General features: G+C 60.1%; 2 protein-coding genes and 1 non-coding gene across 4 annotated transcripts; all 3 read left to right on the forward strand.

Annotated features, from left to right (window-relative positions):
* The first annotated feature begins 23,091 nt into the window (after nt 1–23,091).
* Nucleotides 23,092–26,577, forward strand: RPL38 (ribosomal protein L38). Of its 2 annotated transcripts, none has more exons than XM_037492076.2 (5): nt 23,092–23,146; nt 23,349–23,384; nt 23,521–23,581; nt 26,067–26,189; nt 26,490–26,577. In XM_037492076.2, exons 2-5 carry the CDS (start codon nt 23,382–23,384, stop codon nt 26,513–26,515), a joined length of 213 nt encoding a protein of 70 aa, XP_037347973.1. In that variant the 5' UTR covers nt 23,092–23,146; nt 23,349–23,381; the 3' UTR covers nt 26,516–26,577. The 2 variants fall into 2 exon arrangements, with proteins under 2 accessions (XP_037347973.1, XP_054545309.1); XM_054689334.1 differs by lacking the exon at nt 23,092–23,146 and adding an exon at nt 23,171–23,189.
* Nucleotides 24,931–25,133, forward strand: LOC119233125 (small nucleolar RNA SNORA73 family). The gene has a single exon (XR_005122277.1). It is a non-coding gene; the product is annotated as a small nucleolar RNA SNORA73 family (small nucleolar RNA).
* A 4,493-nt stretch (nt 26,578–31,070) lies between the features above and the next one.
* On the forward strand, nt 31,071–60,717 carry TTYH2 (tweety family member 2). Its single transcript, XM_037491783.2, has 14 exons — nt 31,071–31,199; nt 37,950–38,113; nt 42,311–42,422; nt 46,420–46,640; nt 49,744–49,839; nt 50,201–50,273; nt 52,793–52,862; nt 53,092–53,147; nt 53,535–53,627; nt 53,872–53,964; nt 55,227–55,369; nt 55,932–56,117; nt 56,482–56,560; nt 58,475–60,717. The coding sequence occupies exons 1-14, from the start codon at nt 31,071–31,073 to the stop codon at nt 58,553–58,555; spliced, it is 1,596 nt and encodes a 531-aa protein (XP_037347680.1). The 3' UTR covers nt 58,556–60,717.
* The last annotated feature ends 2,271 nt before the right edge of the window (nt 60,718–62,988 follow it).

Below are 62,988 nucleotides of genomic sequence, written 5' to 3' on the forward strand. Positions count from 1 at the left end.
AAGGAAGAAATGTTCCATCAGAGACTCAATAATGGCTTCACCGACATGGGAGTTGATTCTGAACATGGACATTTTAGGCTCTTTGTGCCATTAAATAAACAGGCAAAGAGACCCTCCCAATTACCACAGAGAAGTGCTCCACTAAGTGCTCCACTTAGAGCTTTCATGTCCAAGAGAAGTACTATGGATATGAAGTTGGCAGTGGGAAAAGAAATCTAAAATTGTCAACTGTGGCCTCACGAAATACAATAACCGCAGAAACCATGAGTATTTTCTTCCTTGCTTGTTATGTCTGTGTGTGTGCATGTGTGCATGTGTGTGTGAACTAGCTTCTTCTCTCCTTCCTCCCTGTTACTTTCTATAAAGAAGGCAACTTTATTATTTGGTTTTTAAGTTACAGACTATTCAGATGGGACCAGGACCCATTTGAGGAGTAACCAACATCATCAGACATGAATAACATGACTGTCACCCAAAGATGAATGTCATAGCTGTTGGGATTTTGCATCCGTGCAAAGACAGCTTCACCTTGTTGGTCGAAACCTCAATCTGTTGATATCGTCATTAGAAGAAAGTCACATGTGGCTAGAAGGATGCATTTGGAGGCTGCGCGGTTGAAGGGGTGGACTGTACTGGTCATTAAGCGTTTGTCTCCCAACTCCAAGTCCATCCCTCTAGGCTCTGTGTTGTGAGGTTGGGGCTGTGCCTCTGCAAATATCATTGCTCCTTTGCCAGGCCAGGTTGAATCCCTGTTAGGTTTTACCAAGGAGCACTAGAGAGAAACTAGGAGGTTGGAAGCCAGAGAAGGGACACGCTCTTGCTGAGTGCTTGCTCTTCTTGGTCATGTCACTCCAGCAACTATAACTTTTATTGCAAGCGTCTATATGATTCGCTATCATTCTAAACATGCACTGCTTCTGTTTAATCTTTTATAACTCTGTGATGGAACTGTTACCAGAGCACAGCTACAGAGTGCTAGAGAATCATCTAGAAAGAGAATATCATCTGCCTTAAGTGGGTCATGGAACTTCCCAGAGGAAGTGACATCAAAGATCAATTTGACTAATTAATTGTAATGAACCAGGCAGCGGGATAGGGAGCAGGCGCAGAGAATGAACAGGAAGTACAAAGAGGAAGAGGCGATCAGGCCTCATTGTCCGCTCCAGGCAGAGTTTGGTGGCAGCACTGAAGGTGTCCAGACCTGAGGTTAGAGGGGCCAAATCAGGAAGGACTTCTGGCCCTTGGTGAGGAGCTAGGACATGTCCCTGGGACTACCCAGATGGCTTACAGAGTTTGCAGCGGAAGAGGGGCAGGTGCTGACAGAGCATACCGAGCCTAGGCGCATCTCCCCCCAGCACTTGCCCAAATTCTAACCCTCCCTGCCTCCCCAATCCCACCTCAAAACATTTCCCAATACGTCTCTGCTGCTGAAATCTCGTTAGGGCACTAGTTCGTGTGCTAAACTAATTCACAGTGAAGTGCTAGCAAACAAAAGTGGGTTAGCCCTCCTCGGGGCATATCCCTTTTAATGGAGACTCAGTTGACAAATATTTACTGAATGGTCTATTACATGCAAGAAACTATGTAAAACTCCTAGAGGAGGCTTGGCTTGACCTAAATAAATCAGTCTCTAATGGGAGAACTTTAGCACAGGAACGTATGGCAGCCAGCAGAGACCCCTTCCTATCCCTGTTGATAAACCACACAGGACCCATCATCCCACCATCCCCCGCCATGGAGCGGACAGAGGCTCTTGAACTATTGCCACCTCCATGGTGCTGAGCGAGCTGTGTGTGGAGGCGCTCTGGGGCCAATCCCTGCCTGGTGTGCTGGATCCCAGGTCTGCGCCAGGTGCCAGGAGCTCTGCCTCCCATTCCTGGCCAGGCTCTGGCCCTCCCCTCTTGCACACTTCATCAAGGCCTCCTGGGACCTGGCACTGGGGGCACAAGGCCCAAAGGAGGATGCGCTTCAAAGAGGAATGAGATGCAGGCTGCCTGTCAATTCTCCTTTGAAAGATGGCGCCTCCTCACCAAGATGGGGCCCCTCCCTTCCCTGCACACCCCTCCCCTCTTCCCGCCTCCCTCCTTCTATATCCGGTTCTCTCTCTCCCTTTCCCGCCGCTTCTCAGGCCCCATGTAACGAGGAGGAAAGGAAACAGGGCCTCCAGGAAGGCTGGCTGGGGCTCTTCAGTCACAGCCCTGCCACGTCTGGCCTCTCTCCCCTCTCTCATGCTCGGGTCCTCCCTAACCTCTCCTGCGTGCGACTCACCAGCACATCACCACTCCCCTTCCTGGCACCTTCCTGCTCACCTGTGCGCCGCTTCCTGCCTGCATGCCCAGGAAAGCAAGCCCTGGAGGCAGAGGCCGAACAAGGGAATGGGGAGCAGGAGCCGAGGTCCTTCCAGGAGGCTCCACCTAAGCCTCACTGCGCCCTGAGCTTGCAGTTCCCACCTCTAAAATGGGCCTGGGGCGCACCTTCATGCCCCAGGGGTTGGACGGTCCATGTCCTTCACCCCGCTCCTGGCTCCCGCTTCCATCCGTTAAGAAACACCGACATCTAGTGGCTCCAGGAGGGACCTGCCGTGTAGACTCGCCCTCCCGGGAGAGGGACTAGAGAAGTCTCTAGAAACAGAGCCCATCCCATCACTCGCTGCCAGCCCCTCCATCCTATGGCCCACAGATGCTTACTCAGCACTCCCAGGTGCCGAGGTCATGCCAGGCAGCTGACTGCATGCTCGAGCCGATGTGTGCACGCGTGTGTACTGGGGGGCAGGTGTGCAAAGGAAGGATTAAGCAGCATGAATCGCTGGCAGACATAAGCAGGTGAAACCATAAAACAATCTAAATTCATTTATTTAACAAATACTCCCCAAGCACCTGCTGTGCACCCGGCACAGGGAGCTGCCTCCTCAGCTGCAGGGGGCTCCCCCAACCACCTGACAGCTAGCTGAGCCGCCTCCCCGGTCTCCTATCCCCTAATTGACCTACTTTACATAGATGCAAGATAACCTCACCGTTGCCTCCCATTTCAGCACCCCCTGGACCAGGCGACAGGAGGTGCCTAATAGCTACTTCTGAAGCCCTTATGCAGTCCAGCCCCCCTCCCACAGCAAAGCGGGGCTCCCTTCTAATAGCACCCCTGATGGCTGTTCATTATTTCCTCCCGCTGTTCATGGGCCAGGACTCTGTGACAAGGGACAGAAGGCACTGCAAACTCACTGCTGCAGAAAGGGGCGTGGTGACCCCATAACTGTGGAGGGGAAGCAAAGGTGGGTTGGGTGTAGGCAGGCCTGGACTCCAGGATGAGGGATCTGGATTTTCCCACTTTGTTCTCTCTGCCTGTCTTAACGCCACACACACCCGCCGCCTCCCTGTTGCCAGTTTCTGCGTCTCTTGGTCTCCGGCTCACCCCGTCCTGCCTGCTGGCTTTGCCCACGCAACATGTGGGAGGCCCGGGGAGGCCACAGCCCCCGCGCTGGTGCCCAGGACCTAGTTCAGGCTCCTAGAGGGCTCACTGTCCCTCCCCACTGAAGACACCTGGACAGTACCTGGATCTCAGGGCTGACTGACGTGATTGGGCGCTCAGATCCCCGCCTCCCCCTCTTTCCCAGGACCGGGGACAGGACAGCTTCTGCGGGTCACTCATGACCCTGCAGCCAGGCAGATGGGGAAGGACGCTGTCACTGTCTGCGAGGCAGTCACATGCCATGGGGGGTGGGAGGCTCCCAACCAAGTAGGGCATGTTACCAGGAAGAGGGGGGAGGCAGGCTGGGGAGTTTGAGGGGAGTGGCCCCCAAAACTATGTTTACTCAGAACCTTAAAATATGAACTTATTTGGACACAAGGTCTGTGCAGTTCCGTGGAGCTGAGGATGGAGATGAGGTCACACTGGATTAGGCCGGGCCCTGAACGCAAGGAGAGAGAGAGGCCCCATGCTGGGAAGTGGGGGTCATGTGAAATGGGGGCAGAGATGGGGTGCCCCCAAGGGATGCCAGCAACTTGGGACGCTGGAAGAGGCGGGAAGGATCCTCCCCTCGTCTGTCACAGGGAACAAGGCCTACTCACACCCCGCTTCACGCTCACCCCCAGAACCGTGACAGAAACCATTTCCCTGGTTTTAAACCACCAGGAGCGTGGTCACTGGCCGGGGCAGCCCTGGGAACTGGTCCTGGGAGGCCACGGCGCTGGGGTGCGGGACGGAGCCTCCCCCTCCTGACTGCGTGTCCAGGACATTCCTGCATCTGTAGCATAGTCAGAGACTCCAGGGTCCTAGAATTCCCCTAGTTAATTCTCCGTCCCCGCCCCCAGGAAGGAGTAAACTGAGGCCCAGGGAAGCCATGCGGCCGCCACCTGCAGGTGGCTTGAGGACTACGGAACAAGGGAAGGATCCTTCAGTAAAACTGATAAATGATCTATTTCCCTTCTGTTAATCTAATTAGTCAGGGAAAGCTGGAGTGCGTGGCAGTCACGGCTGAGAACCCAAGAACTGTCCGGAAGTGACATGTCTCTGGGTACCGGTGACACCCTGGGGCAGGCTGCCTGGCTGTTTTGGGCCAAGATGATGACAGGGTCAGGGGGCACAGCCGCTGGGTCTGCTGCTCCCCTTTAATGTGATGGTTACAAGTTAGAAAGTGCGCTGGCGGGGGTGTTTCTGCTCCAGCTTGATATCTCCATTCCTGGGAAGGAGACCTGCACCCCAAGGCATGGGGGCTGCTGAGGTCAGACCCCTCCCGCATCTCCTCCTTGCCCCAGTTCACCGCAGCCCTGGCCCCTGCCCCAGCAGCGCAGCCGGCCCCCTGGGCAGAAATTCTGAGCTGCAGGCCAGAGGCCGCTTCTGCAGGGGGTTCCACCCCAGTCCACCTGGCTCTGACCTCTGATCCCGGGCTGGAGCAGGAGACGCCCCGTGGTGCTGTCCTCTGTCCTTGCTCATGCTGGCAGAGTCCAGGCTGCTTTTCAGGCATGTTGGGGGCCTTTCTGGAAAACACTTTGAAGACCCTTCAACGCCAGCCACACAAGGCACTGCACCCCTGCGCCCCTTAATGACAACCACAAAGTGGGGCTGAAGTCCTGGTGGGGTCCTTTCTTTGGGGATGAAGTGTGTGCCTGGTCCAGGGTTTCGGAACCCCTGGACCCCTCCTGCAGGGCACCCCATCAAGCCCACCAAGTCCCTCTCCCGGCTTCGCCACAGCACAGCGGGAGAAAGAAGGGGTTCCGGAGCCAGGAGCTCCTCCCAGTGACCCGAGCTTCAAAAAGAACTGCCCCCACCTGGGAAAGCCGCCCTGGAGCTGAGGGTCAGAAGCGCCCTGCCGACCAGCTGATGTTTATTCATCAAGGGGCGTGGGGGTGGGGGGTGGCAGGGTGAACTCTCCCTGCCCGAACCGGACATGCAAGGAAAACAAACATACAGGCTGGCGTCTCTCCACAGCAGAGCTTCAGGCCTGGCGCTGAGCCCCCCACCCCGTTCAGGGGGCGCTGGCTCGGGTAGCCTGCGGGGGCGAGGGGAGGGCTTCAGTCCAGCGATCCCACCCCAGCCTGGCTTTCCCTTCACAGGCTTTGCACCAGCCCCCTCTCCTCTGCGCCTCATTCCCCCAGAACCTTAGTTAAGAAGATGCAAATGCTCCTCCATTAGCAGGATAATTTCAACAGAAGCCCGCAGGGCGAGGGCCCCAACCCGTTCGGGCCCTCCACTCCTGAGTGTTTACTTCACCCACACGCCACTCCCCACTCAGCGGAGGGACTGATGCGAGGCCAGTGGGTCAGCCTGGAGAGACCCCACCTCCAGGGCCTGGAACCATTGCAAGCCCACCTGCCCCCATAAAAACCAAGCCCCCTCCCCACCCTGAGGCCCCAGCTTCAGTGCATGGGGCTGAATCTCATCAACAAGAAATTTGAAGCCATTAAAATACAATAAAAGAGAAATTAAATGTAATCGCTCTGTAAATTATAACTAATTGAAACATCAATTGTAATTTTTATGATCTGCATTTGGAGTGAGTGATGCCATGGAGTCACGAAATGAAAGTTAAATGGTGGTGGAATGTCCTGGAATACCCTCCATCGCCAGCCTCCACCACTCCACTCTGCTGTTTCCCCAAGTATTCTCTCCCAGAAGCTTCTCCCAAGGAGCTGCTCTGCATGCTTGAGGGTCTCAGCCTCTCTTTTTAGGGAGGCATGCCCTCATGTAACCCCAGGAAGGGCTGGGTCTCTTATGTCTCTCCTGGTTGCCCACATCTGCATCTCAGGATCCCAGGTCCCACCCAGCACTCGCCCTGCAGCTGAAGTTTGGGGACTCCCCCAGAACTTCCCTGATGTCAGCCACACCTCAGAAGACTCAAAGGTCTGGAAGGACTGTGAGAGGTAGAATGTGGGTGACCCTCCACCAGCGTGGGAGCCCCATCACCTCCAAATAGCTCTTGCTTCCTCCCTGTTTGCTTGTGCGGGCTTGGTTCTCCTCCCTTGGCTGCCAGCTGTCCGCTCTGTGTGGGGGCAGCAGGGAGGATTCAATGTGTGCAGGATTCAGGCAAGGACCCTTGCACACAAGGCCCCACCCCAGGTAGCCCTGGGACCCAGCTGGCCACACAGCTTCTCAGGCACCAAATCCTCAGCAGTGATTTAGAGACAACTGTAACACCCACCTCCAACGTTGAGGATATTTGATGACAGCATTTGATAAAGCAGGCTCAGAGTGGGCACCATTAAACTCTAGCAATTTCCGTGGTTACGGTTGTCATCATTTGCCCTGATTCCACATTGCTTCTCTTTGTCTCACAGACCAGCACACCTGGGGGTCATCAGGCAGATATCCCTGGGTATTGATGCTGAACACAGCTGTGTGGCTGAAGCCCCCTCTTGACTTTTTGGGGGCCCCTCAGTACAGGGAAATGAGCCCCTGGTTTTGGGCAGAGGCCGGCTGTTCGGGTTCTAAATCCTCACAGACCAGCTTGCCTTTTGCCTCACAGAGGGGACCCGGTCTCTGGGTGGCCACCTCCCAGCTGACATAGAAGGAAGAACAAGATCAGGAAGGACAGTCCAGAACCATCCTCACTCTCTCAGACAGTCTTTCCTTGCAGATATTTTATTTTCAGGTGTTGGGGGAGTGGTCGTGTCACCCCCAGTGTCCAGTTTCATGAACTGACTGATGTCCAGAGCAGCCTCTCACAGACCATTGCAGGTGTGTGACTGGTGACCCCAATGCTGCCCTCCAGGTGGGGCTTGGGTTCATCACCCCAACTGGAATGGACCTGGGCCCCACCTCCTGTTGGCTGGAATGCAGGGTCCTTCTCTGAAGGCGAAACAGGTTTGTGTTTCTCAGTTCTCTGCAGTGCAGGACCAGTGTGTTTTATCAGTTTCCAATGAGTGGTAGAGCAATATTTTTTTTAAAAAATTAAGATACTTTGCACACCGCGAGTGCACAACTCAGTGGTTTTTAGCACATTCACAAGGTTGAGTGCCCATCACCACTATGAATTCCAAAACATTTCCATTACCCTCAAAAGAAACCTTGTGCCCATTAGCAGTCAGCCCCATTCCCTCCTCCTCCTCACCCCTGGTAACCTCTAATCTACGCTGCCTGTCCCGACCCGCGGGATTCGGAGGCACGGAAAGAGAAGGGCTGAGGATTGAAATGAGGGGCTTGACAACTTGACGCTAGCGTGTGCTTCTTTATTTTTCCTTTTCCTTCTCTTTTCCTTTTCCCTGTCTTTCTACCTTCCCTGGCCTTCTCTCTGCTCCTCTCGCAGCGCTCTCCTCTCTCGTGGTTCTCCTCTTAAATCTCTTTTCTTCTTCTCCTCTCTCTCCCCCGCGTTCTCCTCTTATACCCTCGTAGCTCCTCCCCCCGGACCTCCCAGTCTCATGTGCTTTACAGGAAAAACCTGTGGTTCTCCGAAGGCGAAACGGTAAAGCGAGCTCATGGCACGCATATGCACCACGGCACATACTCCGGACCGCTCCGGACAGCTGCCTGTTCTGGAGATGTCATCAAATTAAATCATAACCCCTTGGAGTCTGATATCTTTCACTTAATAGTGTTTTCAAGCTTCACCCATGTAAAGTCTGCATCTGCACTGCATTCTTTTTCATGACTGAAGAGTATTCCACAGTGTGGCCCGTCATTCATTGCTTGATGGACATTTGGGTTGTCGTCAGTAATGATGCAATCAACCGTCGTGTTCCATGTAAATTTCCCATTTTCTTGGGCAAATGTAGACCTAGAATTGCTGAATCATGTGGTAACTCAATGTTTAACTCTTTTAGGAACTGCTGAACTCTTTCCTAAAGTGGCTATACCAGTAAATTCTGTAGAAAGAATATTTAAAAGGAATTATTAGGAAAACAAAATTAAAATAACTCAGAAAGAGAAGCCTGATTTGTTTTACTATTAAATCAACAGATATAAAATTCATTTGTCAATTGCTATGAAACTTTCTAAAAGATTCTTCTCAATTTCTGCACTTACCTGGTTGAGGACAGGTAAAGAAGTTCTCAGACTGGCAGGGTATCACAGACCACACCCCCTCATGGCTTCTCCAGCCTCACCTCCTGTCATACTGTCCCCAGGGGTCCTCACGTTCCCCTCCTGTCCCCTTGACTGATTAAACCCCCTCACCTCAAGTCTATGTCAGAATCACCTGCTCCAGAAAGCTCTCCTGCGCCCTCCATCTGGGTTAGCCGCCCTCTCTCAGCCCCCCACTTACAGAACTCCCCTGGTGGCTTTGTAATGATCTGAGGGCACAGCTCCTCCATGGGGGGAGTCCTTAGGCATGTGTGCTCCCAGGCAGAAGATTGCCCAAGGCACAGGTGACCTGTAGTTTAAGGCCGAAGCAGATGTTTCAGAGCGAAAAGGACGTGCACTAACTATGATGCCGGCACACTAGACATAGTCAGAACAGTCCTGGGCAAACGAGGCTGCGTGGGCACTCTACCAGGGAGTCGCACAGAGGGTCTCGGGAAAGGACATGGACAAGGGAAGAGACCAGAAAACTGTGGGTGCACAGGAGGACTGGAGCAACATTCCCCTTACTCGGACCCCACCCCCTCCCTCCGGGCTCTTTGTCTGGCCAACCTCAGGGAAGCTGGGCTGCGGCCACTTTCTCCGTCCCCCTGTGGAGCAGTGTCCCTCCTGGTGAGCAGTGCCCATGCCCTGTCTCCAGTGACCTTCCTCGAGTCCCCCCACACCATTGCTTCTGGATTGGATGCAGACCCCACATTCCAAATCATGGCCAAGTCTGCAGGGTCGTGGAGATCCCACAAGAAGTGGGGACCCCACCAAGCCCCTCACTTCAGGGTGGGGGGATATGTGGATTGGGGACTATAAGCTCATAGGCAGTCTGCTAGATCTGGGGTTTTCATCTTTGTACCCCCAGCACCCGGGCCAGTAAGTCCTCCAAGGTGTTGGTCAACAAACGAGGACCTCCAGCCTTGAGGCGCCTACTGCAGCAATTGGATCTTCTGGAAGCCCAGGACTCTCAGGCATCTCAGCAGCTGGAGGCCATTGCTGCAGAAGTCCTGCTTCCCTGCTAAGAACTGGAGAGAAGAGCTATGAGAAGCAAGAGCAGCACAGCCCCTGGTTCCAGACCTGAGTGGCAGTTTCTCCCCGAAGCAGAGCTACGTGGCTCCCGGTTAAATGCAGGCTTAATGGGCTTGCCAGGGAGAGATGCCTCTCAGTAAATGGTAAATGTCTCCCTGGTGCTTCAGAGGGACAATTCTCCTTAATGTGCTCCTGCCCAGCAGGTGGGGAGAAGCTCTGGACAGAGGCCCCAGGTCAGGAGTTGTGGCTGACGGCATCTCTTCGAGGAGGGAGAGACTCAGGCCACCTGGGAACGCAGCTAGGATGATAGTGGTCTGGGGGGCACTTAGGTGTGTAAACGCTTCAGGTTAGATTTTTTAGTCATTTGACAAATGGTCACTGAGCAGCTGATAATACAGGCCCAGCCCTGTATGCCAGACACTGTGTTCAGTAGACATTTTATTAATACAAACATATTTTAAACCTAGTGCAGCAGAGATCAGTGTGATCAGCCCCTCAGAAACAAAGAAGCATGGATCAGAGGGTCCCAGAACTGCAGATGAAAGACGCAGAGCAGAGCACAGCAAGAGAAGCAACACCCACCTCTACCTGAGTGAGGTCACAGTCAAGGGCAAGGTGAGCCAGTGCACACAGAACCCAGATTGTTTCTAAGTTTATTTCATTGAATTATAAAATACACACATAAAATGCACAGCTGGTGAGTGTGGACACGCAGCGTGTTTACACAAACAACGTGCTGTGAATAACGCCAAGGTGAAGAACTAGAGCAGCCCCCTCCTGCCTCTCCCCACGCCCCCCCTTCCCCTCCTCCAAGGCAGCATGACCTTATCATCATGTCCTGGTGTGGCCTGAACAACTGGATTGCATCAGGGGAGGAAAAATGCTAAAGGAGTCCTAGACATGTAGGTGTCAGGAGGGATGCATCACATATGGTATGGAGAAGCACCCGGAGGAGGTGATGTCTGAGTTTTGAAGGATGAGCAGGAGTGAAGGCAAAGTTGGAGCAAGGGGTGTGTGTGTGTGTGTGTGTGTGTGTGTGTGTGTGTGTGTGTGTGTGTGCACATCCAAGTTCACCCCTGACTTCTGTTCTGTTCTACAAAAAGAAATGGGTTCAAGGACTTAGATCAACTCAGGGGTTCTCAGCCTCCTCATTGAGTCAGGCTGCTAGTTCTGTGTGGTGCTGTGCTGTAGGCTGCTTAGCAGCAACGCTGACCTTCACACCAGACACCAGCAGAAACCTTGCCCCCAGTTTGTACACCCCAAAATGTCTCCAGTCATCACCCAGTGCTCCTGAGAGTGGGGGACAGATGCTCTCCTGCCCCTCCCACTGCCTCACCCCCTGTTGAGAAGTAATGGTTCACTGCTAAGGAGAACTGCCCAGGGGCCAATAAGGGCATGCAGTGCACTCTCAGGGTGGGGCCTGGCAGCCCCCCTGAATTTCAAGCGATAAAGAGGTTTCACTAAAGAGGTCATGACGCTGGTCAGCATCTCCCAGCAACCAAGACAACCTGGGAACCTGCAGAGGGGTAGCCCCAGGACATGCCTGTCCCCAAGGGTAGGATTTGCTCCCTGCTCGGAGGAGATAAGAGGAGGACGCACTCAGAGGAGCCTTCCTGCTGCTGGAATCGGATTTCAATTAAAATGATTAGCACCGTTTATTTAGATTCCACAGCTGCATACAATCTACCCTGCTTTGCCGTGAGTTTAAGGAAATGAAGGCGGGGCTGGGGAGAGGGGTGGCAATTCAGTCCAAATTGAAAAAGTCCTGCTGTAATTACGAGTTTGGAGAATATCCACTGAGGAATCAATAATGGGAAATCCAAGTGCCACGGTTTGCCGAGATTACAGCTTTCAAATCGCTCCATCTTGGATTTTAATTTTCTCTCGTGGTCACCTGACCGCGAGCAGCGATGCAGCTCTGTCTGCCAACCGGGAGAGGCAGGCCGTGGGGCCGCAGCAAAGCAGGGTCGGGCCAGGCCCATCTGACCCTCAGTATGACTTTTTTATTGCTGCATAAGGAACCACACCAATGGCGTGGCTTCAAGCAACACACGGGTGTTATCTCACGCGTCAGGCGGGTCTCATGCGTCAGGTGGGTCTAGTTGTGGTTTTGCTGGGGCCTCCGCTAGGGGTCTTACCAGGCTGCATTCAAGGTGTTAGTGGGGACCAGGATATCCTCTGGGGCTCAAGGTCCTTTTCCAAATACGTAGTTATTGGAAGGATTCTCTGGACACGCAACTCAAGTACTTTGTGGGTCTGTGTTCCAGGCTGATCTCATAATAAAACCCCCAAATAAATGCTTATGCTATTTTTATTTTAAGTCTTTCCTGGCAGCTGTAGCACTGTTTGCAGATTGCCTCTTAAAAGTCAATGGGGAGGCTGAGTTGCAATCCCTCACCTGGTTAGGTTAGGTCAGGCCCACCCACTCAAGATAATCTCCCTTTTGATTAAAGTTAAGAGTTTAGGGGCGACATCTGCAAAATCCCCTCACTTTTGCCATAGTCTATAGCTAAGAAGCCAAGGACAGGCCCCGTCTACATTCAGGGGAATGGATTGTGCAGGGGCTTGGGTCTATCGAGGTCATTTTAGGATCCTGCCCACCACGCCCTCCATCACAGCTCCTTTGTCAATTTTCCTCCCAGATTCACAGAGCCAGGTCACGAGGAGCTGTCCCTTCCTGAGCCAGCCTCACAGCCACAGTTGGCCCCGACTCCAGCCAGATGGACTGCCCCAACAAACAAGCCATCAGCCAGCATGATTGATGGAGAACCTTCCACCCAGGAGAGCAAGCAGAAACCAACCAAAGACCTGACATGCAATCTGACTCCAGCGCTGCACCTCCTTCCCCCTTGAAGACCTAGCTCAGATGGCCCCCTGGGTCACCCCAGGCAACTCTGTTCCATCGTCTCTTCCATGATTTCCATTGCACCGATCTGCCCTTTGCTCTTAGGAGACTCGCGACAGTGCGCCTAGCAGCTAGGTTCAGCTGAGCACTGAAATCCGAAATAACGGCAGGAAAAAAAGTCAGGGGTTATCTCTCTCCCATTGCAATATGGATGGTAGCAGCCCAGGGCTGGTCTAGAAGCTCCATTTTGCCGGCTTCAAAAGACTCTCCCGTCTCAATCATGGCGCTCCAAGTTGGCTAGTTTCCAAGTCTAAGACGGCTGCTCCAGCTCCAGCCATCAACCCCACAGTTCAGCCAACAGGAAGGACAAGGGGAGATGAGCTGCCCCCTCCAGTTGCATCATATCTCCTTACACCCCACTGGCGATGAGTTAGTCACGTGGCCGCAGGTAAATAGCAAGGAATGCTGGGACATGTAGTTTTTATTCTGGATATCCCTCTATCATGGAAGACTGGTGGACAGATGTGAGGAGTGATGGAAATCTCTTTTAAATTAACTGTTTTGTGTATGCAACTTTAGAGGATGGGGTATTTCCTGCATATTTAACTCCTTCCCACCCTTTCAATAGCCTTGCCGTGAGTCTGTTCTATTGATTGTCCCATCAAAGACATTACTCATTCTTTCTTTCCCTCACACCTCTGTTCATTTGTCCACTGGGTCATTCATTCGTGTCAACAACTTCTCTCACTCTGCCTTGCACAGCGCTGGACACATGGTCCGCATTCGGGATGCAGGGAGCTCAGGTTGCTCACCAACTAAGAGGAAAGCAGTCGAGCATCTCAGCACCCCCCACCGCAGGTTCCTCGGTCACCCTTCTAACAGCTCCCCTCTGTGTCCCACCAGGCAGTGTGAGAAGGTGCAGAGGTCGCCAAGCACACTCCCTGGTTCCTGACCCCTGGGGCTGTGTGCGAGGTTTCCAAGGGGAAGAACCAGCCCAGGTGAGCCTGGGAAAACATGCTCTGGTGGGGAGCAAACCGCAGAGGGAAAGAAAGGACGCTGCAGAGCACAGAGCAAAGCTGGCTCCTGTCCATGGTGCTGACCCCCAGGCCCAGCCAGGTTTGGAGGTGAGATGAGCCGCCCGCCCGCTCCCCACCTCTCTCTCCCTCGCTCCGGGCGGGCAGGCGGGATGGCAGCGTAGTGTCACTTAGTCACACGCTTCATTTTCGTAACGACCTTCCCGTCTCCCCTCTCAGTCTCGCTTGTCGGTCTGTGACCATTAAATTCCTCATTAGCGAAGGAGAATCGGATGGGCTCATTAAGATGAGGGATGGCCCCAGGGTGCAGCGGGCTGAGGGCGAATGTAAGCCCTCCTCTCCCTTTCCATTAGAGAAGCACCTCACAGTCTGAACTCCCCTCTCTAGGTCTCTACCAGGCCCAGATGGAACCCCGAGGCATTCAGGATCCCACGGAAGGGGATAACGGTAGACAGCTGCTGACCCACACACAACCTGAGTCACCCCACCACTGCATCCTGCAGCTCACACTCCGGGGTGTGAACTCAACCCTGTCTCAGTTCACCTCTCCAGGCCCTCCCCTGCGCATGCGCCCTGCACTTCCGGGATGGTGACAGCTGACAACCAGATGTGTAGCAGCTGGAACTAGCTCCTACCAGCCCCTGAGGGTTGCTTGTTGCATGTTCAAGCATCGGCATCACCTCAGCAGCTTGAAACTGGCAATGGTGGAAGCATTTACACCACAGCAATCAGCAACTGCTACAAATTGAAGGGATTTTTTGATCAGAAAGCCAGATTTTAAACATTTGCTAGCACATCTCTGTCTGAAGTCCCTCTACCGGCCTCTCCTCCCTCTGGCTGGAAGGGTCCCTCTGTCTTCCCTCTCTGCCTGCTGAGACCCAGGCATTTGCTGAAGCCACAGGAAGGAAGTCCGGCCCCTCCTCTGTGCTCCTGCTGTGCAGGGACCTTATGGCCTGGCCAAGACTTCCCGTCTAGCTCTTCTGCCTTAGTTTCCAAAAATGGAAACCAATTCTTCTCAGCTCAAGGAAAAGGTCGACATGAGTGGGAAGGCTGAGAGGAACCTCACAGCACCCCTGGCAGAAAGCCCTCTGGCACAGTCACCAGCAAGTTGTCAATAGCTGCTGTTTCTCTGGAGTCTCTGACTTCTGCCTACACATCCCCATCGTGGTCACCCCCAAATAAGGATCCCCAGCCCCTGAGTTTGCATGAAATCCCAGCCACAAGCCAGAGTCTCTAGATCTCCCTTCCATGCCCAGTATTGCCCCAGTTTAGAGCAATCTTGGGGGGTTCACACAATCATGGGATGGGATCACTCAGCCATGGGGGGTCACTCAGTCATGGAGTAGGGATCACTAGGTCACAAGGTGGTGCCCTCCCGGGAAGTGTGGCTGAAGACTTGATCTGCTATAATTAGCAAGTCACTGCATCTGTCCATTAAGGGATCAGCGTGTCCACCAAGGACTGAGAGGGACTGCGCAGGAAGGAACCGGGCAGGGGTGTGAACCCACCAGGGTCGGGTTGAATCCACCCCCCCTTGCCACCTTTCTGTTCCTGCAGCTTCTTGGTCCCCGTTCCTGAAGCTCTTTCCAGAGGCCACAGCTCCCTCTCAGGGGAGGGGTATCGGAGAAAGAGAAAACCCCTGTCACCTCCCGGGGTGCTCTGGAAGGCGGGGGCAGATTTGGGGAGAGAAGGGTGCCCTGGAGGTCCACTGTGGGTGCTGCTGTGGCCCCACAGGCAGGCAGGAGGCTGATCAGAGGCACTTCTGCCTCCATCCTTCCTGCTCCGAAGACGCTGTGTGACCCGCGACATGGAGCCAGGGGCTGCCAGCCGGCCTTGGGGGAGGGGCGGTGGCAGCAGCCCCCGCGGGTCACCCGTCCCTGTCACAGCCAGCTCGCCGCGGCCCTGCCTCCGGATGGAGTCAGACTGGTGCAGGTTGGTTTTCCCCCGGCTCACACCGGAGGAGGCGGCCGGAGAGGAGGACACAGGAACGGCGCCCCCGCACCCGCCCTGAGCTGGGGGGCTGCCAACCTCAGGGCTGCGTCCTGGGCTCCCCGACTCCAGCCTCCTCCGCTGGACTCCCCGGCTGAGCACCTGTGCTCCAAGGCAGGTCCATGCACGTAACGGGTGCCTCCTGCCCGGCCCCGGGACCCGTGTGCACCCCGGCCACGAGCTGTCGCTTCCATCTTCCGGGGCCTGGCCGCAGGCAGGTAATTGCTTTGGAGACACGGTCACCGGTTTAATTGGCGAAACTTGTCCCCGGTGATGTAACACGAGGAAATAAACCCCGGAAGGGCAGCCAGGGGTGGCTGTGTGGGGCCAGGCTCCCCTGTGTGGGCGCTGGGGAGGGGGTCACCTGCAGGCTCGCTGGTGGGGGGTGCCCTTGGGCTCACCTGTGCTTGGATGCGTGCCAGCCAGGCAGCACCTGCACCTGTTGAGAGCACCGGCATCTGCACAGACAGCCTGGGTTTGGGGACACTGAGGCAGAGAGGAGAGAGACAGCTGGGCCCTGAAGGGGGTGGTGGGGGAGCTTCTGTGCCTTGGACCATGAGAAAGAGTGACTCAGCCTCATGTGGCCAGAAGGCCCACAGGGTGGAGGCGGCCCCTCCGTCCCATCACATCTGCACCTCACTGTGCCCTGTGCCCCAAGGCTGGTGCATGAACCTGTTCGGGGGGAGACAGGACAGCAGAGGGAGGGGGACAGACACTGAGCCCTGGGCATGCAGCTGCCCCCTCCCTCCAGAGAGGTTGAGCAGGCAGAGCGTCTTTTTGGGTGAAGATGTCCTTACACCCCCTTTAGGCGGGAGGTCTCAGCCCCCCTCAATTAGGAAGCCCCATCCCCCTGTCGTGAATTCCTCCCACTCTCAGGCCTAGCGTGGATCCCCCTCCTAGCTTCCTGCCCCCGCCCTCACCTTCAAAGCCAGGCCCTTTATCAGAATGCCCCGCCCCCGCTGTGCCAGTCTCCTGGAGCATGGTGTGGCCAAGACGGTGGAGCCAGTCCACCCCTACTCCTGGAGCCAGGCCCGCCCTGGATTGAGGGGCCCTGGGCTGGGGTAGGGTGCACTGCTACCCCTCGCACACGTTCTTCCTGGGGTCTCCATGCCAGCTCTCCCTTCCCCGGCCAGGGCCTGCCCACGCTGGGGAGCACTCAGGCTCCCCCTCCAGGGTCACCACAGAGGGCTACATGGAGGGGAGCCTATGCCAAGGACCCTGTGAGCAAGAGCCTGAGGGAGAAGCAGGTGCCCGGTGGGCTGGACACAGCAGGAAGCAGAGGAGCAGACAGACAGACAGACAGAGAGAGGCGGGGTTCGGCTGGAAGGGCTGGAAGAGCCGCCAAAGGCCAGAGCATCGTGGAAGGGAGCAAGTAGTAGGGAGCCCTCCCTATAGAGGTCTGCCATCCACCCACCTGCCCCCAACACAATGCACCCCCATATTCACAATACCGAGGAAGAGGTCACCATTCATTTCAACCTGCTCCCCTACCCCCTGCACCCCTCAACCCACCCGGCTTCCACACCATCCATACGAGAGGCCTGGCCACGTGCCCCTCTCCTTCCAGGGGGCCCCCATCCGGCAGAGGGGGCCGAAGACCCGGGACCCCAGGGCTGACGACAGGGTTCCTGTCACTCGCAGCCACGGTGCTCGCCGGGCCTCGTGATGTATGCTCTTTAATTTTCCCACATCCTCATCTGGGTCCCTGCTCTCCCTCCGGCCTGTCAGGGTGTTTATCTCCCACCCTCCGGCCCTCTCCCCTCTCCTGCCTGTAATTTGAAGCATCCGTCTGGAGCTCCTGCGCGGGCGGCGGCTGGCTGCATTCAGCCTGACAGCGCTATTGATTTCCTCTCCCCCGCTGCATAATGCAGGCTCGGCGGCGGCCGACCGCGGGCCCTGGCCCGGCTTCGAGGGACTGTGCCCTTTTCTCCCCCGCCCTGATGGCCCCTCACCCTGACGCAGGCTGATAGATAGTGGGGGGCGTGCACCCTTCCGCTCCAGATGCATTCTCTCGGGCCCCGCTATCATTTTCCTCGCGGCCTGGACATCGCCACGTCTGTCCTTTTTAAAGGGAGCAGACCTTGGAAGCAGCTCCCCGAGTGGACAGGCCAGCGGGGGGAAGCGGGGAGCTGAGGAGGTGTCATCTGTGAAAACTGGTGGTGCCCCCGCTGGAGAAGACCTGGCAGGCTCGCGTCCACTCCATCCGGCTACCTCACCGGGTGGGGGGGCGCTGCTGGCCACTGCGGCCACCTTCACGTCTCAGCAGTGGCCACCTCCTGCCCTGAGACCTCTGCCAACTCGCTTCCTGCAGCTGTGCCCCAGGTTTCCCCCAGGCCAGCAGCCGACGGCGGTACAGGCTACCCACAATGGCACAGGGGCCCAGAAGGCTTGGAAAAGGGACCAATATGCCTCCCCAACCCAGACTGAGGCTCAGAGATGCCCAGGGCCCTGAAGCAAGGCCTCCCAGGTAGACTCAGGATTTGAACCCAACACAGCCCAAATCTAGGAACAATTTCTCTCCCACCCCATTCTACTGCCTCCTCCAGGAAGTCCTCCAGGATGGGTGCTGCCCAGTCTGACTGCTTTATTCTAGTTCCCCTGGAAGGGATTTGCCTTCAGGGTTTTGCACGCCCAGGTGGGCTGCCCAGAGGGTGCTGGGCAGGCTCTCTGCCTGTGAATCAGCATTGTGACTTCTTCCTGGTGGGTTTCCCTGGGCCACCTGTCCCCTGCGCTGTCCCCCACAGCCCCGATGTGGTCCCACAGTGAAAAGCGCTTGCAGCGTCCCTGCTGCCGCAGCAGCTCCTTGAGATGGGGACCAGGACGCAGATAGGATCTTATTCCTGCGTCTTCACCACCTTCCCTCAGCCTGACACACAGAGACAGGAACGAGCCTTGCACGGCGCCTGGCTGACAGGAGGGGCAGCTCTGAAGATGGGGCAGAGCCACTTAGTCTGCCAAGGAGCTGCCTGGGTGGATGGGCGTTACCTCTCTCGGCCCCTAAAGGGAGGCGGGACCTACCTAGCAGGAGAGTCCGGCTTCTCAGGGCTTCTGACCTGGGCTTCCGTGGTCCTGGCAACTGCCTGCCGCACCCCACCCTGGCAGCACCCCAGCAGAAGCAGCGGAAGGGACACACCACCTTCGATCATTGCAGGGAAAGGGCACGCGGCCTCCGAGGGCCTGAGCACAGAGGCGGCGCCCTGGGGATAGAGAACCTTCTCCCCATGGTCTCCGCTGCAGCGCCGTCAACATGGAGTCCCCCAAGGGACATTGGGTATAGTCTGGAGACTGGTTTGTCACAGTTGTGAGGGTCTGGCATCTGGGGATTAGAGGGGCAGCCCCCCACCCCAACAGACTGATCTGTGTCAAAAAGGCTCGCAGTCCCAGTCTGAGGAGCCCAGTTCCAGCCCAACGGGCCTGCGCTGTGGTGTGTAGCACGGCGGCTGGGAGACCCCTCCACTTGTGAACCCCCCAGGGCACCCAGGTAACAGGATCCCTGGGGGGACAGGGAATAACATGCCCACCTTCAGACTCGCCACCTTGGGTCCCCCCAAAAAGGGCCAGCCCCCGGCCTCCCTGGGGTTAAGATGCAACCTATGAAGCTATCCACAGCCTCTGCAGCACAAGTTCGATCCCCAGCCAGGGAGCTACCCACATGGTGCAGCAGACCTCTCCTGTCTCACCCGCTGCTCCCCTCAGCAGTGTATTTCGGTTAGTCTGCCTGTTCTGCTCCCCACTCTGTCTCTGGTGAATCTCTCACCCCCCACACCTCTGGCCTGCACCCCAGCTCTTGTGTGCACAAATAAATAAATCTTTAAAAAAAAGGTGGCGGGCAGCCCCACTGCCCAGACCCTGCCTTCTTCCCTCCCTGCCCCCTGTCCTTTTCTGAGGTAACGGCTCCTCTGGGGGGCTGCCCCTCTCCCCTGCTCCTCCGGGGGGCTGCGCCTCTCCCCCACTGAAAACCTTTACAGCCAGATAAACAGCTCCCTTCCGCAAAGGGGTGAAGGCCAGCCCTGCCTCAGACGAAGGCCTGGACCTCTTGGCGAGCCAACGAGAGGGCAGGCGCGAGGGCGCCCCGGCGGGTCTGAAACGCCACACACGCGGCCTGTCATCGCGGACCCGCCAGCCCGGGTTGGAGAACTCCAGGCGGGGCTGTCTCCACCGCCAGGCCCGACCGCCAGTGGCCCGAGCCCAGCTGGGGCCCAGCGGGTGCCGGGCGGCACAAGGAGGATGCAGAGGGCCCCGCAGCTCTGGCTCTGGCGCCACTGGGCTGACGCTCTGGCTCCAGCTCTGGGCCTGCCCTGCTGCTCCCCTGCTGCCCCGCTGGACGGCTCCACCTTGCGCACCCCCCACACTCATGGGGGTCAGCGCGACCTGGATGCCAGGGGGGCAACTGTCCAGCCAGGGCCTGCCGCGTGGGCCTGCTGTGCTGCAGTCGGGGCTTCGGGCCCCGCACAGGCTCCCCCCGGCCACGGTGCAGCTCCCCCGGTCCAGCACTGCACCCAGCTGGAGCCCAGCGGGTGCGGGCGGCAAGGGAGGAGCAGAGGGCCCCGCAGCTCTGGCCATGGCGCCGGGAGCTCCAGCTCTGGAGCCTCGGGCGCTGCCCTGCTGCCCCTGGACGGTCCACGCCACCCCCACACTCCATGGTCAGCGCGACCTGGATGCCAGGCAACTGTGCCAGGGCACCTCTGGCAGCGGGGGCTTCCACCCGCACAGGCTCCCCCCGGGGCCACGGTGCAGCTGTCCCCTCGCGTGGGGCAGCACCGCCAGCAGAGCTCGGGGCGAGAGCGGCCCGGGCTCCCCCTCGGGCTGCAGGCCTCTCTCGCCCCCCAACAGTGGCCTGGGGCTCTTCTCCCAGGACGCCCGGGAAGTGCCCCCGGGTTTGCTGCCTCTTCTTTCTGCAGCTGCAGTTTACTTTGCCGCCCGCCCCCTTGGGGAGCTGGGGGAGCCTCTGGGGCTTGAGTAGATGTGCCTGGCCGGGTCGCCGCCCGTCCGCGTTCTCGTGAATCCTGCAGCTCAAGAAGGCGGACATCTGTCTGTCTGGGGTCACTGCCGAAGGGGAGGTGCAGCCCCTCCCCCGCCCACCCCTGTCCTGCCAGTGCTGGGGGGTGGGGAGCACCAGGCAGAGCTCCTCAAACTTTTTGAGCACCTACTATGTGCCAGGCAGTGCTCGATTCACATTCCTTCCCCCATCTCCCCACTCCTCCATCCCTCCACCCGTCCATCACCCCAAGCCTCCACCCGTCCATCACCCCAAGCCGTCACCCGTCCATCATCGCAAGCCGCCACGGGTCCACCCGTCTAGCCCGTCACCCACCCACCCGTCCATCTGTCGTCCATCCATTCTTCCTCCCAGCTCTCCATTTCTTCCTCCTTCTCCCTCTCCCACCACCCACTCCTGCGTCCCTCCACCCACCCCCATCAGCTCCTCCCCCTTCACAGAGCGAGTGCTCGGAGATGCTCCTCCACCCCGCCAGCCCTGGGACGCCAGCCGCCCGCACCAGGAGCAGGTACCGCTCAGGAGGCGCATTGCTAGGCCGAGCAACAGAACCCCAACCCCACTCCTGCCCTCCAAGGAAAGTGGGTACAAACGTGTAAGTGTCACGCTGCCACAGCCTGTCAGGAGGTGTGCGTGAGTAACTGCCTGAGCGACAGCGGCAGGGGCAGCGGGAAACGTCCTGACGGTGGCAGCTGGGCTCGAGGGATGGGCAGGACTTGGTACCGGGCCCAGGAGCACCTGGAGCCAGGCGGCGCTGGTATGTGGGCTGCGCTGAAAGGGTGGGCGCTCCCAGCGGCGCAACAGGATAGACAGGACCAGAGAGACATCACTCCAGAGATGGCGGGGGGCTGGAAAGCTGGGGGGAATTTGGGGATGTCCCTCCAGAGGCAGCTTGAGGCAGGGCGAGTCTCCTGGGCCCCGACCTTCAGACACTGTGAGATGAACCTCATAGCAGTTAACTTCTCCTGTCGTTAGCACCCCGATGCCTCTGGAGTTACAGAAACAGAGTTTGGCTACTTTATTTATTTTTAAAGATTTATTTATTTATTTATGTCTACAAGAGCTGGGGTACAGGCCAGAGGCTTGAGGGGTGAGAGGATTCACCAGAGCCAGAGTGGGGAACAGAACAGGCAGATCCACTGAAATACACTGCTGAGGGGAGCAGCGGGCGAGTCAGGAGAGGTCTGCTGCGCCATGTGGGTAGCTCCCTGGCCGGGGATCGAACTCGTGCTGCAGTGGCTGTGGACAGCTTCATAGGTTGCATCTTAACCCCTTGCGCCACCAGAGAGGCCCAGAGTTTGGCTACTTTTAAAGGACTCTGTAGTACAATTAGAAGGCTGGGTGACCCCAGCCAGGGGAGGGGGGCTGGGGGAGGCGCCAGGACTGTGGTCTAGTCTTCCCTGTGTCTCCAGCACCCAGAGCGAGAGGCTCGACTGGGCTGGGCTGGGCTGGCGGGAGGAAAGGACAGGGTGGGGGGTGGGGGCAGCCCAAGTTCCAAGGCAAGTCCTGGCTCTTCTGTGTGAGCTGCTCGGTGGTAACACACACGGGCAATTGCATCCTGTTGCGAGGTTATTAAATTTGGGGGGAACAAATATAATAAAATGTAGACACTTGTAGAGAGGATAAAATAAAATAAAAGTGGAGCATAAGAATAAAATCGATAAGTATAGGTTTCCCCCAGCCTGCCCGAGGAGGGGGTTCATGAGAGCCAAGAGTAAACATACGCTGAGAAAATATTGTCAGGGGCCTCCCTGGTGGCACAAGGGGTCGAGCACAGTGCTGTGAAGCTGTCCGCAGCCTCTACAGCGCGGGTTTGATTCCCATCAGGCCAGGGAGCTACCCATATGGCGCGGCAGACCTCTCCTGTCTCCCTGCTGCTCCCCTCGGCAGTGTGTTATAGTCAATCTGCCTGTTCTGCTCTCCACTCTGTCTCTGGTGAATCTCCTCACCCCCACACCTCTGGCCTATACCCCACTTCTTGTACGCATAAATAAATCTTAAATATATATATATTATCAGGCTTGGGAGGCAGGCTGGAGGAACAGGAAGAGCCAGGAGTGGCTGCCTTCCCAGGCTGCTGCCCCTGAGGACCCCCAACCCGGGCTGGGACTCTGAGCAGTGGGGGGTCCCAGCACCCACAAGCCTCGTTCCCCTCGTTGGTAAGAACAGAGCTGCCTGGCACAGGGGCCCCTGAGGTCACTGAGGTCCCCGGGTCACCTCCGCTGTTAGAAGTGTTACTTGCTTTTGTTTACACCTGTCCCTAACGGAATCGGGAGCAGGAAGTGGGGACGCTCCATTAACTAGAGAGAGAAAAGGGAGTCCTGCGCGGGAGGGGTCACAGGTGGGCGGGAGAGGAGGCCACGAGGGAATCCTGGACGGAGATGCTCAGACCCCCACAGCAGAGGCCCTTCCATTAAATGAGAAACGCTCTGCATCGAGGCCCCGTGCACAGGTCGAATGACAGCGGCGGACAGGACATGCTCCGTCTTCAAGCTGCAACTGAGATCAGATCTAACAAAGCCGAGCTGGGGTTTGCGGGACCCGCCAGGTGCAGCTGGGAGGCGGCCAGGTAGGTGCGCGGAGCTGCACTATCAGTCTCGGCCACACGGGGGCAGAGATGCTGCAATGGGCAAGGCGAACGCCTATGTGATTTTTGACCCTTCTCAGACCCCGTACTCCGGTTGCTGTGGCAGCGCTTAACCTCCCGGAAGCGGAAGTCCCTTTCTCTTCCGGCCTCCTTGCTGCTTGCCGGTGCCTGTGAGTGTCTTCGGGGTATTGGGGGGTCGGGGGCTAATCCGGGGTAATCCACGGCCAGGAGACACTTGGGGACGCTGGGCCTCGGTCGGGGTAGAGGGGGAGGCGGATGGAGGGCGATGAGACGGGTATTTCGGGGGGCGGGCGGGGGCGCGGGGTTCGCCGGGGGCCCTCGAGCTGACGTCCTGGCCTGTCTTCCCCGCAGGTGCCGGCCGCGCCGTCCCCAAGCCCCGTGACCATGGTGAGTGCGGCCGCCGCCGGCGACCCCCCCCGCGGCCGGGGCCAGGGGCTCCGGGACCCCGAGAGCGGCTGGCGGGCTGGCCCGCGGCCGTGACCCTGTCATGCGGCTCACTCCCCGTTTCTCTTCTGTGTTGCAGCCGCGCAAAATCGAGGAGATCAAGGACTTTCTGCTCACGGCGCGGCGCAAGGACGCCAAGTGTGAGTGGCCGCCCGCGGGGGGCTGGGGCGCCGCCCGGAGCCCCGAGTTCGGGCTGCGCGGCCGCTGGGGCCGGGGGCGAGCGCGCCGGGGCTGTCAGGCCGGGCCTGGGGGTGATGCTGCCGCCCCGTGGTGATGGGCCCGGCAGGACGGGGCGCGGAGCTGTTACAGGGCAGCCCCGATATTGAAGGGGTTCCTGGCTGTGGGTCCTCACCCGCGCGCTTACAAGGGACTTATGAATACTCCACGACAGGACACACAAAAGGTTCATAAAAGGTTTATTGACAAGGGAAAAGGAAAATGTACAACTCAGGGAGAAAAAGGGGAAATAAAGTCTTTAATGCGTCCTACCCGATCCGCCGACCTGGAAACCCAAAGTCACTCTCAGCGCTGGCCAGACGCTGCTAGCTGGTGGAGAGCCAACATGGGGGACCCCCCAAAGCCCACGTGTCTGCATTTTATATCAACCTGGCTGCTTCACCCCACCCTCAGTTCCCAGCTATCTTCCCTTTGGCGGTGATGGGATTTGGAGTTCCCAGTGTCTTTGGCTTTGGCCTGGGGTGGGGGTGGAGGCCACAAAGCCTGTGTGGGATTAGCTTTAGGACAGCCTTTTCCCCTAACAGTGCGAGGCCCCGAGTGGCTCCTCAGCCCCCAGCCGTCAAGCTCCTGGCAGCTTCCTTTCCCCCACGTGGATTTGCCATAAAAAGAAAAGCTGACAGTCTGGAAATTGGGGGTTGGGCTGAAGTGGGTGAGGACACTGGTCCCATGTAATGCTCTGTCCATGGCCGGAGCAGCCACCATGTGCGCAGGAGAGGCTTCTGGTGGGTTCATTGGGGGCGAGGGGGGCCTGGTTGTGTCCCCACGACCTGAAGCTGGTGGTGGCTGCTGTATGAGCACCCGTGGGCACCAGCGGTCAGGCCGGAATGCTGCCCTGGGGTGGCTGTGGGCGCGCAGGTGACCCTGTTTTGCACACATCATGTCATAAGGAGGGAAAAAATGATCTTGTGAGTTTTGTTCAGATCGCAGCATCGGGTGGCTATGGAGTCCAAGTCCCAGCCCTACCCGTGGGTGACTGTGGTCCGTATGTTAAACCCCTCAGCCCCTCTGTTGGGGTGACAACAGTGTCTCTGCAGGGGGATCAGGTTTGGCCTGGCGCAGACACAGCACATCAAGGAACTGGCTCCTCATCCAACTCGTCTGTCTTGCCTCTTTCAGGGAGCCTGGGTTTAGACTCTGGCTGGTGAGGGTTGGGGCTGGTGGCCCCCGACTCGGCAGGGTGTTCAGCGAGTGTTGCATGCGATACTAACAAGCACTACAGTTCTCGATTGTGCATAATATAGATGGCCCTTTACCAACGTGGATACCCCGGGAGGTCGCTCTCCCGGGCTCTGTCCAGGTGGCGAACAGGAGCACAGGGCACTGCCCCATGATGTATAGTCCCTTTCCACGGTGTTGGAGATAAAGCTGGGCCCTCCATCTGCGCCTGCATATTCCTACAGCCTCTCGGAGTCCTCTGGACCGTGACTGGGGAGACAAACCATGCAGGAAACAGCTTCAGCACAGTCTGGATTTAGGTCGATGGCAAACAATTTGGGTTTCATCGGTTTCGGACTGCTGGGTTGAAGCCCCTGTCTTGTTTCAAAAAGAAAAATAAAATGAAGATCGCCATTTGTGAGTGCAGATCAAAGGCAGGTGGACTTGGAGGAATACCCGGGCCTCTGGGTTGATTAAAATGCAGCCGCTGCAGCCAGTGCTTGGGCAGGCTCCCGGCCCAGTGTGTCCGCTTCCTGCCCTGGCCCCTGCGGTTGTTGGCAGAAGGGGTGCTGTGGGTGCAGGTCGACCTGCTGCTTCTAGGCGATGGGGGGGTGTCTGGTCAGGCCTGGGCCGAGTCAGTGAGGCTGGTGTTTGGGTGTTGGCCCTGTTCCGGGTGGGCACCTCTCCTTTTATAGCAGCCTGTTCTTGGGGGTCTGAGCTGGGAGGTGATGTCTTCCACCCCACAGAAGCATGCGGACACGGCCTGGCTGTTGGGGTGCCGGCCCTGCCCACCTCGTGCCTGGAGCGCCCGTGTGGCGCTGTGGGCCCGGCATGGACTGGGCAGCGTGAAGAGCCTGGGAAATGGGTTCTGCCTACATTTTAGGGGAGGTTTCCGCTCGCACGGTCGGGCAAGGGGCTCTGCAGGGACAGCCCGACTCACCCCAGGTTGCCTCAGTGGGGAACTGGTCCCCAGGAGTAGAGCGCTGCGAGGCTCTCCACCCTCCTCCCCCGCCCCCGGGGTACTCTGTGGAGTGAGGTGGGGGTGCTGTGCCCCTGGCCGGGCGCCTCTGCAGTTCATTGTTAAGACCCAGCCCCCGACAGGGAAGACACAGAGCACAGGGAAGACACAGCGCTGCTGTGGGGAGCGGTGACCGCCTCTTGGGCGTCCCCGCAGGTGAGCTCTGTGGCTGGTTTTCTGGGGTGGAATTTTTAATTGCCCGCTGCTCTCTCCAGCCGTGAAGATCAAGAAAAACAAGGATAATGTGAAGTTTAAAGTCCGATGCAGCAGATACCTGTACACCCTGGTCATCACGGACAAAGAGAAGGCAGAGAAGCTGAAGCAGTCCCTGCCCCCAGGTGAGCCGGCCAGCGCCACCTGTCTGGAGTTGTCCCTGTTGGAAATTTGGGGGGTGGGGGCGGGGAATGCAGGGAAGAGTGAGCAGAGCGTGGGGGGCGGCCAGAGGGGGCTCGCCCGGGAGCGCTACTCAGCCTTGGAGAACGCGCCCCAAGCCTGGGGGTGTTTTTGTTATCACTGACTTACTGTTTAAAGCAACACCTCCCCAGTGGGTCCACTTCATGAGCATTTGGGGTGCACTTGAGCTGAAGTGCTGCCTTCAGAGGGGGTTTTGGAGACTCACTGTATCTCTTTTCCTCCAGGTTTGGCAGTAAAGGAGCTGAAGTGAGCCGGGCCTGCTGACTTGAACTGTATTAAACATTTAAAAATTCTTAACCTGTGCTTTGTCTCTGAGGGTGGAAAGGGAAATGTGGTTCTGATGGGGACATTGGGACATTGGGTTGGGGCCTAGTTGATACCTTCTTGCACTTCTCATCTTGGGCTGTAGTCCCAGTGGACAAATCAGGCCATCTCTTTTTTTTTTTTAAGATTTTATTTATGCATACACAAGCTGGGGTACAGGCCAGAGGTGTGGGAGGATGAGAGGATTCGCCAGAGACAGAGTGGGGAACAGAACAGGCAGACTGACTGAAATACACTGCTGAGGGGAGCAGCGGGTGAGACAGGAGAAGTCTGCTTTGCCATGTGGTTTCTCCCTGGCCGGGCCAGGGATGGAACTCGTGCTGCGGAGGCTGCGGATTGCTTCATAGTGCGGTGCTTAACCTTGTGCCCCCAGGGAGGCCCAGCCATCCTTTCTTTAACCCAAGTTTGAAAGATGGAAGTGGGCAGCTGGAAGAGCAAGGGCTTGGTGGGACTGAGCCGGCGTGTACTTGGGAGCTAGGAAGGTCTCGGGTGAAAGCTCTCTGGTCGTGAACATGGAGTGAGACATTGTCTAGCCTTGGAAGTGACTATGCGCTGTCGTCCTTGTGGTGTGGTGGGCTCTCATGCCTGTCCTCTGAAGTCTCCGGGGCAGAGCTAGACTGGATACTTAGTGAAGTGGGGTTTCAGAACAGTGTGGGGTGGTAACACTGGTGGGAGAACATTTGCCTCAGAAGTCCAGAGAAGGAATCTTCATAATTTTAGAGCAATCATTAGAATAGCCAGTTGACATTTAAAGGGCGGGGCCTGGATCTGGCCCTGGGCCTCTGGGGAGTGGGGTGGAGGTTGAGTTGGGCAGGCATGGCGGCTGCTCACTGAAGCCCAAGCACCCCCCAGAGTGAGTGTGGGCCATTAGGTGTCTCAGCCCTGCCTGACTAATTCTGCCCCTCACTAACCTGCATGGTCTTGAGCAGTTACTGCCCCTCTGTGGGTCTGACCACTAGGAACTGGACACTTGTCCAGGGAGGGGCCTCCAAGCTTGGCCGCTGCACGGGGTAGCTGAGCCCTGGGGAAGTGGAGCTGCCTGGTGTAGTGCCTCACATGGAGAAGAGGCGGCAGGGGTGCTGGTCCCATGGCCAGTGGCCGCCCAGCACCTGTTGAGGATGGCCCCCTTCTCCCTCAGTAGAAGGACCCCACCTCCTCCCCACAGAGGACAGACTGGGCAGTGGGCTTGGCAGGTGCCATGGGACACGCACTGAAGCCAAGACATGGATCCGGGGACAAACGTCCCAGGACGTGGCAGCCTGCGTGGGCTGTGCAGCTCCCCAGTGACGGGTTCCCGGCCCAGGGCCTGCTGTTCGGCCGGGTGGGGTTGCCAGGCCGCCTCTGGCAGTTGTCATCGTGGCCTCGGTTTCCCTGTGGTTCCAGCAAGTAGTCGCTGTGATGTGTCCTGGGCTTCCTGCAGGGGTTACCGGGCCTAGCTCAAGCTTGAGCCGCAGCGCTGAAATGCGGGGGTGCTGTGTCGGCACCGGCCACAAGGGGGCGCCATCGCACAACCTCCGAGCCCTGGCAGCCTGGACTGGCTCATCAAGGGAAGTGACCCCTGGCTCAGGGTGTGAGGGAGGCTGGGTCCTGTCTCCTTAGAAGGGGCCCGCGGGGCGCTGGCGACTGTTGACACCACGTGGGGCACCTTCGGTGGCTCCGGCTTCCCCCGTTCAGCAGTCAGGGCTGGGGGCGGGGTAGTTTACCCCCTGGGTCTCCCCCGGCCTTGTGCAGAGGAGCCCTGGCTCCTGGGACATGAGCCTGCGCATCTGGCTCCTCTCACCCAGCTCCCGGCCCTGCGGTGCCCCGGCAGCGGGGCGCTTCTGAAAAATCTACCACGGTGGCCGGGGCGGATTCCAGAGGCTCCCACTCAGGACATGAGTCTCTCGCTCCGCTGGCGGGAAGCGGCCCTGGGGACAGGGCTTTGCCGAGGTCAGCTTGTCGCCTCACTGAGCCCTGCCCAGCTGCGCCCCCAGTGACCAGCGAGCTGGGGGCCCAGTGGCGGGTCTGCAGGGAGCAGGAACCCCGCCTCTCCTCCCTAGGGAGGCCTGGGGTGGGCGCCTGGCCTCTGCTTCCCGGCTCGCTGTCTGGGCCAGCGGGCCTCGGGGGAGCAGCTAGAGAGGTCACGACCTGGGTGCAGGCCGGCCACGCGGCCTCGGTGTTCCAGGCAGCAACGAGTGGCCTCGGGGATGCCGCCAGGGAGAACTTGGCATCTCCCTGTATGGTGGACGGGCTCCCCCTCCCCAACCCATCCCTCACTGTGCCCAGCCCTGCCCGGGGCTCCCTGATACCAGGCTCAAGGTCAGTCCTCGGGCCTGACTCCACTGCACGGCCCAGAGGCAGACCCTCCCCACCGGGTCTGGGCTGGCGCCTCCCCCCGGGACACTCCCAGTGCGCCCTGTGGCTGGGTAGAGGGGGAGGCAGGTCCCTAGGCCTCTCGGCCCTTTAAAGGCGGTGTGACGGGCATGGGCAGCTGCCGCTGGGCTGTGTGGCTGACGGGTGGGGGCCGGGCAGGAGGCCCCGGCTGTGCTGAGCGCCAGGGCCCGGGCTGAGGGCCTGTCTGCAGGCACGCCGGTGACCGGCACCCCAGGGCCGGATTCCTCTCCTGCAGCGGCCACTGCAAGGACCAGCACCCTGCCCGGGCCAGGACGGAGAGTGACCCTGTCCTCTTGGGCCCCTGGCTGACCCGGCCTCCCTCTCCCCGTCCGTTTAAGAAAGATTTAAAGTGCTTCAAAATTTCAAGTAAAGTGGACGGTAACAGTCACCCCTCCCTGCACGAGAGGAGGAGGCCGTCCTCCGGGAAGCTCCTCCAAGACCACGTCCCTCCACCCTACACAGGCCGGGAGCCCTCCCGTCCTGACCCCCCTCCCGGAGAGAGGGAGAGCCCGGGGTGCCCCCGGCCGCCAGCCCACGACCTCCGGGCACTGCCCCCCGCCCCTCCCCCGGGCACCTTCCGGCTAACCCCCTGCGGGCCATTCTCGGGGAGTTCCGTGGCCCCGGACTCGGCTCCCCTTGACGAGTCCAGAGCCGGCTGTGGGGTGCGCTAGGGTTTGTGGTGACCCCCAGGCAGGAAAACCCGCGGCTCTACCCCAGCTTCGGGCGCGCGCAGAGGAGGCACCGCCAGCGCCCCGGGGCGGGGAGACCCCGCTGCGACCCCCTCCCCACCCACCCACCCCCACCCCGGGCCAGGACTACCCGCCGGGGCCGGTCCGGCCCGGGGGCGTCTGCGGGCCGCCCCGCTCCGGCGCCCACGCGTGTCGGCAGAACAGCCGCGACCGTCCAGGCCCCGAGCCGGACCCCGGGGGTCTCTCCGGGGCCACCTTTCTCTCAGCACTACCACCCCTCGGCCCGGCTGCCCGAGCCAGACTCTGTCACGAACCCCCTCCCCCTGCACCCCGCTCCCCGTCACCAGCGCAGCCGGCCCCCACCCGCCGAGGACCCTGGCTCCAGCCCCCCCGCCCCGCGGCCCCTCCCGCACCCCCACCGCCCACCCGCGGCGCTTGGCAGGCGCCGGGGTCGCCTTCTCGGGGAGCCCAGGGCAGGGCCGGCCCCGCCCCCCACCTCCCGGCCGCCGGCCCCGCCGCGCCTCGCTCCCCATCCCGCCAGCCGGCCCGGCCGCCTCTGCGCGCGGGGCCGCGGGGCTCCCCGGCCCGCTCTGGGAGCGGCGGCGCCCGGCACCCGGCGGGGGCGCGGAAACGTGGGGCCCGCGGCTCTCGCGCCCCCGGGACGGCGGCCGCTGCGCTCCCCGGACCCCCAGGCCCTTCCTCCTGGGAAGCAGCGAGCCTTTCGGGGGCCCAGCGCTCCCCGGCAGCCCCGCGCGCGCCGGCCGGGTGAGCGCCGCGCGGTCAGACCCGCGTTCCCGAGGCCGGGGCGCGCGGCGGGGCGCCGGGGGGCGCAGGGCCAGCGGCGACGACGCCCCCCCCACCCCGGCCGCGCAGGTGCGGCCTCGGAGGGGCCCGCGGAGCCGCCAGGGCCCCCTCCCCGGGGCGGCCGCTCCCCGCGCTGCGGGCCCGTCGAGCCGGGACGTGAGCGCAGGAGCGGCAGCCCGGCCTGGAGTCGGGCCTCCGCGTCTCCCTCATCCTCCGCCCGGGGGCCCAGGGCGGATCCGGGCTAGGAAAGGGACCCGGAGGTTTGGGGCGCGGCGCGGCCCACGGCGGGGGCGGGGCGGGGCGGGGCGGGGCGGCCCCGAGAGCACGTGGGGCCCGGGGCGGGGCGGGGCGCGCGGCAGGCGGAGCAGCTGCCACTCCCCGGAGGGGCTTCCGAAGCACCCGGGGGCGGGGCGGGGTCTGTCCGGGGCGGGGCGGGGGCGGGGCGAGGCGGGCGAGTCCCGGGCGAAGCGGGCCGGAGAGCGCCCGTGGGCGTGGCCGGGGCGGGGCCGGGGCGGGGCCGGGGCAGGGGCGGGGCGTAGGGTCCTGTAGGGTTAACCTCCTTCCTTCCGCTGCCCGCGCCGGCCCCGCTCCGCCCGCGGCGCGCTCGGACGCGCCATGCCGGCCGCGCGCGTGGGGGCCGTGGCGCCCTGGTGGGTGCGGTGGCTGCACAGCGTCCCGCACCTCGACCTGCGCCTGCAGCCCGTCGACGGCACCTTCGAGCCCCGCGATGAGAGTTACCGGGAGGTGAGTCCGCGTCCCCCAGACCCGAGCCCGCCGGCACCCCGAGTCCGCCGCCCCCCTCCCCCCACCCCCCCGGCTCTGCAGCGCCTCTCGGGAACCCCCCGGCCCCGCGCTCCCCCGACGGGAAGCCGGGAGTTGGCGTGGGGGAGGGAGGGGCGCCGGGGTCGGCGGCGCCGTCTACTCGGGGACCCCGACAATTCCTGCGCCGGAGCTGCGGGCGCCGGGGGACGCCCCGGTTTCCTTTTCCCGGGGCGGCGGGACGAGCCTCTCTCCCGGGCGCTGCCTGGAGAAGTTTGGGCAGAAACTGCGGGGTCCCGGGTGTCCGCGCCTCCCTCCCCCGGCCCCGGCGGGGCTGCTCCGGGAGGCCGCGGGGCCGCGGGGCCGGCGCGCGCGGCGGGGGGGAGGCAGGTGGCCGCGTCGGACCCTCCCTCCCCGGCACCCTCGGGGCCCGGCCGCCCGGGTCTCGGCCCCCGGGCCAGTCCCTCGCCTGCTCTCGGCTCTCTCGCCCTGTTCCTGCCCTGCCGGCCCGGCCCGGGGGTTCCTGGCCCCACAGGACGTGCGCCCCAGCCCCCCCAGACAGCACCGCAGGGCCCGGCCTGCCCGGGTCTGGCCCAGCCCGCCCCAGCCCCAGCGGCCCGACTGAGTCGTCTCTCAGTTGGACCCAAGACCCAGGAGAGGGAAGGCGAGGGCGGAGCCCACTCGCTGCCATCTCGTGCCCAGCCCCGGACTTTGACCCCGGGCAGCGCCGCCGGCAGCGTCAGGTTCCCGGCTCCGGCCCCCTGTGGGGGGCTGGCGGGGCGGAGTGGCTCTGGGAGTCAGCTGTCCTTCCCCATACCCCCCTCCTGCTGGGCCGGGGGTCCTGCTCCGGCTGGGCGTGTGGGTGACCGGAGCCTAATAATATCCCCTGCTGTCCTGAGGCTCCGGCCCGCAGATGGCGCCTGCCCAGCCCCAAGGAGGGGAGCATCAGGACCCCTTCCTGCCCATCAGGGAGAACAAACACACATGGGGCCAAAGGAGGCTCAACTCCCTCCAGCCTGCCCGCCCCTCCCTCTCCCAGACCCGGCCTGTGGAAGTCCTGTTCCCGGAGAGCCTCCGGGGATGGCTCCAGGGGGCCGTCCGCTGATGAATGCCTGAGAAGAGGCGGATATGATTTCAGAGGCAGCTGTTTGGGGAGGGGGGTGTCCCAGACCCTGTGCCCAGATCCTGTACCAGGGACATCTCCAACCGCAGTTTTTACGCCCAGTGGAGGAAGTCTGAATCGGCCGGGTAGTGAAGACCCCGTGTGGGGAGGGGTGGGCCCCCACCCCCGTGGCCCCGGTGACAGCACCTGTCTGGCCCGTAGCTGTGGCCCCTGGAGCAGAGCCTGCCCCGCCCTCAGTAGCAAGGAGAGGTGGCAGGTGAGCCCTAGAGACCCTGGCACACATGACTCCAGGGGCCTCGGAGGATGCCAGGGGGCAGCCCCTTCCCCTGGACCAGGGCTCTGGCCCCAGCCTCTCACCCTGACCTGAGGCCTGAGGGGGCTGGAAGTCTGCCTCTGCTGTTATTTCAAGCGCCTCCTATTGTGGTAAGTTCCCCTGTGGTTTGTCTCCCTCCACGTCCCTCTCCTCCTGAGCAGCAGTGCCAGGGCCAGAGGCCGCCGCAGACTGGGCACCTTCTGCCAGAGTCATCTCAGCTCTCAGCAAGTCTGACCCAGGACGAGCGCTGTGACAGACGTGGGGTGCGCGTACCCCAGGCAGCCAGGACCTCTAGGCTCGGTGCCACCACAGCTGAGAAGCTGGGAATCAGGTTCTGCCCCCCACTTGGAGTCCATTTTATCACTGACTGTGACTGTGCCCCATGTCGCTCGCTGCAGGTACCAGAGGGGCTGGTCCATGTAGTGCTCCTGGTGCACAGAGGCCCCGTGGCAGGTCGCAGGACCCCGTGACAGGATGGAATGAGTGGCTGGCTTTGAGGTTCAGCCTGGTGCCCCAAGCACGGTACCCCTGGAGTACAGAGGAAAGTGGTAGACACTGATCAGAGGAAACTGAAAACACAAGCAGGAAACACAAGTGCAGGTCTGTGGCCGTGTGCACACTTGCACACACACACACACACACACACAAAAGGCTCTGGAGATGGAAATGGGCAGGCACTGGGCCCGAGGACAGCCGGGGGCAGAGGTCTAGGGGGCAGGAGTCCCCATGGATGCCCATGAACTGGAATCTCCTGAGCCAGATCAGTTCCCAGACTATCCTGAGGAAGCCCAGCCCCCACCACTTGCTGGGGTGCTAGGGGGCAGTGGAAGGCCTCCCCACCTACCCCAAGGGCTTGAGCTAGAGTCCATGCTCAGGCGGCCCAAGCTCTGTCCTCAGGCTCCTGGGTAGGTCGCCCTTGGGTTGGGAGAGGCAGACGAGATGGATCTAAGGGTGGAGGAAGGAGCCTGACCCTTCTGGGCCCCCAGTTCAGGTTGCCCCATGTGGCTGTGGCTGGCATGGCTGTGGCTGATGGGACTTTGTCCTGGGGGGAAGTGGTCAGACCCCTCCACCTGAGTCTTCTCACCTTTGCCAGGTGAGGGGTGGAGGTGGGGACGAGCCCTTCAAAGAGCTCCTGAAAGGTCCTGATAAGCTAGTGGGCATAAAACATGTGGCCAGCGCCACTCTCCCTGCTGGGAAGAAGGGAACCCCACTGTCCAGGGGTCCATGGGCAGCGTTGGGGGCAACGCAAAGGGGCCTGACCTGCTGTGTCTCCCAGAACAAGCTGCTTGGGTCCATCTGACCTGACCTGGGTGTCACCATTGCCGTCCACCCAGCCCCTCAAGGGGGGGCCAGACACTGGTGAACAGCCCCCCAAGAGGCCTTGGTAAGCTCCAGGTGCCACACACGGCTCCTATCCCGCCTTTCCTGGCCCTGCACCCTGGGGCTGCCGTCCCAGGAACGCACATGGAGCCTGGAGGAGAGTCCCTCACCTTTCATGTTTAGGCAAGTATTTGCACGTGTTCACTTTGGGGGGCAGGCCTCATAGACTCCCTGGAGGGAGAGAGTTAGGGCTGGACCCAGAAGGAAGGGATCCCACACCCCACCCTGACTTGGGGGCAGGACTCTGGAGGGACAGCCGAGCAGGGAGCCCAGGCCCCAAGGTTGGGATGAGGAAGCCCCATTCATGCAGCCGAACACTCACAGTCATCAGACCATCAGCTGCCCCCTCCCTGGGGTGGGAAGTGACCCTTCCCTCCTGGAAAGGAGCCTCTCCCTCCCTCCGTCTGCTGTGCTCCCTCCCCCTGGCCTCCCTGGGCTGGGCTGGCTCTTTCTCTAAATGTCTTTGGGGGTGAGGGGGCTCAGCCTGCTGCCCGCTCCCCCGCCCAGTACCCCCCCCAGTACCCCTAGGCTGCAGGGGGTGCAGCCTAGGTTTTCCCAGAGTAAATGGGTCACCACTGCCCACGCCCCCTGGCTTGGGTCCTGGCTTTGACCTGGGCTTTCTCCCCACAAAGTGACAAACCAGAACTAATTGAAGTCACTTTGATGAGGAGAGAGGCCGAGCCCGAGCTCTGATGTGGGCGCTGGGCGGGCGCTGGGCAGGTTGGTGGTGGCTGCGGGGCACCGGGAGGCTCGGGGAGGCCTGGGAAATTGTCTTTCTAGGCTCTGTCTGTCGGAGCAGGAGGGCTTGGAACTGGCTCCCTCGGGACTGGAGGTTCTGCGTCCTCCCCCACCCCACCCCCGGGGTACTTGCAGTGTTAATTAGGAGCAAGAAAATAATTGCCTATTAGAGAGCTGGCAACACCAGCGCAGCCTGCAACATGGCTCGCATTAGCTGTGCCGCCAGTCCTTCCCATGCCTCCTGTCCCTCCTCGTCCCCCTGGCTGCCCCTTCCCTCCTGCCTCTCCCCTCCCACTTCCTCGGGCCTTTCCCTGGGGAGAGCTTCAGGGTGAAAGGCCAACCAAGAGCCTGGAGTTTGGGTTTCCCCACCTCTGAGGCCGGGCCGGCCCCGCCAGGCCCTAACCTCGTGGCGGCCAGCTGCCCGACTTGGCGAGGCCCCAGCCCCGGGCCGGCTCCCAGGCCAGGAGACTGAGCTGAGAAAGTATGAAATGAGGAAGCCAGCCGCGGGGGCGAAGGCAGGGCTGCGGTTTGGAGAGATTGAAATGGCACCAACCCAGGTCTTGACCATTTCAGGGGGCCCTTCCTTGCTTGGTGGGGGCAGGGATGACAGTTGGTGGAGCCAGTGGGTTTTCTAGATTGAGAGGGGAACCTGCCAGAAAGCAGGCTGGAAGTCAAGGGCGGTTACAGGGCGGTCTGGATACTAACCAGCTCCAATCTATTCAAGAGGTTTGTCTGGGGTTTGTTACTTTTTTTTTTTGCATTAGCAGTAACTTACAGCAAAGTGCATACGCTGGGGCACATACCATATGTGACACCATCCCTAGCACACGCCTCCCCTGCCCCACACCCTACAGTTGAGATCCCCTCCCACAGGCAGCTACTGTTCACACCTTGATTAGCACAGACACAGGCCTACCTACAGTCTCTGTGTGGCCTGTTTCCTTCAACATTACGTCGGTAGAGTCATCCATTACTGTGTGTAGCAGCAGTTCGCTTTTCATGGCTGCGTAGTATTCCATTCACCATTTTGGTCAATTATAGGCTGCGCATTTGACAGTATCCCAATAGGCTATTCCATCTAGTCTCAGTGTGCAGTAGGCTGTGCCATTTAGGTTTGTGTGATTACACTCGATGATGTTTGCACAAAGACAAAATTGCCCAATGAGGCATTTCTCAGAATGTGTCCTGGTCATTAAGCTCATGACTGTTAATGCATTCTATATATACATACGTATATATCCATTATCTTATTGGTAGACACGTGTTTCTAGAGTTTGTCTGTCACTGCTGTGAACATTTTTATGTACCTCATGGGGGCACAAACTTTCCTTTCTATCAGGAGATAATCCAGCATGGAATTGCTGGGTCGTGGGGTTCCCATGTTGGAGTGTTCGCACGTTGTGAAGGGGATCCCTGGGTTTTAGCAGAGAGGCCTCAAAGTGAGGTGGTGACGTCAAGTAGGAGGAAGGTTGTGCATCGGGCTCTGACGGCAAGGGACGCCGCCTGGAAAGTGAACACCTCTGTGGACACTGCTGACGGGGGCACAGGTTGCGCGGGATCACCTCGAGATGCATGTTGGTTCCCATATTTAGGAGGGGCTGTGCCCTGCGCTGTAACAAGCTCCCCAGGGAGCTCAGGCCTTGGGCCCAGGGCTGGTGAACTTCACTCTGACCTTACCACCGCCGAGCTTCTGGGGAGGGGCCGGGCCGGGCTGGGCTGGGCAGGGGAGGCTCCTTTCTGCCCCCCGACCAGGGCAGGGGCCGACGGGATCAGTCCAGGGACTGGCCCAGTGGCCCAGGTTGGGATTCGAAGACTTCAGCAAGGCCATACCCCCCACTCCCATCCCCGGGTTTCCCAGCTGCCTGGTCTTCCCTGCTGGGGGGTGGGGGCAGCTCCTGGCTGTGCCTGTGCTGTTGGCCCAGGTGCAGGTGAAAGCCGCACTCTCAGTCAAAGCCAAACGAGCCGAATCTCCTGGGCTTCCCCCACTGCTCTGCCCATTTGTCCCCGAGGGTCAGAATCTGTGGGTCCAGGTAACTGACTGAGCAGTCAGACTCAGGGGCCAGAGGCCAGACCGTGCAGGCCCCGTAGGAGCCCTCACCTCTGTGAGTCTGTGAGCCCCCAAATGGCCCACCTCTGATTTTCAGGGTGGTCTCCCCCTTAAGGACCAAGCGTCCTAACATCTCCCCCATTCTGCTGGTCGCAGAATGAAACGGCTCCCGCTGGAGCGCTGGGGTTCTGAATGGGGAGCCCCCCGGGGCACGCGGGAAGCCTGCGGAGGCTGTCTGCTCAGGAGCCTGACTTAGAGCCAGGGCCGGCCCGGGCTGGCGGCCACAATCCTGGTGCCATCTGGTGTCATCTGGCGGAATCAGGAGATTAGAGGGCGGGGGGACGGGCCTCCAACAGACAGCAGCTCCCCTCACTGGACCCCGAGGTGCCCGGCCGGCCTGAGAGGCGCCCCCTCCCCCTTCAGAGTCCTGGGCTCTGCTGCACCCTTGGCGCCCGGGGGCCGGCCGGCCCTTTCACAGTTCACAGGAAGGGACCCCGGGCGCCTGTCCTGGCGTCCCCCCACAGCACGGAGCTGACTTCTTGTCTCTCTGGATGGACCCCAGGCCTAGCACAGGCTGGGAGGACGCAGCCACTCCAGCCACCCCTTCCCTGTCCCGGCTCGGGATGTCCTGCCGGGCCCTGGCCGCTCCAGGCCTCGAGCTGCGCCGGCCCCTCCTGCCACGGCACTGGGGTGTCCCCGCCACTTCGGTCATTTGTCCCCGAGGATCAGAATCTGTGGGTCCTGGTAACTGACTGAGTAGCCGGACCCAGGGGCGCAGAGGCCAGCCCGCGCAGGCCCAGTGGGAGCCCTCACCGCTGTGAGTCTGTGAGCCCCCCAATGGCCTCCACAGGCTTCGACCATATGGGGCTCCCCAGGTCTGGGACCTCACGCATGAGTAGTAAAGCGTCTCCTGACCTCACCATTCCTGAGTTCCCGCCTGCTCTTCCTCCGCCTGGGGAAGAGGCTGGAATTCGTTTCTCCAACACCCTCCCAGCGCCAGAGCACCAGCCAGAGAGGAGGGCAGGAGGACGGAGCACAGACGCTGCTCAGCCCAGCGCCGTGGTGTTCGGGGCCCGAGGGCCAGGCTCCTGGGGTCCCGGGCCCCGGTGCTGACACCCGCCTCTCCCTCTGCAGTCGCTGCTGTTCCTGGCGCTGGTGGCTGCCGTGGGCCTGGGCGTCAACCTGCTCTTCCTGGCGGCTTACCTGGCCTGCACGCGCTGCTGCCGGCGGGACGAGACCAAGCGGCGTGACCCCTGCTGTGTCACCTGGACGGCTGTGGTGGCCGGGCTCGTCTGCTGGTGAGCGTCCCCGCCCCGCGCCCGACCACCCGTGTCTTGCCGGTGGCTGGCGCCAGGGCCCTCTGCCACCCGCCTCCCGGCGTGGCTCGTTGCTGCTGGCCACGTTCTCCTGTCCTGGGGGTGAATGCTGCCCCTTTCTTGCCAAGCGCGGGACTCAGATACCTGGGTGATGTTGGGGATCACCCTAGTGTGCCCCCACCGGCCCTGGTGTGAGCTTGGCCGCCCCACAGGGGCTCGCTGAGCACTTTCCCAGCCGGCATTCCCGCACAGAGGGCCTCTCGGCTCGCCCTGTCCTCGCCCTCGCCCCACTGCCGCCCTGGGTCTCCGAGGCCGCATCAAGTCTCCTTCTTGGCCACATCAGTCTCCTCTCCCTGAAAGATCACTAGCTCTCAGCGCCCTCCGCCAGGGAGTCTTCGCTTGCGTGGTGAATTGGGGATTGATGGCCCTGAACGGAGACTGCCCGGCCCAGGCGCACCCCCCCCACCCCGGGGCCTCCCCCCCCACCCCAGGGCCTCCCGCCCCCCCGCGGTGTTGCTGTGTCACACACATGCCCACTTGTCTTTCAGGAGTTCTGTCTTTTTCTTGTTTTCATATTGACGGAGATTTTCCCAAAGCTCAGGTCCACCCTGAGCCTCTCCAAGGGGTAAAGCCCCCCACGGCTAAGTGTGGGATCCAACAGCAGGAGTCACCCCGCTGTCTCAGCAGCAGGGCGGGAGGTAGACAGGACACAGGGAGCCCGCGGTGAGGACACCGGGTTTAGCAAGGTGGGCAGGGAGAGGCAGGGAGAGGCAGGGGCAGGCAGGAAGTCGCAGGCCCTGTGAGTCATCCAAAGAAAGCCGCAGCGCTCAGCGCTCGCTGCAGAGGGAGCGCAGACTCTTCAAGGAACACTGCTCGTGACGTCAAGGAACACCGCTCGTGACGTCAATCAGCGGAATAGTAAGAATGACCGTGGAGGTCAATTCCATTAAGTCATGATCATGACCTGTCATGAAGGAAATCTCAGAAGAAAAGGAGAGCGTGTGGCATAGTCTACAAAATTCTGTTCTTTGTGCCAGGCCGGAGGAAGCCAGCAGTCAGAAAAACAGGCACCGCTTTTGCAAGAGGTTCCTATATGTGTTTGATTTGAATCACTCCAAACATAGGAGGCCCCTGTAGGAAGGGAATTAGCCTAAGATTGGATGCCCTACCCCAGCGGGGCTTTCCTGAGTGCCAAGGGCACCCAGGTCCGTGGGACGAAGTGCTCACCTGGCACCGGTGGGGTGGGCGAGAGGAGATACTTCCAGGCAGAGGGAAGAGGAGGGTGTGCAAAGGCCTGTGGCTCACGGAGCATGTGAAGAACTGAACAAAGCCAGCATGGCTGGAGCAGAGAGCGGGTGAGGGGTTGGGGTGGGGGTGCAGCGGGGGGTGGGGGTCAGCCGGAAGTGGAATGGAGCACGGAGGGCGTGTGCGGTGTGTGAGGAGGGAGGAGCCTCCTGGGAGCCAAGGCAGGGGCTCACAGACTGTTTGGGATTTAGGTCTCTACTCGAAGGACAGCAGGAGCCACTACAAACGGGGTCAACGAGTCAGGCCTGAGCAGAAACCAGGACAGAGGGACTTAACTCTGTGATGCACGGGCAAGATGGAGAGCAGGCTGTCAGGTGGCCTGGTGGAGCGCCCGGGGCTGGCACCAGGGCAAGTGTGTGTACGTGTGTGTGTGTGTGTCTGACTGACGGGGAGTTGAGGGGGGAGGAGCTGCTGAGGCTCGCTCGCTGGCTCTGGCCTGGCAACCTGGGGCTATGTGATCCCCAAGGCGGAGGCGCTGGCAGAGAGGAAGCGGCAGCTTGGCTTCATGCAGGTTGAGGTTAAGGTGCCTTTGACACATGCAAGAGGCAGTGTTGGGGTGCCCGTGGAAACCAGGATGGGGGTTAAGATTTATTTATGCATACAAGAATGGGGTACAGGCCAGAGGTGTGGGGGGTGAGAGGATTCACCAGAGACAGAGTGGGGAGCAGAACAGGCAGATTGACTGAAATCCACTGCTGAGGGAAGCAGCGGGGAGACAGGAGAGGTCTGCTGCACCATGTGGGTAGCTTCCTGGCCGGGGAGCAGTGGCTGCAGAGAGCTTCATAGGTTGTGTCTTAACCCCTTGCACCACCAGGGAGGCCCCAGATAGGATTTAGAAACTCAGATTGGGGGGGGCATTCGAGCAGACAGTGCAACCGTGTGGGCGCCACAGACCCAGATGGGATCTGCCAAAGCAAGCAGAGCGGGGAGGAGTGGGCCCAGGACCAGGCCTTGGCGAGCACAGCAGAGGGTCAAGAAAGCGTGGCGTGGGTGGGGGACAAGTCTGCAGAGGGTGGGAGCTGCACTGGCCAGTGCAGAGGGCACAGGAGGGCGAGGCCGGTGGCCACTGTGCCCAGAGCCCCAGCTCGGACTGGAGCCAGGCGGAGAGAGGCAGGAGTGGGGGGGGGGGGAACCAGAAAAGAGAGGCCAGGGGAGGGGTCAAGGAAAAGGGGTGTCGTGAGGCTGGAGTAGGAGGGAGACCTCAAGTCCTGCTCTGATAAGGAGGATCCCCAAGAAGAGGGAGACTGAACTTGTAGAAGAAAGTAGCAGTAAGAGGTCCCAGGAAGGTAAAAGAGATTTGGGGAGAAGTCCTTGTGCTCCTCTCTTTGGGTACAGTGCATCAGATTTGGGGGGAAGTGCAGTGTCACCCCACTGGGCGCATCTCTTCCCTCCAGCAGAATAGCCCATCGGGACCCAGGACACCAGGGGGGAGCGAGCCCCTCAGGCAGCCGGGCGAGCTGGTCTGGGAAGGCCACAGGCCAGCGCACTGCCCCCACCCCCATAAATCCAGAAAGGAGAGCCCCCTCTAGAACACCCCATTCTCAAAATGGGGAAGGGAAGTTAGAAGGCAGGAGCCTCGTTTCATGTTGAATCCCCAGAAAGTGCTGGATCAGGACTCCGACAGCTGGAAGAGAAAGGGAGAAACACAGGTAGCAGCCGCGGGCGTCTCTTGGAGCCTCCCAGCATCTTTTTTAATCGAGTTACTCAGCCGAGGCTGCTGGGAACACGGTGCTTACTGCACAGATGTGTCTGCTGGACATCGAGCCCGTTCCTCACGGCGTCCCTGTGGGTGCCGTGGACAAGAGCGGACGGATGACAGCAACGAAGGGGGTCTTGGCTGAATCCAGAGGACACTGACTTCCCAGGGGCACGCCAAGGTGTGGGAAAGCGTGTGTGCGTGTGTGTGCACACCTCCCAGGTAGCATCTTGGGACTCGACCATGTCGATTCAACGGCCAGCGTGGGACCTGGTCCCTGCACAGGTGACCCTGCCCTGGCCAACACTAGGGACCCAGGGCCCCCTGAGGGAGGGTCCTATACCAGCCTCCCGGGGAGCCCAGTCTAGGGCCCGTCCTGGGTTTTTTTTAAGTATAAACATAAGCTCGTGTCCATGTATCTTTTACCCAGAAGTTAATGTTTCAGATGAAAACTCGGGAGACCACTTTCCCAGCTCTGCAGATAGCCCCCCGAGGCGCGGGGCCGATAAGCCAGGATGGATGGTGGAGGTGACATGTGGGATGATTTGTTCAGACTGGAATGTTGGACTAAACCCAAGTAGATGAAATTTCACAGGGATTGATTTCAAGTTCTGCTTTTGGTTAAAAAATCAACTCATCTATAGGAAGGAGGAGAGACTGTAGCAGCAATTCCCTGCAGAAATGGGGGGGGGGTGTGAAGACCACGGCGTGGGGAGGGTTGGGGGGCTAGTGAGGGGCTGGGGCACAGCTTCCCTGTACCTGGAGCTGCTGGGACGGCCTGGGCCAGGGTGGTTCAGACTGTGGTTGCCAAGGGTCAAGGGAAGGGAAGGAAGCATAGGTGGGGCACAAGGTTTTTAGAGAAAATTGCGTGACCCTATAAAGGGGGGTGCCTGTGGGACATGTGTCCAAGCCCACAGAGAGCACACCAGCTGGTGTCTTCCCTAATGTCCACCACGGGCCTGGGGTGACAGTGACGAGTTAGTGCAGCTTCAGCCACTGTCACGGGTGTCCCACGCTGGTGGGGGCTGTTGATCATGGGGAGACCATGTGGGGGGGGGCAGGGGTGTGGATGGGAACTGTCTTTTCCATTCAATTTTGCGGTGAACTTAAAACTGCTCTAAAAAATAGCCTACTAAAAAAAACCTCCTTGGGGGTCCCCTCTGACTGTCTTGCCGTAGTGCGGCGGTGGGTGTTGGCTTCTATGGCAACAGCGAGACGAATGATGGGGTGTACCAGCTGCTCTACGCCCTGGACAGCGCGAACCACACCTTCTCCGGGACGGACGCGCTGGTAAGATAGCTGGCCGGCCTGGCACCCTGAGGTCATGTGCTCAGAACAAGGGCCCCACTCACATCCAGCCAACTCCATGCCGGCGGGGGGGGGGGGCTGGACTCCCCTTTAGGCTCCAGTTGGCCCTACCAGGAGCAAGCAGGCGATTTCTGCTCCCCTCCCCAGGCAGGGGGAGCGACAGGGACAGAGCGGGGAACAAGAACACTGAACGGGGCCAGGGGGGTGCGGGCAGATCTAGGGTCCATCCCAGGCCTGGTCAGGGGAGCTGACCACTTTCTCATTTGCCCAGGGAGACCTGAACATTTCGAATCACCCACTATTTTCCTTATTCCCCGAGTGCTGCGTATAGTGTACTGCAGGTTCTGGCAGATGGCAAGGGGGAAACATTCTTCAAAGCAGTGGGGCGTCCTGGGTGGGGGCCCCGGCTCTGGCTTCAGGGAGTCGTGACTCCAGCCGGGCCTCAGGGTGAAGGATCGTGCTGGGCTGACCGGAACAGCTGCTCTGCCGGGCCTCTTGCCCGAGGCACAGAGACCGGGGCACTAAGGGTTCCCAGACCCTTCCTGTGCCTTCCCTGTAAGTTAGCCCCAGGACAACCCCAGCACCCCAAGGAGCCAGGCTCCAGGGCAACTTCAGGGAAACCAACCTTTGGACATCCACTGGGCTCCGACCTTGTCCCCAGCAGAGGAGGGACTTCAGCAAACTGCGCTCCCGTTTATGAGAGGAGCCTCATCCCCAGCTGCCTGGCCCCTCTGTGCACCGTCCCGGGGGCTGAGCTGTCTGCACACTAGACCAGGACACGCTGCTGGGGCGGGTGGTGGCTGGGATGGGGGAGGCTGGGGACAGCCTCGGGGTGCCAGGCACGGCCTGACCAGCACATTGAGCCCTGGGAATGGCCTGGCTACTGCCCTCTAGGCTCTGCCTCCCTCACATCCTGCACCCTCCAGTTCTAGAACTCCCCCAAGAACGACGACAGCCCAAAGGAGCACCCCCTGTCCTGGGGTCCAGGAGCCATGACCTTGTCACTGGCTTGTGACTTCCCAGGGCATTTACATTCAAGGCCTAGCCCCCCTCCCGGCCCCTATGAGACGTGTGGGAAGGTGAGCTGGGAACGACCCCAAGCTGGGCCCATCTACCCCAGGCTAGGACTGCTTCAGGGTCCAGGGTGGACATTTCCAGAAAGCCATCCCCAGCTCTCTAAATTCCCCGTGGGTGCTGCTCATCCTCTCCACATTCCTGAGAGTGACCGCCGAGTCCCAGGCTTCCATGAGGGTCCAGCCAGCCCGGTGCTGCCTCCCTCCCTGGACTGCCCCCTCCAGCTGGGGGCCGGCACGGGCAGCTTTCTCTGGGTGGAAAGGCCAAGCTCTGGGCCATTCAGGGCCTGGGAGGCTGGTTTGGGCCTCGGCTCGGAGTGGGCACCAGCATTCCCAGTCCCCAGGACTCCAGGAGGGGCAGCTCATCACAGAGGGCTCCCCAGACCCAAGACGTGAAGGCCGAGTATCGGGCAAATGATGCAGATAAGACCAAGTCCAGGAAAGTGCTGGTAATCTTCAAAGTGCCCATCAAATGGGGCTGGCTGTGATAATGAGCGCCATTATTATAATGACTGTAATCGTGTATATTACTATAATCGTGGTTATATTGCTGTAACCATGAAGGAGAGTGGAGGCCTGGATTGCTGGGGGCAGGGGAAGGTGGGACTCGGGGGCCAGGTTAGATGACTCAGACCTGGGCCACAGCCAGGTGGACCCTCCCAGCTCCCCTTTTCTGGCCCAGAAGCCCAGGCCTATGCCTTCCACCCTGAGAGAAGCGGGTGCCCGGGGAGGTGGGGCTCAGCAGGCCAGACGGGCCTCTGTGCCAGCTGCTTGCTCAGACTTGGGGCCAGAAACGTCCTTTGGGAGTGCCAGTGAGTCCAATCCCTGGACCCCATTTGGGCCCCAGTGAAGGAGTCCTGAGCTCCAGTGGCTCACTCAGCGGACCAGGTGAATTCCATCCAGGGCCACTGGGCTCAAAAACCTAAGGGTACAGGAAGCTGGCGTTCCTGCCCCAGGCCTGGAGGCTGGTGTGTTAGGGAGCAGGATCAGAACCCAGAACCTCAGCCCTTGTCCTTCCCTTCAGGGAGCTAGAAGTCGGCTGTGGCTCCACCCCTCTGGCTCTGGGCCTTTTTCCCTTCTAGCAAACCCCATTCTTCCCAGAGGTTTTCAAACTTGAGCTTGCATCAGAATCCCCAGGAGGGCTTGATAAACACTGATTGCTGGCCCCACCCCAGAGTTTATGATTCTCTGGGTCTGGGGTGGGGCCAAGAATTTGCATTTGTAATGAGTTCCCAGCTGCTCTGCTGACCTGGCCTGGGACCACACCCCATCACTGATCACCCTTCAGCTTCCACCCCCTCTCCCAGCTCCTGCCCCATCCCAGCCTGGGGGCTGAGCCATGGGCTCTTCTCTGGAACTCCCTCCCGGCTTCCCTGCAGGGAGCGCCCTACCTAACCTCTGAGGACCTGGGGGCCACAGGTGTTTACTGTTTTGTTTTAAGGAGGGACTTAGGAAATAGGAACTTTAGGGAAGGAGAAAAGGGGGTTTTATAGAAGACGTTTAGAGATGGTTTTTAATGGCCTCTTGCACTCAGGTTTGGTTGACAGAGCATAGGAATACAAAGGTACCCCTGGGCAGGGGGTGCCTCCTGTGCCCAAGGTCGCGAAGCACTGGTACACGAAGCACTTGTACACTGATCTCACTGAACTGGAAAGGAACGCGTCCGAGTGATGCTCAGTTACTGGATTTCCGTTGATGTGTGTTTTCCGTGCGAAGCTACAAGCTGCCAGTCTGTCAGGGGTCTGTCTGGGCTCTGGCATCCCCGAGTCCTTCACCAGCTTGTAAGAAACAGGAACAAGCCAGAAAACAGAACGAGCCACTGACACTGAAAATAACAAAATGAAACAAAGAGCCATTCTGTCCTCGGAAAGCAGGAACAGGGTGCAGGGCAGCTGGGACGGCCACCAGGCGCTGCCAGGTCCCCCTGACGCAGGGCGCCAGGTCCCTTATCTAACCCGCCTCGTGGCTGAGCTGGCGCTGTGGGAGCACCTGCCCCTCTGGGTCATGTTTATCTTCCGTGCAGGCCTGGGGGAGCTGAAGGTTGCCCGGGTATCAGTGCGCATGTGCGCACACGCACACACACACACACACACACCCCACCTTCCAGCCAGGGGTGCTTGTTGATTTCACGTGGCAATTCAGAACTACCAGGCTCTTGCTCCTGACTGCCAACACACAGGCGCAGAGCAGACTTTAGGGGACTCGAGGTGACAGCTGGGCCCTGGGGGCCCCTGGTCTGAGCTGCTTGAAAGTGCTTTCCCATACTGAGTCCTGTGTGAGCTCCTAGTTGCAAAGTCAGGGGCAGTCACCGCCACGGACCCTCCCTGTCTGCCCTCGAATAGACAGTTGCTTCCTTCAGGGCCCCCAAGCTTGGGCCCAGGGCGCAGAGCCAGCCCATCCACCTGGTGGACAGGCGTCCAGGCTGGCCCTGAGCAGCCCCAAGTGCCTGACCGGCTCCCGGGAGGCAGCGTGGGGTCTGTGTGTTATTGCCCAGTCCAGGGCTCCATGTCGCTCAGGCGCAGGGCGCTGGAGCTGCTGCTAGCAGGACAGCAAGGCCTCCTCTTTCAGCCTAGCATTCCTCGCTCTGCAAGTGAATTCATGATGCAAAGCGTCTAAAGGAAGAGAATCTTCAGAAACAAAAAAGCGTACTCTCGTCTGTTCCCCAACTGCCTCGCCACTGCACTGAGCTCAGCTCCTGGTCAGCTCCTGGCCGAGTCCCATCGGGCCCTGCCCCCTGGTGGGAGGACATGCGGCGGCCGGGGGCCTCTGTTCTGTCCTGTGGGCAGAAGCTGGGGGGCAGCATGGTCCCCAGGCCCAGCCGAGCAGCGCGGCTGGCAGACTTCTCCAGACTGAGACTCAGGAGCCTCCTCCCACCGCGCCAGTCTCACCCTCGGGCCCCTCCTTAGGTGTCCGAAACCACCCAGACAGTGAAGGTGGACCTGGAGCGGCACCTGGCCCGGCTCAACGAGATCCTAGCCTCCGAGAAGGACTATATCCAGACTCTCAAGTTCATGCAGCAGATGGCGGCCAACATCGCGGTCCAGCTGACCGTCGTGCCTGAGTGGAAGGAGGTCACCGAGGTGCTGACTGAGCTGGCCACGAAGACGGACCAAGTGGAGTACTACAGGTGAGGGGCCGGGGCGGGGAGACACCCCTCCTCCATCCCCACCTGTGCACTGGGGCCCCGTGGGGGATGTGCCTCTGGAAGCCGTTATCTGAAATCAGAGGATATGAGAGCTTTCGGGGCCGGGGGCCTTGGGGGTGGAGCGTGTGTAATAGTTCCCTGCATCTCTGGCCTCGGCACCCAGGGCAGGGCGGTGGGAGGCGGCGGCCTCTCTGCCTGCACAGAGCCTCTCCAACTGTGACTTCTTAGCAAGCCAGAGACACCCCCAGCCTCACATGTGTAGCGCCTGAGTGAAGGGGGGCCGGGGGCACCCCCACGCTCACTTAGATGTGCACACTCATATCTGTGCCACCTAACCTCTGGGGTCCTTGCCTCGAATCTCCCCAGCTTCCCTGTTTCCATCCTAGGTGGGCACTGGACACAGGGGAGCAGGGGGACTGCCCCCCCGACTCCCAGTGCAGGGTCATTTAAGGGGGCGTCTGGGAGGCTTCCCGCCCAGGGGCCGACCACCCTTGCTGTGCACCCAGGTGCTGGTGCACCTGGCAGGGAGGCAGCACTGGGGTACGGTGATAAATGAGCTGTGAAGAGCAACCAGCAGGTCTTTGCATCCCCAGCTCCCCATGCTGGCTCCGCTTCCAGCAGTTAGCACAGATCAGGGGCTTTCCCCCAAAGTTGCAAGTCGTTTATTCTGGCTTTCTGGGGACATTTCCCTTTGTGAGAAAGCCCCACCTCAGGCCCAACCAAGTGCGAGTCCAGAGAAACCCTCCCTGTCGGCTGCCAGGTGGGGGCTCCAGGGCAGTGGCGGGGGAGCCCGGCCGAGGCCCCTGGGCTCTGGACCCGCTCCCCTCTGCAGCCTGTCTCCCCCGCGCCCCCTTCTAGAGTGTCACAGACACTCGGGGTGGGAGAGCCTCTCTCCACGTCCCTGAGCTGGACACTGACAACCCAAAGTGCTGTTCTTCGGGCGAGAGGAACAAGCTGTGATGCTAAGGACTGGCTGTGACCTGTGGCCCGGACTGCAGCCTCCGCTTAGTCCTGTGACAGCAGAGCCACTCCTTGTCTGAGGCCTAAAATCTTTTTGTCGTGGGTGGGCCGTGTTGCAGGGGAAGGTAGAAAGTGGGTGTCCATTTTGACCCTGCCGCCCGTCCCCTCTGAGGGTGACAAGTGCTTTCACTCAAGGTCCTTGTGGACGCCGTGATGCTCCCGTGGGTGGAGTGGGTCAGGGTTAACATAGCAGAAGTGCTTATTTTCAAGGTAATTCATTCAAAATGGAGGGACGGCTGATGGCTGCTGCATAACCTCTATGTCAATGTGGGCAGCCGGGGGCGTCCCCAGGCCCTCCATCCCCAAACCCCACCTTGCTTTAGTCCCAGGCTGCCCTGTGGCTCCCGGAAACTGATGCCCCTTCTGGCCTGGCCCTCGTCTTGTTGACTGGCTTCTCCCAGCCGCTGCCCTGGATCCCAGACCTTCCTCATTGACCTAACCAGTCTTAGGAGTTGGGGTTCCTTGCTTAGACTCCCCATCTTTGCTTTCCAGATGGCTCTAGAGCATAGTCATCTAGCTAAGCAAGTAATATTTTAGCACTCTGCTGCAAGGCCTGGCTAAGCATTGGAAGCCATAAAAAGCCAGCAGACCACCAATGGGAGAGGCTGCTGCGGGTCTAGCTGTGGGAGCTCGGCGCAGAGGCCGGACGTGGGAGGAGCTGTGGGCCAGAGGGCCAGAGCCAAGTTCTTGGCTAGAAACACATCCCTGGCCATCCTCTGGCTCCTCTGGGAGGACACAGCGCCCTGCAGAGCTCTTTTCAGGAACTCCTCCTGGAGGCAGAGGGAAAGCTCCCTGCCATGGAGCCGCCATCAGAAGCAAGCCTCGCTTCCTGCTGATGCGCAGAGGGGGGTGGGAAGGAACAAGAAAGCTTTGGGGACAAAACATGAACCCAGGATTTTGAGAGGTGTCTGGGACTGGGTATCTCTTACAGGAAGGCCGCAAGACTCGGAGGATGCGGAACTCCTGGGCCAGGCTTACCAGCCCAGGGCCTCGGTTTTTCCATCTGTCTGATGGGTCCCCACTCTTGGTGATCCCTGAGGTTCTTTGCAGCTCTAACCCCACTTCTAAGGAAACTGGCTCCTTGGTAGGCTCTGCAGTTGTCCAGAACCCCCCACTCCATTCCTGGGAACCATATAGACCCACAGTAGGCCCACCCAGCCCTGCGCAGGGAGTCAAAGATTTTACCTTCACCCCTTTGAGGGCATTAAACCTGCATTCACCAGGGTGGAGAGAACCTCAGCTGGCTGCCAGGTGGCAACCGACGGACTCTTCACACACCCTCACCCCATCCCCAGCCCCTTTGTCACTTTCTTCCAGCTCTGCCTCGCTCTCACACTCCAGACTCCTCCTTACCATTTTCTGGTGTTGGTGGAGAAAACCGTGCTAGGAGGAGGGGGTCACTGAATTTATTTGGCTCTTGTATCAAGGGAGAGTGATGCTTGCACTTCCCCCTTGGAAGTGGGAGATGTCCCCCAGGTCCCCTCCCTCTGCCCAGGCCCCGCACTGCTCAGGCTGGTTCCTGAGTGCAGGGAGAACAGAAACGCTGCTCGGTGAGGTGGGTGCTGAGTTGTAAGCTGAGTTGTGAGCATGCCCAGGGGCCTTCCCGGGAGGGAGAGGACTGAGGCTGGGGATCTTCCCAACGGCCTTGGCCTCCAGGCCTTCCGGTTCCCCAGCCTGCGCTGTGGAGAAACAGGAAAGCCCAGGCTTCAGGGCCCGGCTGCCCGGCCTCGTGACCCTGTGCGCTCAGCGAGCATTTCCTCCTCGCCCGAGCTTGGTGGGCCTGCTGGGCCGAGGGTCCGGCTTCCTGTACAGGTGTGGGAAGCCAGACATGGGCTGCCTCCCAGCTGCAAGTGGGGTGCAGCCCCCCCAGAGCCCCTGGGCCAGCCCCCCTCACACACACCAGGTCCCTCTTGTCTTGCGTGCTTAGCTGCTGATGTGCAGTGAGGGGCCGCGGAAGGAATAGCTCGTTACCACAAAGGGTCCGGCGACTTTGGGGCTGCTGTTCAGGCCTCCTCCCTCTGACAGAGGCCTCCTCCCTCTGTCCCCCACCTCCCCACCCATCCAGGTGGCTGTCCTACCTCCTGCTGTTTGTCCTGGACCTGGTCATCTGCTTCCTGGCCTGCCTGGGCCTGGCCAAGCGCTCCCGGTGTCTCCTGGCCTCGTGAGTAGCCCAGCTGTGGGGAAGAGCATGTGGGGGGGCGATGCCACCAGCAGACATGTCCCCCCATGTGCGTGTCCCCCGCCCCTCTGCTGAGCAGCAGAAGAAACAGTCCAAACATTAGAGCCTCCAGCCTTCACTCCCGGCTCCCCTTTAGCTTGCTGTGTCCTGTGTTCCCTGGTCCGCCCCACCCCCAGACCTGAGCTCCAGGCCTCAGGCTCGGTCAGGCCAATGTTAGGGCAGGGGCCGGGCTGCGAGAGACTCGAGCGCCGGGGTCAAGAGCAAGGGTGCTGGAGGTCGGCGAGGGGACTGGGTCTCAGGACCCCCGCCTGCCAGACCCCACGGGCACCTGCCTCTCTCCCAGGGCGCTGTGCTGCGGGCTGCTGGCCCTGATCCTCTGCTGGACGTCCCTGGCCGCCGACAGCGCCGCAGCCGTGGTGAGTTGGCCGTGGGGGGGGAGCCTGACCAAGACAATTATTCTGGTGCCCAGAGCCCTCCGGGCCGAACCAGCTTCCGATTGTGGCTCCTAACCTGGACCCCAGAATCTCAGAACCGAGGGACTTGGATCATGTGCCCCAGCCCCTCGCCCCTCAGATGGGCACGTGGAGGAAGGGAGCGCCATACCCACGGCCATGAGGCACTGAGGCGCAGAGCCAGATGAGACCAGACGCCCGGTCCCGGCCCCTCCCTGCTGCCCGTGGAAAAACAGCCTGTTCTGCCTGGAGACGGCTCTCTGGGTGTGAACTAAACTGGGTCGACGGGGAGGGGCTCTCGGGTCTGATGCTCGGGCTGGAGCGCCGCCCCCCTCCCCAGCTTCGGTGCACACTCCCTGGACAGCTGTCAGGGCGCCTGGAGGGGGGCAGGCTGTCCGCTGGCATTCCAGCCTGTCCCCTCCGGCTGCTCTCGCGTGCCTGAAGCCCAGCGGTGTGTGTTTCTGCGTCAGGTGCCTAGGTGGGCAAACACACGAGCTGTCGGTCTCTTTGGTCTCCAGCAGCCCCGCGCCAGAACTCAGCTGTGCGCATGAGCCCTTCATTCACGCAGCTGGTGTTTTCAGCTCATGGCGAGGGATGCAAAACCCATTGCCACCACGCGTCAACTGTGAAGTGCCAGTGTGCTGTGTTGGGGGGCAGAGGGACGGGGAGCAGAGGGGGGGACAGACTTACCAGGAGGTTCCAGGGCAGCCCTAGTTGACTCAAGGACCTTGGACTAGGGTGTGAGCCGTATCTATTCTGCCCTGGCCCTCTGGGGATAAAAGGGTGGTGTGCGCCCCTGACCCCTCTGCTGCCCCAGCCCTCTCCCTTCCTCATGCCTCGCCCAGTGAGGTGGGGTGGACCCACAGGATGCAGCCCACAGGATGCAGGGACCCTGGTCCTGGGCTGCTGGGCTCACAGCGGCCTGCAGCAGAGCTTGCTCGGAAGGGGAGCCGGTTCCTCCCCGCCACCCTGCAGCTTTCCCTTGGCAAGAGGGAGACCTGGGCGGGAGGACCCAGGTCAGAAGCATCCTGAGCTGGGAGCAGGAGCTGACTTGGGGGGAGAGGAGGGAGGGCGGGGTGCTGGCCAGGGCAGTGCACGGACAGCTTTCCCTGCTGTCCCTCTCTGGAAGCTGGGACAGCATCCCGCAGGCCACCAGGCGCTCCCCTTGGGAGACAGCTCCCTCCCAGTGGGGCTGTGCCCTCTGCCCTGGCTTGGGGTTGCCTGAAAACAGAGGCCTCTAATCTCCCAGCTGAGTGCCCTGGAATGCAGTGAGCCAGAGAGAAAGGCTGCTTCCCTAATTCCTTTAGTCAGGCCCTTGTGCAAGAGACAGAGTGTGAATAGGCCTTTGAGGAGGCTGGAGATGCTCCTGCATTTTAATGGGAGGCAGGGAGGGGGCCCCCAGGAGAGGGGGGTGCTGTCAAAGGCCATTGTGGGAGCTTTTGTGTGGCCTGTGCTGTCCCTGCTTCTGGGAGGCCTGTGTTTGTGTTTTTGGTGGGTTTTTTGAGGGCCCTGGGGCCAGAGCGGCGGCGTGCCACCCCCACTTCCCTGCTCGAGAAAGGACTTTGATGAGGAAGGTGCAGGAACCCTGGGAATCTGCTGGGATGACATGGAGAGGGTGGGAGTTTGGGAAGCTGAGCTCTGGCTTGGGGCACTGCCCTGAGCCTCCTGCAACAACCCCCCCACCCCACCCCGGCCCCCTGCCCCAGTGGTCAGAGGCGGAAGGCAGAGGTGAGGGCTGAGGGGGGGGGGAGAGGAAGCACCCATGAAGAACAGAGGTGGAGAGTAGATTCTGGGAGAAGAGGCATGGGAGGGGCCCGGCTCTGTGGCAACAGGTGTTGTGTCCGTCCTTAAGGTGAAGAGCATGTAGGGGCAGGACTGGACACGGTGCAGGTTTTCTGATCCAGCAGACCGGGTAAAGGAGGAGTCAGAGTCCTCAGTGGGTTTTTGCAGGTCTTTTATTGGGGTTCACCAGGCATATGGCAGGCAGGGGTGCTGGGGGGCCGGGAGGCTGGCAGGCCTCCCAGCCCCCAGCAAGTCTTCACTCTATCTGGGCTCCCCGGCCTTCTCTGCTTCTCTCTCGGCTTCTGTTCATTCTCGGCTTCTCTTTCGGCTTCTGCTGGCGTCCCCGTGACGCCGCCCTTAAAAGCCCAGTCTCAGCCCAGGTGAATCCCATCTACCTGTGCCCACCCCCTACTCCAGGTGCCGCCGTCAGGCATGCATTCAGGGCCGCAAGGATCCGTCATCTGTCCTGGTGGCGGGAGGCCAGAAAAGCCTGACACTTTTCCTTACCCTATAGAGTGTTTCTTCTCCACGTCACAGATGAGGCAGCTGAAAGGAGTTATGGGCCTGGGGGTGGGAGGGCAGAGCCAGGATCCATCCTGGGGAGACCGGCCCCTGACTGCATGCCTGGCCGCAGGTGCCCCCCGCCTCCCAGGCCAGGTGTCCTTACTTTCCTCCCTGCCTCCCATCTCCCTCCGGCTCAGGGCACCAGTGACTTCTGTGCGGCTCCCGACACCTTCCTCCTGAACATCACAGAGGGCCACGTCAGCGCAGGTAACCGGCTCTGGGTATCCGGGCGCTCGGCCTCTGCTGTGCCCTGCTTCCCTGTCTTGGTCCTGCAGTCGCCAGACCCCTCGCACGCCCAGACTTGAGGTCCAGCCGGGCCTCTGATGCCTTAGGACCTACATGCTTCGGGACGGGAGGAGGCCAGGCCAGGCCTCTGCTGATGGCTGGGAGCCTGGTCACCTGCGAGCCCTCTGATGCCCGTGTCTTTCCCTGGCAGCGGTGACCCGTTACTACCTGTACTGCAGTCAGAGCACGAGCAGCCCCTTCCAGCAGGTACAGCCCGCCCGGGCCAGCCCCACCCTGCCCACAGCCCCTTGTCTGCCCGCTGCGTCCTGCTCCCCAGTGCCGACAAGTGGGGCGGAGGAGAGGGGCCACCCCGTTTCACAGTCGTCCTCTGGATCAGTGGGTCTGGGGTGGCCCGAGGTTCCCCATCTCTCCCAAGCTCCCAGGGAAGCCGATGCTGCTGGTCCGGGGACCACGCGCCGGCCGCCCGTGGCAGGAAGCAGGAGCTGCTGGGGCTCTTGGGAAGCCCACGGGAGGAGGGGCCATCTGCAGGGACTCTGCTGCCACTGCAGCGGGAAGAGGGGGTGCGGGGGCGCAGGCCCAGGCACTGTGGGGACGCCTGGGCAGTCACAGCTCACTGGGTCTCTCCCGGCCCAGGCACTGACCATCTTCCAGCGCTCACTGACCGCCATCCAGGTCCAGGTGGCGGGACTGCTGCGGTTCGCCGTGCCCCTGTTCCCCACGGCAGAGGTAGGGCAGCGCCTCTGCTACAGGAGGGGGAGCCCCTGCTGGTGGACCCTGCCACCCTGGTGCTGGGGGACCCGCCCCTCACCCAAACCCCTCCCCACCCCCCACCCCCCGCCCTCATGGGCCTCCTTCCTCTGCTTTCAAGGCCTCTGCGTGAGCTGAGCCTGTGTTTGGGGTTCGCGCAAGCCTCCCCTGCCGTGGCTCGTGCTGTGTCTAGCTTCATGTTTGCCTCTTCCTTCCACTCCAGAATGATCTGCTCGCCATGCAGCTCCTGTTGAACTCCTCAGAGTCCAGCCTGCACCAGCTCACGGCCTTGCTGGATTGCCGGGGGCTGCACAAGGTGCTGGGGCGGGGCACGGAGGGCGGGAGGAGCCCCCCACAGACCTCCTTTTCCCAGAGAGAAGCCAGTAGAGGCAAGGGGTGGGCTGCAGGCGCTCCAGGCCAGGAACAGGAGGAAGCCAGACAATGGGCAGGCAGAGGAGGTGCCTGGCTGCTGCTTCTCCCCAGTAGCCAAGACAGGGAGACCTAGTGGAAGGGGTCGGGGGCCGGAGGAGGCGGGATCAGGTTAGCCCTGGACCACTGGTGGGCCTGACCTATGTGGGGGAGGCTGCGCCCCAGGGCCAGGCTCCCAGTCATCTGGTCAACCCATCGCTCTTCCTAAGTGGACCTCATTGCGAGGGTGATCCCCCAGGAACTTGGAATGCCGGGCACTGATTCAGGGACACAGTAGGATATGAGCCCCTCTCCCAAAGCAGCAAGCTGGGCTGTGGGCAGCTTTCATATCCCGTATGGATTTAGAGCAAACTGTTGTCACAGCGACCCCGGCCGCCATACATACCTAATATCGATTATGTAGCCATAAAGCAGCTCCCTGAGGATTCCGGAGCTGGCGAGTCCAGGGCTTGGGTTTTGGGCCCTGACGGTCTGGCTTCAGAGCTGAGAACACGGGGCTGTCCGGGTGCCCTCTCCCTCCCCAGCCATGTCCCCAGCAAGTCCCAGCGAGGGCACGGCCAACAGTATCCTGAATCATCCACCCGCCTCTCCCTCCGTAACGGCCATGCTCCTGCTGCCCTGGGGGTCAGCCATGGCCTCCTAACTGGTCCCCACTTTCTCTTGCCCTCCCCTTACCACCCATGGCCTTCTACACACAGCCCCAAGCACACTGGATCACACCCCTGCCACCCCCACACCCTCGATAACATGCAAGTCCCTGGCCTGGCCTGAAAGGCCCAGCGTGATGGGCACCAGCTCAGCCCCTTTCTTTTTCTTCCCTGAGCTTGCCCAGCTTGTACCCGGTGCTCCACCTCTCGAGGTGAGCTCCGCTCCTTCTTGCCATCCTGACCCCAGAATAAAAGCCCGGTGCTCTCACCTCCCTCACCCGCAGCCTTGCTTGTCTTGTTCAGAGCCGACCCTCTCATGCCAGCGCATAGTAGGTGCTTAGCAAGTGATGGTAGAGTGACCCCAAAGTCCCACTCTGGAGCGTGGACCCTCACAGCTGCATGCGGTGCTTGGGATGGAGCGGGTAGGAGGTCCCAGGTCAGAGACCAAGTCAGACCCCAGCCTGCCCCTGTGCCCCCCCAACTGCCTGTCCCCTTCCTCCAGGACTACCTGGATGCCCTCACTGGCATCTGCTATGATGGCATTGAAGGCTTGCTCTACCTCGGCCTCTTTTCCCTCCTGGCTGCCCTGGCCTTCTCCATCATGATCTGTGCAGGACCCCGGGCCTGGAAGAGCTTTACCACCAGGTGGGCTCCCCAGTGGGGAGGGACTTCCAGGGGTGTGGGGCAGGTGGGAGAGCTGAGAGCTGGTAACCTGGGGTGGACAGGGTGGGGCAGGGGCAGGCATTCACCAGGGAGCAGGTGCCTTTCTACAGAGGCCTCCCTGAGAGTCCACACAGACCTCCTAAAAAAATGGTTCTGAGGGTCCAGGCAGGGACAGAACAGAGTAGGGTGACAGCCATCATGTCACAGCCTGGCATCTCTTACCTGTCCTCTCTCCAGGAGATTATTCAGTCCTGGGAGGGGTGCCCCAGGGGCTTTCAGGAAGGGTAAATTGTGACCCTGTTATCAGCAAACCTTTCTTCTCATTGAGAAGGTCAACAGAGGAAATCAGACAAGAGGATGCATGGTGGGCTTCCTGGAGGAGGTGGCTGTGACTTGGGAAGTGGCAGTCTGCAAGAGGCAGGGCCATGTTTTAGAGAACACTCAAGCCAAGGGAGAGTCCGGCAAGGAAAATGATTGGGGAGCAGCAGGGCACCCTGCCCGAGAGAAGCCCCACCCTTCACCACCTTGCCTCCTATCATTTTAGGGACAGAGACTATGATGACATCGACGATGACGACCCCTTCAACCCACAGGCCCGGCGCATTGCCACGCACATGCCTCCTCGGGGGCCTCTCCGCAGCTTCTGCAGCTACAGCAGTGGCCTGGGCAGCCAGACCAGCCTGCAGCCCCCAGCCCAGACCATCTCCAACGCCCCCGTCTCGGAGTACATGTAGGCAGACCCCCCCCACTCACCCTCTGCACCGGGCTGGGCAGCCCTCCTCCTCCTCCTGGCCCTGGGGGCTGTGTCTGCAGCCAGCACCTTTGGGGCCAGAGTGCCAGGTCGGGGAAGGCCTTGGTATCCCACAGCAGCCCCAGGGTCCTTGGCGGGAAGGTCCTCCTGACTTTGGCTGGAGTCCCCTGGACGAGTTCCTGCTGCTGGCCCTGCTGCCTCATCTGCCACCTCCCCTGGGGCTCCTGGAGCGCTGGCCTTCTGGCCCTGCCCGCACTCCCTCGCGCTGTCAAGATCCACCGCCGCCGCCCCCCCCCCCCCCCCGCGCCCTTGGCCTTCCTGAGCTCTCCTCTCTGCCCCCCAGGAACCAAGCCTTGCTCTTCGGTGGGAACCCCCGCTACGAGAATGTGCCGCTCATCGGAAGAGGCTCCCCCCCTCCCACGGTAACCTGCGCTTCCAAGGCCAAGTCCTGGCTACAGCCCTTGTTGGGGAAATAATTCAAGACCAAACTTGCCAACCCAATGCCCATCCACCAAGGCAGAAAAATGAAAGTTTTGTTACCGACCGAGCCAGGCCCGTGGCCCGTGGCCAGCAGATGCTAGAGACATCACAGGCCCCAGGGAAACCCCCCTCGTGGAAGGTCACTGGCCAATGCTGTCCTCAAGGAGGACACTAGTACACTAGCCCATCCTCAGTCCACCTAACTGGGGTGACATCAGGATTGGTGAAGTGCCATGGACGTGGGGGGCCGTGCTCCCCCGAGAGGGTTTCCAGGCCATGAGAAACCCTCCCGCGTGGGAAGACTCGCGAGAGCCTTACTTACAAGTGCCTTTAAAGGGTTGTATCCACAAAGGGGATGGAAACCATTGGCAGTAATTAGTTTTCTAGAAGAAATGACCTAAGAGCAGGAGGGCGCTCTCCTTTTCTGCTCCAGGGAATTTTTTACTTTTCGTGATGTTTACCCTGCACCCTAGACTGGAGGGTGGGGGGTCTGTGCCCCCACCTCACGCCAGGGAACCTAGACGCAGCATCAGGACAGGAGCCTGGGGTGTGATGGGGGCAGGTTGAGAAGAGAGGACATCTTACCCCAGAGGCGCGCGGGTGACTCCAGAGCTCTAGCAGGGAAACGAGCTGCAGATGAGACACACGGTCAAGGACACAGTCCCCACCCCAGTTGTCGCCAGCCCTGGGAGCCCTGCCAGCCAGCTCAATCTGGAAAAGCTGCTCCAAGGGCAGGGTCTCAGCCCTGAGTCCACACCCCCATCACAGAGGAGGCATTACACCCAGGCTCCTGGGTCCATCCTCTTTCTGACTCAGAAAATCTCAGGCGGGGCCCAGGGGTTGGCATTGCTGATGCGTCCCCAGGAAAAGCTGATTCCCACTCTGGGAGCTCTGGGTCTGGGCAGCCGACTGGAGCCCCTGGGCGTACAACAGGACAGATGTTTGCAGCTGGACCCTCTTGCAGGGTCCTGCATTCTGGGGTGTTAGCAGCACCCCTGACTTTACCCACTCATGCCAATAGCACTCCACCCCCCAGATATGACAACCCAAAATGCTCCAGATGTGGACAAATGTCCCTGGGGGGCGAAATCGCCCTTGGTGAGAAGCCCTTTTAATGCCTTGGCCTCTATCCCTCCTTTACCATCACCCCACCAAATTCAGCATCCAGGCCCCCTGGTGTGAGCGGCCAGGACCGGATGCTGAGACTTCCCCCGGGCCAGGAGGCAACAGCTGGCTTTTTAAAACGCCTTATTTTATGTATGTTGAGCTCCTCTTACATCACCAACCACAAAAACATACCAGTGGGCCTCCGGAGTTTTTAAACCCCCCAGCTGTTTCTCATGGGCACCCCAGTTTGCTAAACACTGCATCAGGAAGTCCTGCCTGCTTTAACCAGTCACTTCATCCTCTCACTTAATTGCTGAGTGCTCTCAGGCCCATTTTGCAGGTGAGGAAACAGGGCTCAGAGAGGTCAGAGGACCTCGGCCAGGGGCTTGGTAAGATGCATGGCTGGGATTTGAACCTGGGTCTCTGGGCCTTGGGCCTGCACCCCCTGCCTGCGGCGAGGTCGGCTCCCACACGTGTGGCGACCCCTGACTCTGTGCCCCACCGTGGATGGGCCGCCAGGTGGAGGGAGGTGGCTGGTCTCTGTGTGTCTTGCTCGTGACCCCAGCTGGAGGTGTCCACCATGGCGCCGGCCCGAGCCACTCGTGTGTCCTGTCCCCACGCAGCCCGGTGACCAAAACTCGGTGCAGCGACCCAGTTCCCCTCCCGGAGAGTCCCCGCACCTTGGCGTGTGCGTGTCCGGTGGCATCGGTAGCCTGGTGTGACTGTGCCTGACTGTCCCTCTCCCACAGTACTCGCCCAGCATGCGGGCCACCTACCTGTCCGTGGCGGACGAGCACCTGCGGCACTACGGGAGCGAGTTTCCGGCCTAACACCTGCGGCGGTTCCTGCCCCTCCAGCCATTTGCGTTTCTGGTTACTGCAACTACAAGCACCTTTCTCTCCCGGACCCCGCGGGCGTCGGAGGCCACCTGCAGCGCGCTGCGGGACTGAAGCCTCCTGCTGCTGCAGGGTGGCGGCTGGGATTCAAGGAGAGCAGCCTGGGGGGCGACTGAGACCCCCAACCAAAGCCTCGGGCCCCCAGAAGGCCCAAGACGTGGTCAGCCTGTCCCTCTGTTCTCGCCACACCCAGAGGCAACAGTGCTGGACGTCTGGATCAGTGCACCCCTGCACCCCACTCTCGCCAGGTGGGCAGTGGCTGTGAGGGGGCCAGGCCAGGCTCAGGGTCCCATAACCAGGACTGAAGGCTCCTTGACCCTCTGAGCCTCCCCTGTCCTGCTGTGCAGCGGGGCAGCGTCCCCCGGGAAGGGCGAAAGGGCGCGTCCGAAGGTGCTTTCGCGGGAAGTGTGTTCTGGCGCGACCGGACACTGCCCAGGCCAGCCTCCTGCGGCCACAGAGGGAAGGTGTTGGGGGCTCTGCCAAGGAGGCCGATGGTTCCAGGGCGGGGGGTGGCACAGCCTGGTGCCTGGTGGGTTCCCCAGGGACACGTGGGAACCTGTCGCTTTCCGTCCCCCGCCCCCGCGTTGCCAGCAGCGATGCTGTGAGTTTGCTGCAGCTGCGGACCGTCTCAGGTATTAACAGACACTTTCAAAGCGACTTTAACTTTTTCCCCCAGTGTTTTACATATTTTGATTTTTCCAAAGAATTGAGACTCATGCATATCCAGTTTTTAACATAGACGAAGGGCTCATTTCTAACATCTGGTTTGTGTATCGTTCCTTGGCTGGCCTCGGCCGGCTCTTTGAGGACCTGGGAGAGACCAGCGAGACATCCTGTCCCAGGCCGCTGTCTGATTGGTGAGGCTCATCCTGCTCTGGGAAGAAAGCTTTTGAAGGGAGGAAGAGGGCCGAGAGGGTCAGCTGAACAGAACCCACTGTCCCCGGGAGATGGCCGGATGCCCAGAGCAACTTGCTTTCCCTTTGTCTTCAAGCAAGTTTGTAGCAAAGCAAGATTGTAGCAAAGCAGCACAACCGAGTGGATACTGTGAGGGGGCTCTGCCCCACGTCCTCCACCTCGCCGTCCCCACCCGGGTGCCCAGGACCTGCCCCGCGCCTGCTGCTGAGAAGCAGCTCGTTGGCAAGAGGAAATGGTGACCCTGCTGTCCTGTCTGCGGAGGATCCGGGCTTGGGCCTGTGGGGCTCCCAGCCTCCCTGACAACACCGAGGCCCCCCGCAGCTTTGGGCACCAAAACAGGGACGTGGCGGCCGTAGATTGGGACGAGGGTTCTATTTCCGTTTTGGAAGAGCCACCTTTTCGTCACTGCCGAGACAGCGGAGTGACTCAGCTCCAGCCAAGCCTCCGCAGGTGAGCGAGGCCAAGGTCAGCCGGGACTCAGCTGTGCACACCCCGTTCTGGTCACACGCCTTGCGTGGCCGAGGCGCATGCAGCCCGGAACTCTGCCCCGTTGAGGGGTTGCTTCTTCACCATTTCATTGTCAGGGACTAAAGAGTTATTTTTAATGCATGTAAACTAAACCAGAGTCCCTCGGGCGGTTCCTGTCGGAGCCAGGTGGGCGCACCTCTGCTTGATGTGTGTGTGCCTCCCCCTGGGAGAAATAAACCTCTTGTACTAAGTTGTGCGCCTACTCTAACTCGCCGGCTGCCAGGAGCAGGGTGCCCGTGAGTGCTAGGTTATGCGGTGGCAGGGCTTCCGAGCCCATGTCAGCACAGGACAGAGGGTGAGGTTTTTGAATGACCGTCATGGGGTCTTGTGCATATGGCCTCTGGCGCCTCATCAGGACCAAAGACAGACCTTACTTCTGCCCTAGTCCTACCCCAAAATTCCCCTGAGAGGTTGTTCCTGAGGTCACTGATAACTGGCACTGAGTACCTGCAGGGGACCAGGGGTTCTTCCACATGTTTACATTCATTGTTCTTCAAAGTGTACAATAACCAAGAGATTATTCAGTTTGCAAAAAAGTCAACATGCAGAGCAGGGAAGGCCTTGGAGAGTGGCAGAGCCAAGGGCGTCTATCCCAGAGCCCAAACTGAGTGCCTCTAAATAGTCCTAGGGGGTTGGGGCAGTGGGTATGAGGCCGGCTACCTCCCCCAGCTTTGTACCAGATCCTTGCTGTGCCCTTCCTAACCTCTGCCCTCTTGGGGTGCCTCTTTGGGCAGGGACCCCTGAGACACACAGTGCCCTTCGTGATTTCATCCTTTGCAGTGTCTCATTTGTGTGAGACACCAAACCACACGGCTCACCAGGGCAGGGTCCCCTCTTGGCCCATGGCCCTAAACTATTGTTTCCTCTGCTGCTGCCGTGCTTCTGGAATTTACAGCCTTTCAAGGAACTTCCTGAAGGGAACTGCTTGAGCATCCTTTGGGAGCATTTGAGGGGCAATGCAGAAGCTGGACTTGCCAGGAGTCCCTTGAATGGAAGTGTTTCCCCAGCCCAGCTAGCAGAACAACCTCCTTTCTCCCTGGACTCAGGATATGGGGAGTTTTGGGGACAAGGCTTGGAGCAACAAGGAAACTTTTGTGTAGTTAATCTGATTTTGTTCAGGTAACTACAATTCCATGTCCTAGTGAGATCCCTGTGGGATCTGGAGTGAGTTACCGCCTGAGTTGCGGGCTGGCTCTGTTTAAAAGAAGAACCAGGCCATGGGACATGCAAGGATAGTTCGATCGCTGTGTGTCAGCTCCCTTCCCTATCTCAGCCCACACTGCTCTTCCCCCAGGAAAAGGGCCTCCCAGCCATTGTTCTACCCACTGACCTGCCAGTGTAGACTTACCCCCCGCCCCCAAGCCTGACTCCAGACCCAGACACCTGCTTCCAGAGGGGGAAGTAATGCGAAGCCAGGGACCAGTAATGAACTCCAGCAGGCCCATCTGTCAGTGGCGCCTCAGCCGGGAGCAGCACATCTGAGGCCTCCAGCTAGGGTTTGCTTCCCATGGAACAGCCAACAAAGTGGTCCCTTCTCCAAAAGTGGTTCATCTCCACTTGCCCTGAGCCAGGATCTGCTGGGAGTTTTCCCTCCTCTGCAGCCTCCAGGTCTCATTTCAAAGGTACAGGGTCCATGTCCCCGCCTCTTGATTCATCTATGCTCATGAACTGAGGCCTGGTGTGCCACCAACAGATGTAACTGGATTCAGATAATTCCCCTTCCTTTCTCCTTTTCATGCATTTAATTGAAAATGCACCGATTGCTTAGTACGGGCGCCAACAGGCTATAATGAGCCCTCAGCCTAAGTTGCTGCTTGCGTGACCTAATAGTACAGAGCAGTTTTTATACTTTTTAATGTTTTTTATTTTTTTAAAAAAAGAAAGGGAAAAAAGAAGATGTTTCTCATGTTTCTCAATTTGGTAGATCAGTTTAAATCATCCTTATTTTTCTAATTACAAAACAAAGTGGGTGATGCACACGTTTCAAATTTGACAAAACTGTGTGAGAAAGTGAAAATCCCCCAAATCCAAACCACCTGGGGGAAAAAATATCCACATTTGATGTCTGTTCCTCCAGGTTTTGTTCTCACTTGTTTGTAGAAACATGATCACGCTGTACATCGTATTCTGCAATTTCTTTTTCTCTCTTGGACCCCTTCCCATCATTTCAACAACAACAAAAAAATGTGCTCCACTTTCAAGTCCTGACTGGAGAGGACAGAGGAGAGTGGAGACGCCAGCGCTGCTCCCGGGGGAGTCTCCTGCTTGCCAGCAACCGGTGAAGGTGCCAGCTCCGGTATCTTCTGCAAGCTCAGCGCAAAAGCCTTCCTGAAGCTCGATGCATAAACTCAGCTCAAGACATCGGCTGAGCGGATGCTGAGCGTGGCCTGGTGGTCTTGTTGGCCGTCCACAGCTGACACCTGGTTTCACGGGAGTCGGTGAAGACCGATCATTAGGCGATTGGATGCATGGAGGGAGGTGCTTGGAAGACCGAGGGTGCAAGAGGGGGTTCGGGGGAGGAGGACCCCACTCCTGATAAGTTGGGTTTCAGGGTGGGTGTAACACCTGAGTGGAAATGTCACGCGGTCAACTCAGGCCCGGGCTGGCGACCCAGATCTGGCGTCACCATGTCAATGTGGTTGCTACCGCCCTGGAGAGATGCAGGAAAAGTGGGAGCAGTCCATCATGGGACCCTGGCACTGGAGTAGCAGACTGAAGAAAGAGCTGAGGAAGACCAGAGAACACAGGATTAGCAACCCAGGAGGCAGGTCCTGTGTGTGCATGTGTGTATGTGTATGTGTGTGCGTGTATGTGTGCGTGTGCGTGTGTGTGTGTGTTCCACACCAACAAATGGACCCTAGATAGAATGAGGACTGGCCCAGGTAGTTGAGAGAGCTGGGCCTTTGCCAATATTTCCTATGTTC

The sequence above is a fragment of the Talpa occidentalis genome, unplaced genomic scaffold (genome assembly GCF_014898055.3).
Source record: "Talpa occidentalis isolate TD23 unplaced genomic scaffold, MPIMG_talOcc4v2.1 talOcc4.7, whole genome shotgun sequence".
NCBI classification, from domain to species: domain Eukaryota; kingdom Metazoa; phylum Chordata; class Mammalia; order Eulipotyphla; family Talpidae; genus Talpa; species Talpa occidentalis.

Coding starts and splice junctions, on each gene's coding strand:
- RPL38 (XM_037492076.2), top strand. Junction 23,582..26,066: donor GCGGCGCAAGGACGCCAAGT/GTGAGTGGCCGC, acceptor TGCTCTCTCCAG/CCGTGAAGATCAAGAAAAAC. Junction 26,190..26,489: donor GAAGCAGTCCCTGCCCCCAG/GTGAGCCGGCCA, acceptor CTTTTCCTCCAG/GTTTGGCAGTAAAGGAGCTG.
- TTYH2 (XM_037491783.2), top strand. CDS start 31,071: ATGCCGGCCGCGCGCGTGGGGGCCGTGGCGCCCTGGTGGGTGCGGTGG. Junction 31,200..37,949: donor GCGATGAGAGTTACCGGGAG/GTGAGTCCGCGT, acceptor CTCCCTCTGCAG/TCGCTGCTGTTCCTGGCGCT. Junction 46,641..49,743: donor GACCAAGTGGAGTACTACAG/GTGAGGGGCCGG, acceptor CCACCCATCCAG/GTGGCTGTCCTACCTCCTGC.